The sequence below is a fragment of the Bos indicus genome, chromosome 3, assembly GCF_029378745.1.
Source record: "Bos indicus isolate NIAB-ARS_2022 breed Sahiwal x Tharparkar chromosome 3, NIAB-ARS_B.indTharparkar_mat_pri_1.0, whole genome shotgun sequence".
In the NCBI taxonomy this organism is placed as follows: domain Eukaryota; kingdom Metazoa; phylum Chordata; class Mammalia; order Artiodactyla; family Bovidae; genus Bos; species Bos indicus.
Window position 1 is genome coordinate 108,586,664 of NC_091762.1, and position 70,168 is coordinate 108,656,831.

At 45.1% G+C, this 70,168-nt stretch overlaps 4 protein-coding genes across 7 annotated transcripts in view; 2 read left to right on the forward strand and 2 right to left on the reverse strand.

Moving 5' to 3' along the window:
* Nucleotides 1-4,620, reverse strand: part of DNALI1 (dynein axonemal light intermediate chain 1) — a 7,013-nt gene extending 2,393 nt beyond the window's left edge. Inside the window, exons 1-4 of the mRNA XM_019957813.2 lie at nucleotides 4,469-4,620; nucleotides 3,806-3,951; nucleotides 1,418-1,587; nucleotides 128-306 (exon numbers count right to left, since the gene is read on the reverse strand). Of these exons, the coding sequence (XP_019813372.1) occupies nucleotides 128-306; nucleotides 1,418-1,587; nucleotides 3,806-3,951; nucleotides 4,469-4,549 (576 nt within the window). The 5' untranslated portion in view covers nucleotides 4,550-4,620. The remainder of the gene's footprint in view (nucleotides 1-127; nucleotides 307-1,417; nucleotides 1,588-3,805; nucleotides 3,952-4,468) is intronic.
* A 1,059-nt stretch (nucleotides 4,621-5,679) lies between these two features.
* On the forward strand, nucleotides 5,680-22,102 carry SNIP1 (Smad nuclear interacting protein 1). Its single transcript, XM_019957814.2, has 4 exons — nucleotides 5,680-5,973; nucleotides 7,957-8,059; nucleotides 18,881-19,485; nucleotides 20,617-22,102. The coding sequence occupies exons 1-4, from the start codon at nucleotides 5,747-5,749 to the stop codon at nucleotides 20,879-20,881; spliced, it is 1,200 nt and encodes a 399-aa protein (XP_019813373.2). The 5' UTR covers nucleotides 5,680-5,746; the 3' UTR covers nucleotides 20,882-22,102.
* Nucleotides 22,103-34,576: 12,474 nt separating this feature from the next.
* On the forward strand, nucleotides 34,577-61,092 carry MEAF6 (MYST/Esa1 associated factor 6). Of its 4 annotated transcripts, XM_070786828.1 has the most exons (8): nucleotides 34,577-34,733; nucleotides 35,918-36,033; nucleotides 39,463-39,550; nucleotides 39,738-39,783; nucleotides 54,100-54,292; nucleotides 58,133-58,162; nucleotides 58,949-58,982; nucleotides 59,481-59,669. In XM_070786828.1, exons 1-8 carry the CDS (start codon nucleotides 34,644-34,646, stop codon nucleotides 59,487-59,489), a joined length of 606 nt encoding a protein of 201 aa, XP_070642929.1. In that variant the 5' UTR covers nucleotides 34,577-34,643; the 3' UTR covers nucleotides 59,490-59,669. The 4 variants fall into 4 exon arrangements, with proteins under 4 accessions (XP_070642929.1, XP_070642932.1, XP_070642930.1 ...); XM_070786831.1 differs by lacking the exons at nucleotides 58,133-58,162; nucleotides 58,949-58,982; nucleotides 59,481-59,669 and adding exons at nucleotides 57,206-57,208; nucleotides 59,782-61,092; XM_070786829.1 differs by lacking the exon at nucleotides 58,133-58,162.
* Nucleotides 61,093-69,514: 8,422 nt separating this feature from the next.
* ZC3H12A (zinc finger CCCH-type containing 12A) overlaps nucleotides 69,515-70,168 on the reverse strand; it is a 9,265-nt gene continuing 8,611 nt past the window's right edge. Inside the window, 1 exon segment of the mRNA XM_070786832.1 lies at nucleotides 69,515-70,168. This exon segment is cut by the window's right edge and continues 966 nt beyond it. The gene's annotated coding sequence lies outside the window, so the exon portion shown is untranslated.

A 70,168-nucleotide genomic window follows, 5' to 3' on the forward strand; every position in this document is an offset into this window, starting at 1 on the left:
CAGTCCTCGCTGAGGTGATGGGAGAGCACCCTCGAAGGCCACAGTTGGGTGCTGGCGTGACAGGCTGTGGCCCTGAGGTGGACAGAAGACTCGCAGAGGCTTGGAGGCTCCTGGTGAACCCACTCACTTTCCTCTCCATGTCTGACTTCCCCTGCTCGGCCTGCAGTGCCTTCCTCATGCCGAACGCCACGCTGCTCTCATACAGGGTCTGGTAGGCGGCGATGGTCATGCGGATCTCGTCCCGCACCCGCAGCAGCAGCAGCCCCCGCTCTGCACAGTTGATGGTGACCTCGCGGATCAGCTCATCTGCCAAGGTGCACACAGCGAGGTCGAGGTCAGAGAAAGCAGGCGGGAGGGAAACCGCTTTCCTACCAGGAAGGGCAGTAGGGTGTGTCCTCCTCACTTGAAGGCAGGCAGGTCTCAGGGGCCCTGTCAGGACTTCTCTGAACTCGGCACTTGGGAGTACAGGCCATCAGCAAGCCTGGCTTAGCCAGGGCAAATGGAGACAAGAGCTTGGTGTGTCTACAGCCTGGGGGCCCTTCTGGTCCACTGTTAGGCAGAAACTGGGTGCTATTCAAAGCAATCTGACTTTTTCAATATAAAGATGGTGGCTGTTTTAAAGCAGCTGGGAAATCCTCTGTGCCCCCTTGGCTGGACTGGTTTGGGGCTGGAAACATCTCCTCCATAAATGCTGACAGGGAGCACAAGCCAGAATCACCCTCAAACTGAAGGGAACCTGCCAGCCCCTGGGCAGCAGCCAGTGGGCCCACTCACGTGGGCCAGTGAGACTGGACTGAGGGCCAGTCATCTGACACCAGCATCCAAGGAGGGAGATCTCAAATCCCTGGGTCTGGGGACTTCCCTGGTGGTCCAGTGGTTAAGACTCCATGCTCCCAATGCAGAGAGCCTGGGTTCGATCCTTGGTTGGGGAACTAAGATCCCACATGCCACAGGTATGGGCTATAAAAACAAAAAGGCCCTGTGTCTGTTGAGTCACAACAAATCACCCTGAAATACTTTTCTGGACCAAGGCCTGATGTTGATAGATGGATATAAATATAGAACATGAAGTTTTTCAGATTGAAAAATTAATCTATATTTATTATAGAAACCTTTGAAAAAAACCAAATGGAAGGGGTCCCATGGAGGTGGGAAGTTCTCATCTTACTCTAAGCAGCTGCTGAGGGGTGAGGAACCAAGTCATCAGGAACACGGTGACTGACAAGGTGGGGACTGGTAGGAGAGACGGGCGGAGGGGAAGACACAGTTAGCAGTTCCTGGGTGGGGTAGGTGGGGGGAGACAGGCGTTCCAGGATGGGATGGGCTCAGCTCAGGGGGACTCAGGGCCTGGGTTCTACTGAAGGGAAGGGGAAGGAGGCAGTAGAGGAGGCAGTAGCCTCCCTCTCTGACCACTCACCGAAACACTGTGAGTACAGCTCCCGGCGCACTGGGCAGATGCCGGTCTCCCGGGCCTGCCGCTGCTGCAGCTTCAGGTCCAGCTGCTCCTGGAGGTGCACCACGTCCATCCTGGTGCTGGGCGTGCTGGACACCTGCTGGATCCATAGCTGCGTGTCCTCCACCCACTCCCTGTGGGACGGACACAGCCAGGCTGAGCCAGCCCCATCCACCACACAAGGTCCTCAGAACCTGAGCAGAGGTGGCCCTTGGCACTCTCTGCCTGAGAGGAGGGAGGAGCAGCTCTGTCCCCGACCCACCAGAATCCCCCATCTCTCTCTTCCTTGAAGAGTGTGTGGCTGCAAAGCCACACCCACGGTGCCACCTCCATAGGGCCCCTACCTTGGGGCTGGGCAGTCTTCATTCTCCCACGATCCTCTGTGAAGTCATCACCCACATTCCAGATCACCCACTCCTAACATGCTGAGCACAGATTTATGGTGGATGTTGCTTGATCTGAATGGGAGGCCCAGCGGCAATACCCACTGACTTGGAGGGTAGGAGACACAGGAGACCATAAGCCTTGTGTCAACAGAAAGAGGTGAAGATATGTATTGGCGGCGGGGGAGTGTACCTATATGGATGCCCATAGTGAACCTTGTTTCAGAGACACAACGAGGTTCTGGAATCACAAGGGGCAGTCTGAGGGCAGAGCCACCTTGACGGAGAGGATTCCATGCGTTGTTGAGAGGGAAGCAAGTGAAAATCACCCTCAAAACTTCTATCACCTTATTACATAAAAATAGTTGAAAAGGATGTTAGTGATCAATGTGGCTGTGGAAGAAAGCATCAGGGTAAGAAGAAGGGAGCTCTCCTTTTCTAAAGGAGTCTGCAGAAGTTTCCTTGAGGAGAGGACATTTGAGCAAGATTTGACTGTGGTGTTGGAGAAGATTCTTAAGAGTCCCTTGGACTGCAGGGAAATCCAACCAGTCCATCCTAAAGGAGATGAGTCCTGGGTGTTCACTGGAAGGTCTGATGTTGAAGCTGAAACTCCAATACTTTGGCCACCTCACAAGAAGAGTTGACTCACTGGAAAAGACGCTGATGCTGGGAGGGATTGGGGGCAGGAGGAGAAGGGGACGACAGAGGATGAGATGTCTGGATGGCATCACCGACTCGATGGACATGAGTTTGGGTGGGCTCCGGGAGTTGGTGATGGACAGGGAGGTCTGGCGTGCTGCAGCTCATGGGGTTGCAAAGAGTCAGACATGACTGAGTGATTGAACTGAACTGAGTGAAGGAACAAGGGAATCGGGAGGATATCAGGGGAAGAGGATCCCTGGTGGTGAGAAGGTCCTATGGTGGCAAAGTCACTGATGTGCTTCAGATACAGCAAGCAGAGGCCCTCGTGGCATTAGCCCCGTGAACTAGGAAGAGAATAACCAGAGAGAAGATCCCGGATACCTCAGGGGCCAGGTCCTGCCACGTCTTCTGGGTTGTTGTAAGGACTTTGAATTTTAGTCTGAGCGAGATGGGATGCCATTAGAGTTTCTGTAAGAAGACTCGCACAATCTGACTTTGATTTGGGGGTTGTGTGGGGAATAGATTGTAGGAGCAGAGAGCGGAAGCAGAGTTTTCAGCTGGGAGGCCATCACAGTAGTGCGGTGACAGTCACTAGGAATAAGACAGTGGGAGCAGAGTGAAAAGCGGTGAGATTTGGAAAGTAATTTGAAGGCTGAGGCAAAAGGAGAAAGGGGTGGCAGAAGATAAGATGGTTAGATGGCATCACTGACTCAATGGACATGAATCTGAGCAAACTCTGGGAGACAGTGGAGGACAGAGGAGCCTGGTGTGCTACAGTCCATGAGGTTACAAAGAATCAGATACGACTTAGTGACTGAAAACAAGAACAATGGAGACAAGAGAATGTGAGCATTCCCAGACATGTGATGGGAGAGATCAAAGGGAATGAAAAGTGGCCTGAGACCCTAGTGGAAAGAAGACTGAGAATGAGCTGGTTAGGGGAAGAAAGACATTGTGATTTAATTTGAACATGTTGAGTTTGAGATGTTTCTTGGACATCTTCATGAAGGTAATGAGTAAGTAGTAGAATATATACCTTTGGAGTTTAGGGGAGAGGACAGGGGTGCAAAAAGACCCATGGCAACCATTAGTATACAGATATTTAAAGCCACGAAGGAGCCTGGGTGAGAGAGCACTCAGGAAATGATGGCGAATAGAGAACAGGTCTCCCTGGACCCTCCCAGGATCTAGCCTCTGCAAGTTCTAGAGAAACTCTGGGATGCTGGGAAGAAATCTCAGTCAGAAACAGAGTCAGGGTGCCTCCTCTCACATTCCCAAGTTCCGGGAAGCAAAAGCCTGGGCCTCCTCCTAGCCACTGCTTGTTTACCTTGGGGGCAGGATGGCATTCAAGATTTCTTCTGCTTGCTTTGTAGGATCTGGGACACAGGAAGTTGAGGGGAGCTTGGTCTTGGGTGGCTGTGGGACGGGACCTGAGGGTCCAGGCTGCTGGGGGCTGACTTTCAGCGGCCGAGCCTGAGAGGGAGGGACAAGTTGGGGCAGGAGGCGACTCAGACACTCAGCTCCACACTCCCTGGGCCCCTGGATTGCTCCAGGTTTCCCGCACATCCCTCCCCTATCCCCAACTCACTTTTCCCCATCTGTCCCCTCAGCAGAAGTTATGTTTCAGAACTGAAGGAGGCCATGTAGCATCTCTGGTTCCACCCAACCCAATGCTTGCATCTCCTTGAACAGATGTTTCTGGCCCAGCTGCTCAGGCCTCTACTCTAGTGATGGGGCATCACTATCAGATCTATTCTGGGACCCTGGGACCCTAAAAAGACTTGTCACATCGCCCTGTGACTTTCTTCCCCATACTAATCTGCTCTTTGGGATCACCCAGCATTTGGTCTTCTCTCTCTCTCCTCAGGTCCCAGTCCTTTACTCCCAGTGACTTCAGCCTCTGCCCTTGGGGACTCCCGACCTTCAGGGCAGCCCCTGTCTTACCCCAGCGGAGCTTCGTGCTCCCCCACCCTCTGAGACTCGTCCTTACTTTGGGGCTCCGTTTCTCAGTGTTCCGGCTCACCAACACCGGGGTGTCATACTTAAGCAGAGAGTCCGCTGGGGGAATCATGGTGGCGGCGGGAGAGGCAACCCAGCAGACGCCCTCCAGTCAGGGCCTTGTTTGCCGTCGCCATGGAAACCTCCGCTCCGCCCTCATGGCCTGGGCGGGGCTTCGGGGTGAGGCCAGCAGCGCGCGAGTTCAAACTCAGCCTTCGCAGGAAGTTTTCCAGTGCTTATCAGACCACCGCTCAACAGGTCGCCTCGGTACTCTTGGAAGCAGGGAGAAAAACATCAGTTCTGAATCCCTGTGCTGCGTCTAGCTCGCAATTTGAATTAGATGCTTGCCATCTTCGTTGACCCTCCATTTTGTCATCTGCAAAATGGGGAGTCTTCTGACTCCTTAGCGAAGGGTTGGGAAAGATTCTCAGTGGAAGGCATCTGAAGTTCCCACGTTTTAAAAGGTATTTGTTTTTAATTAAATGGAGAAATGACAACGTATCAGATAGTGGAGGAACAGAGGGGAAATGCTAATGATTTGCCCACGGGCTGCCATCTGTGATTGCATTTTCTTCCTTTTTCCTTGGTGTCTCCAAACGTAAATGTAATCACAATCCGTGTACAATTTTGTTTAACAAGTCAGGTTTTTTTTCCATTTGTCATATAGTTTGTAAATAGCAAACTGTAATTCAAATGGGCTTCCCTGGTGGCGGTAAAGAATCTTCCTGCCATGTCGGACACTTTCACTTTTCTTATAAATAGCATTGCGAATGGCGACAGAACATCTTTCCTACCGTTGGGAGTGCAGGTTGTCTCTGTTTAGTAATTACTAGTTAAACATCCTTGAAAGTGAGTGAAGTGAAAGTTGCTGAGTCGTGTATCCGGGCCAGGCTCCTCTGTCCATGGAATTCTCCAGGATACTAACTGGAGTATCCAGAATACTGGAGTGGGTAGCCGATCCCTTCTCCAGAGGATCTTCCCAACCCAGGCCTTCCGCATTGCAGGTGGATTCTTTACCGTCTGAGCCACCAGGGAAGCCATCCTTGATAGGAGCTTTTCCCTAAGTTTGCTTTTGAAACTTGAATCTCCCGCCTCTCGAGTCGGGTCACTAAGGCCCCGCCCACTTCGGAATCTTGTCACGTTATCTCCGCTGCAAGGGCTTCTGGGAGAGCGCGCAGCCGGAAGCGGAAGTCCCGGAGGCAAGTCCGTCATTTCCTTTGGGACAGGAGGGCAACGGACCTATTTTCCTTGGCTCCGCAGACCTCTCGGCATGAAGGAGGTGAAGAGCGAGCGGGAGCGGGGGAGCCGGCGAAGGCACAGGGACGGGGACATGGTGGGGATAGCGCCGGCGGTAGTGGTGAAGCAGGAGCGACTCAGCCCGGAGTCCGCGCCTCCGGTCCACCGCCGTCCGGATTCCTCCGGCGGTAGCCCGTCCCCACCGGCCGGCGAGTCGGGCCGCCCAAGTCACCGCGGGAACCGAGCCCGAGGAGGTAGCCGGTAGGTGGGAAGCATCCCGGGGTGGGTCTTAGATAGGGCTCGTTGAGAAGGGAGGACAGGGCTAGCGCCAGAAACGCACCTTGAACGAGGAACGCGACAGCTTGGACTTAATCCTAAAGCGATGGAAGTGACCAGTTGTGCTTGTGTGGAAGAATGTTTACTCCGGTACCTAACACTTGGGTTGCAGCTGGATGTTAAGCGCTCAATGCCTGTTGCGCAGTCTCTCGCCCCTTCATTTCTGTGTACCCAGCATTTCACCGAATATAGTCCAGTTGATAGCAGTGATAATTTAAATTTAAGATTTTCCCCATCTGCCTGCAAATGGAGTGCAGGCGTTATCTTTTCAATTATCTGTCCCAAGAAGTTTACATATCGAGGGCCTAGGCAATCTACCTGATATTCTTGCGGGGAGAGAATGTCTCGTGATAGACACCTTCATTTATTCATTCATTCGACGTAGTTTTCAGTTCAGTTCAGTCGCTCAGTCTTGTCCGACTCTTTGCGACCCCATGAACCGCAGCATGCCAGGCCTCCCTGTCTGTCACCAACTCCTGGAGTCCACCCAAACCCATGTCCATCGAGTCGATGATGCCATCCAATCATCTCATCCTCTGTCGTCCCCTTCCCTTCCCGCGCTCAATCTTTCTCAGCATCAGGGTCTTTTCCAATGAGTCCGCTCTTCGCATCAGGTGGCCAAAGTATTGGAGTTTCAGACTAAACATCAGTCCTTTCAATGAACACCCAGGATTGATCTCCTTTAGGATGGACTGGTTGGATTTCCCTACAGTCCAAGGGACTCTCAACACCACAGTTCAAAAGCATCAATTCTTTGGCGCTCAGCTTTGTTTATAGTCCAACTCTCACATCCAATCATGACCGCTGGAAAAACCATAGCCTTGACTAGACAGGCCTTTGTTGGCAAAGTAATGTCTCTGCTTTTTAATATGCTATCTAGGTTGGTCATAATTTTACTTCCAAGGAGTAAGCGTCTTTTAATTTCATTGCTGCAATTGCCATCTGCAGTGATTTTGGACTGAGTACCTATTATGTGCTAAAGACCATTCTAGGTTATAAAATAATGTGGGAAAATATGAAACATTAAAAAAAATACATACAAACGTGTAATATGTGGAATTTGACTTAAAATAGTGTAGAATTATACGCAGATAAAATTGAAAATAGTGAAGGGTTGGGGAAGAAGAACGTCCTAGGTTCTGGGGCTGCAAGGGTGAACTTAGATGGTCTGCCTCTAGATGGTGCTCCTAGATGGTGCTCTAGCCCTGAGACAAAGTAACAAGCAAATTTGGAAAAGTAGTCTCAGTTAGTAACAAGTATTTGAGGGTAGGTTAATGTGGTAGTGAGAGAGTGGAGGGAGGTGGTTTTCCCTGAGCTGCTGTCTGAAAAGTCTGCTATTTGACCTAAGACCTGAATGATAGGAATAATCTGCCTTGTTGAAGATCTAGGCAGAGGGAACAACCCATACACAGAACCTGAAGTGGAATTAATTGTGTTCTTCTAGAAATGGGGGTGGGAGGAGAAATCCAGTGTAGTAATCAAGGAGAGTGGTAGGAATGACTTTGGAGAGCCAGGAGATAGAGCCAGAGACTTTGCTGATAAATTGTGATTGTGTAGGGAAGGAGCATGGGGGGCTGTTTGTCCAGGGGAGAAAAAGAATCGGGGTGACTTCTAGGTTTTTTGCCTGAGGAACAAGGTGGATGGTGGCACTAATTACCCAGCTGGCAGAAAACAGGAAAAGTGTCTTGGGTGGTTGGGAATCCAGAGTTGTCAGATATCTAAGTGAGAAGTTCCAGTAGGCAGTTACGTATGTGGAAGACATAGGACCAGAAAAGTGAAGCTCCTGATTCTTTTAGCGTGATCAGCAAAGACATGGTGTTTGTGTTAGTTGGGTACGCCTGACACTTGGAGCTGTTTTGTATGAGGGAATGAAAGTTGAGATAAATGTGTGTACCATTTTCTGAACAGGTCCCCAGCCAAAAAGAAAAACAAATCCTCAGGGAGAAGAAGCAAGTCTCCCCGGAGTAAGAGAAGCCGAAGTCCTCACCACTCAGCAATCAAAGTAAAGCAGGTAAGTGGACTGAGGTGTTTTCCACTGGCTCCAAACCTAGCGCCTCTCCATCCTGGCTCAAGTGCTGTGGATGTGTCCTGCACCTGCAGTGGGCTTCTCCAAAAACTGGGCTTCTTTCTTTCTTTTTTCTTCTTTCTTTGTTAAACTTTTTATTTTGAGATAATTGTTGATTCACATGCAGTTGTAAAGCAACAGTTTGTCCCAATAGTAACATCTTACAGAATTATAGAACAGCATCCCAACCAAAATGTTGACATCAGTTCTGTCAAGATACAAAAACATTTCCATCACCACAGGATTCCTCAAGTAGTTCTTTTATATCACACCCAGTTCCCTCCCACCCTTACCCCTCCAACTCCTGGCCGCTTCTAATCACTTCTCCATTTCTGTAATTTTGTTTCTTCAAGAATGCTATATAAATAGAATCACACAGTATGTAGCCTTTCTGGATTAGCTTTTTCCACTTGGCTAAATTCTTTTGGAATTCATTTATATTGTTGCTTTTGTCTGTAGTTGCTTCCTTTTTATTGCTGAATGGTATTCAGTGGTATGGATTTAACCATTTGCCCATTAAAGTATATCTGGGTTGTTAGCAGTTTTTGGCTATTAGACATAAGACTGCTGTGTACACATTTCTGTACAGGTTTTTGTGTGAACATAAGTTTTCGTTTCTCTGGGATAGATGCCCAGGAGTGCAGTTTCTAGATGGTGTGGTAGTCGCGTGTTTTTTTTTTTTTTCCCCCTGCTGCTGCTAAGTCACTTCAGTCGTGTCCAACTCTTTGTGATCCCATAGACAGCAGCCCACTAGGCTCCGCCGTCCCTGGGATTCTCCAGGCAAGAACAATGGAGTAGGTTGCCATTTTCTTCTCCAATGCATGAAGGTGAAAAGTGAAAGTGAAGTCGCTCAGTCGGGTCGAACTCTTCACGACCCCATGGACTGCAGCCTACCAGGCTCCTCTGTTCATGGGATTTTCCAGGCAAGAGTACTGGAGTGGGGTGCCATTGCCTTCTCCGTTTTTTCCCCTAAGAAATCAGTTGTTTTCCAGAATGCTATGTTAGTTTGCCAGGTCTTCCATAACAAAATACCATAGACTGATTGCCTTAAACAATGGAAACTATTAATTTTCACACAGTTCTAGAGGCTAGAAGTCAGAGATCAAAGTTTCAGCAGTTTGGTTTCTCCTGAGGCCTTTCTCCTTGGCTTGCCTTCTCTGTTGGGTCCTCACAGTCTTTCCCTCTGTGCGCTCCCATCTCTGACTCACATCTTCTTTAACCACATCAGCCATATTGGATTGGGGCCTTACTCATTTTAACTCAATCAGTTCTTCAAAGACCTTACCTGCAAAAAATCTGGTTACAGTCTGAGGTGTGGGGGTTGAGACTTCAGTATATAAATTTGGAGGGGGCACAATTCAGTCCCTACAGTGGCTATCCCTTTTTATAATGTGAGTGATCCAGCATTTGGTATTGTGACCATTTTGACCATTCTGACAAGTGATAGTGATACTGTGATTTTTAATTTGCGTGTCCCTGGTGGCTAACAATGTTGAGCATGTTTTCATGTGTTTATTTGCCATCTGTATTTCCTTTTAGGTAAAATGTCTCTTCAGATCTTTGGCCTATTTTCTAGTTGGATTGTTTTGGGTTTTTTTACTATCGAATTTTAAGAGTTGTTTTTTTTTTTTTTTGGTAATATATTCTTAGGTACCAGGCCTTTTTGGAGTGAGAGGTTTTCCAATATTTTCTTTCCGTCTGTATCTTGTCTGTTCATTCTCTTAAAAGAGTTTTCCTCAGAGCAAAAGTTGTTGATTTGTTTGGAGTTCAGCTTGTCTGTTTTTCCTTTTACAGATTATACTTTTGGTGTTATGTCTAAGAACTTCCCTGACCCTAGAACCTGAAGATATGTTTTTTCTTTAATGTTCATTTAAAGTCCATGATCTGTCTTGAGTTTGTTTGAATGTAAGGCAGGAGCCTTAAACCAAACTTCCTTTCCACCCATGGGTCTCCATTTACTCCAGCGCTAGGTGTTGAAAGGCGATTCCCCTCCCTTTAATGGCTTTTGCTTTGTCAAAAATCGAAAGTGTGTGTGTGCCTTTATCTCTGGGTCCTCTGTTCTGTGCCATTGGTCTGTCATTCTGCCAGTACCACAGTCTTGATTACTGTAGCTATATAAGAAGTCTTAAAATCGGACAGACTGATTCTTTCACTTTCTTCTTTTTAAAAATTGTTGGGGCTTCCCTGGTAGGCCAGTGGTTAAGACTCTGAGGCATAGGTTTGACCCCTGGCTGGGCAGAACTAAGACGGCACATGCCGCAGGACATGGCCAAATAAATAAATAATTGTTTAGGAATTCTCGTTCCTTTGTCTTTCCATATATACATTTTAGAACAATCTTGTTTATATCTATAAAGAAAACTTGCTAGGATTTTGATTGAAATTGTATTAAACTTGTACTTTTTGAGAATTTTTAAAAAATTATAGAGTCTTCCAGTCTTTGAATATAGATGTGTCTCTGTTTATTTAGATCTTTGATTTCTTTTATCAGTGTTTCAGTGTACAAGTCCTGTATGCGTTTTGTTAGATTTGCACTTAAGTAATTTTTTTAAGTTACCATTAAGTGATATTTTGAATTTCAGTATTTACTTGTTCATTGCTAACACATAGAAATATGATCAATTTTTGTATGTTTATCTTATATCCTGTGACCTTACTGAACTCATTTATTTTGCCTAAATAAATCCCAACCTAAAACTTGGGATTTTCTACATAGATAGTCATGTCTGCACAGGGGCAGTTCTGTCTGTCTTCCTTTACAAAGCATGTTCATTTTATTTCCCCTTGCTGCATGGCTGGGACTCTGGCACTGAGTTGAGCAAGAACAGTCAGAGCAGGCACTCCTGCCCTGTCCTTAGTCCCCAGGGACAGGCGTTCAGTCATGTCTTGTGCTCTTTCCTATAAGTTTTATTAAATTTTTGACAGTGCTGGGTCTTCATTGCTGTGGGTCTTCATTGCTGTGTGTGGACTTTCTCTAGTTGTAGTGAGCAGAGGCTACACTCTTGTTGTGGTATGCAGGCTTAGTTGCCCTGTGGCATGTGGAGTCTTCCCGGACCAGGGATCAAACCCATGTTCCCTGCATTGGCAGGCAGATTCTTAACCACTGGACCACCAGGGAAGTCCTCAGTCTTCTCTTTAAAGAACCTCTGGGTTACAAAGTGCAAATAGAGACACTGGCATTAACAAAATGGATTTGCCTGTGAATTTGAGCCAACTTCCTGCTACCTAAAAAGATTCAAAGCCAGTCCTGATGATCTGTTGTATGAGTTGGTCAGCCATCACCTTCATTATCTCAGAATTCAGCCACTGGAACCACAATACCCAGATCAAACCTCTCAAACCACTTGTAGCTTTGTGTGTGTGTTTGTACAACTTGCCACGGTTATGATTTAATAATTTTGGCCTGTTAACATTTGTAGATTTAAAAGGTACAGTACGTAGCCTGTTAGTTGGATACATTTATAAATTGTAATATGATTGCTATGGAAGCAGTATTTACCAAGTTACATCATTATAGAGTAGTGTTACTGTCTATATTCATTTTTCTGGGCATTAGATCTCTATCTATGGCTTATTTACTATTCGTTAGTTAGTATCCTTAAATACCATCAGTCTTGTCCTCCTACCTCCCATCTCCTAGTGACCACCATTTTACTCCCTGATTGTTTTATTTTTATATATATATATATATATATATGTATATATACACACACATAAAGGAGCTTCCCTGGTGGCTCAGACAGCAAACATATGCCTGCAGTGTAGGCGACCTAGGTTTTATCCCTGGGTCAGGAAGATCCCCTGGAGAAAGGTGTGTGTGTTACACTTTTTTCAGCTTGCGGTTTTTTACCTCTGGTTTCTAAATCAGCAACTTATAGTAAATCCTGGGGCCTATCACATGGAACTGTTTTGTGATTAATGTTACTTTGGAGTGTCTTAGTTTGCTTATCTATGCTAACTCCCCTTCTGACCTCAAATAATCTCTTAAAAAGCTGACTTTGTTTGTATCAGCTAGAAACTTGGAAATGGTTCTCAACAGAGGGAATTGAGGACTTGATAGGCAGTTGAAAATCAGTGACTTTCACCTGGATTGTAAGAGCACACACGGCCTCTGACTTGTACTTAGAGATATTCTTTTCTGCACTACTCAGCCACCATTAAAAAAAAAAAGTTCAACACAGAGTTATATTCAATATAATTTAATAACCTAATATGGAAAAGAATTTGAAAAAGAATGTGTCTATGTGTGTAACAGAATACTTTGCATATGCCTGAAATGAATACAACATTGTAAATCAACTGTATTTTTTTTTTTTTTTTAAAGGAGGTGGGGGACAGGATTGTGGAAACCTGAGGAAAAAATTTGTCAATTGCTTATTCATCATCATAACATGGAAGTCTGTAAAATAAAAAGTGAGAGTATGGTTTACATAGTATATGGTTACTTCTGTCATTAGCCCCAGAATCACACCCCTCCCCATGAACAAAAAAAACCTCCTCAATCCCCAGAGGTCACCATTTTAATAGTTTGGTATTTATACTTCAACGTTCTGTAATGCTTATGTTCTCTTCTTTTCCTTTATATTTTGGTGTGTGTGTGTATTCTGTGCAAAGATGTTAATTAACAAAAAGAATCATATTGTATCTGTTATCCTACTTGATTTATCAATAGTTGAGAGTGTATGTTGAAATGTTAATTATTTTGTGTTGTCTGGTTATGTAATTTGTCGTATTCTCTCCAAAGTTTCTACTGATTTTGCCTAGTATACATACATGTACTAGAGATGAAGACAGAATCGCCCATTGGATTTAGCAACATGTAGGTCATTGGTGACCTTGACCAGCAATTTTAGTGGAGTAGTAAGGATGAAGCCTAATTGGAGAATTAAAAAAAAGATGGAAAAAGAATTGGGGACTGATTAACACCAAACTCTTCTAAGGAATTTTACTCAGAGAGTGAAGAAATAGAGTGGAAGCCAACATGGGAAATGGGCTTTGGAAAAGAGCAGACGCCTGTGCTGACAGGAGTGGTTCAGTGCAGATCAGGGAAGTAGATTGTGTACAGGAGAGGCAGGAATCACTGCAGAGATATTCTGGATGAGAGGGAGACTCCCAGGTGTGGGAATCAGCTTTAGATAGAAGCACAGATAGTTTCCTTACAGGCACAGGAAGGGAAAACAGTAAATGGGTGTAGATACTGGTAGGTGGGCAGACATAGAAAAGCCCTTCTGAGTAAATAAGAGATGTAGAGGGCTATGCAGGGAGAGAGGGAAGGGCTGAAACAGTCATCTGGGAGGAGGAATAGTTGAAGAAAATGTAGGATGTTTGCTGGGCATCATTAAGGAGCCTTGGGTCATGCTTCTGAGGTAGGACCAAGGTGGGACCCGTCAAGATGGCTTGTGCTTTTCTCTTGCCACTTCAGTGTGCTTGATGCTGGCTGTGGTTTTGCCAGGACAGTGCAGCATGAATGGCATGGGACAGGGGATTGAGGGAGTGATCATACTGCTTGACCCTGGAATTTCAGTTAGAGGGGAAGGGAAGAGAGCGCATCAAGAGAGTGAGGGACTTTGCAGAGGCGAGAGTATCAAAGGCTGGGATGAGTCTTACTGGGATGATTGTTAGAGTTGGGTAAAATGTGAGCTGGGAAGATGGGCAGAAAGAGGACTGCTTGAAAGTGAAATAATGGAGGGGCTACAGTTATTAGAAGTGAAAAGGTCTGTGTAACAATGAGGTGAGTGGCTGAGGAGAAAGGAGGTGACAGGTAAGATAATGGGAAGAGAGAAACGCGAAGAATGGAGAGGTCAGCATGGTACTGATATCAGCAAGGGTAACGCTGGAGAGAATGACTTGAGCTAGAAGTAAAACTGGTATAAAGTGAAGGGACATGATTTAGGATTAGTAAATGACAGCAACGGTGAGAGTAATGGGTGACAGTAGTCTTACATGAGATTCGCTGCCGCATCTTTTTAGGGAAAAAGAAAAAGGTGGGGAATGTTTTAGAATTGGCAGTGAGAAGAAAGGGCAATGCCTGCCATATGTCCAGGCCTGAAGATGGCGGGAGCTGAGGGGAGGTCAGAAGGAGAAAACCAGCTCCTTTGAGAGAGCTGTGGGGGAACAGTGCTCAGGCAGAGTGAACAGAGACAGGAACTATCTGAGAAGACGTGGAGGATGTAGGTTGGTTTTGCCAAGCTTCCCATTTCCAGAAGAAATAGAAAGTACAGTGGCTTTAGGAGTTGAAAAAGGGTGGAATTTGGGGGCAGAATCCATCATATACAGAGCCTTATGGGAATTAGAGTACAAGGGAGATGGAAGTGATGGCCCGGAGTCTGTGACTTCTTACGGTGACTCATTTAATCAGGGATAAAAGGGGTAATTCCATGAATCAAGGCAAGTTGGAAGTCAGATGACCATTATATCTACTACTGTAGGCAGGAATCCCTCAGAAGAAATGGAGTAGCCATCATGGTCAACAAAAGAGTCTGAAACGCAGTACTTGGATGCAGTCTCAAAAACGACAGAATGATCTCTGTTCGTTTCCAAGGCAAACCATTCAATATCACGGTAATCCAAGCCTATGCCCCAACCAGTAACACTGAAGAAGCTGAAGTTGAATGGTTCTATGAAGACCTACAAGACCTTTTAGAACTAACACCCAGAAAAGAAGTCCTTTTCATTATAGGGGACCGGAATGCAAAAGTAGGAAGTCAAGAAACACCTGGGGTAACAGGCAAATTTGGCCTTGGAATACGGAATGAAGCAGGGCAAAGGCTAACATGGTTTTGCCAAGAGAACGCACTGGTCATAGCAAACACCCTCTTCCAACAACACAAGAGAAGACTCTACACATGGACATCACCAGATGGTCAACACTGAAGTCAGATTGATTATATTCTTTGCAGCCAAAGGTGGAGAAGCTCTATACAGTCAGCAAAAACAAGACCAGGAGCCGACTGTGGCTCAGACCATGAACTCCTTATTGTCAAATTCAGACTTAAATTGAAGAAAGTAGGGAAAACCACTAGGCCATTCAGGTATGACCTAAATCAAATCCCTTATGATTAGACAGTGGAAGTGAGAAATAGATTTAAGGGACTAGATCTGATAGAGTGCCTGATGAACTATGGAATGAGGTTCGTGACATTGTACAGGAGACAGGGATCAAGACCATCCCCATGGAAAAGAAATGCAAAAAAGCAAAATGGCTGTCTGAGGAGGCCTTACAAATAGCTGTGAAAAGAAGAGAAGCAAAAAGCAAAGGAGGACAGGAAAGATATTAGCATCTGAATGCAGAGTTCCAAAGAATAGCAAGGAGAGATAAGAAGGCCTTCCTCAGAGATCAGTGCAAAGAAGTGGAGGAAAACAACAGAATGGGGAAGACTAGAGATCTCTTCAAGAAAATTAGAGATACCAAGGGAACATTTCATGCAAAGATGGGCTCGATAAAGGACAGAAATGATATGGACCTAACAGAAGCAGAAGATATTAAGAAGAGGTGGCAAGAATACACAGAAGAACTGTACAAAAAAGATCTTCATGACCAAGATAATCACGATGGTGTGATTACTCACCCAGAGCCAGACATCCTGGAATGTGAAGTCAAGTGGGCCTTAGAAAGCATCACTATGAACAAAGCTAGTGGAGGTGATGGAATTCCAGTTGAGCTATTTCAAATCCTAAAAGATGATGCTGTGCAAGTGCTGCACTCAGTATGCCAGCAAATTTGGAAAACTCAGCAGTGGCCACAGGACTGGAAAAGATCAGCTTTCATTCCAGTCCCAAAGAAAGGCAATGCCAAAGAATGCTCAAACTACTGCACAATTGCACTCATCTCACACGCTAGTAAAGTAATGCTTAAAATTCTCCAAGCCAGGCTTCAGCAATACGTGAACTGTGTATATCCAGATGTTCAAGCTGATTTTAGAAAAGGCAGAGGAACCAGAGATCAAATTGCCAACATCCACTGGATCATCGAAAAAGCAAGAGAGTTCCAGAAAAACATCTATTTCTGTTTTATTGACTATGCCAAAGCCTTTGTGTGGATCACAATAAACTGTGGAAAATTCTTCAAGAGATGGGAATACCAGACCACCTGACCTGCCTCTTGAGAAACCTATATGCAGGTCAGGAAGCAACAGTTAGAAGTGGACATGGAACAACAGACTGGTTCCAAATAGGAAAAGGAGTATGTCAAGGCTGTATATTGTCACCCTGCTTATTTAACTTCTATGCAGAGTACATCATGAGAAACGCTGGGCTGGAAGAAGCACAAGCTGGAATCAAGATTGCCGGGAGAAACATCAATCACCTCAGATATGCCCTTATGGCAGAAAGTGAAGAGGAACTAAAAAGCCTCTTGATGAAAGTGAAAGTGGAGAGTGAAAAAGTTGGCCTAAAGCTCAACATTCAGAAAACGAAGATCATGGCATCTGGTCCCACCACTTCATGGGAAATAGATGGGGAAACAGTGGAAACAGTGTCAGACTTTATTTTTCTGGGCTCCCAAATCACTGCAGATGGTGACTGCAGCCATGAAATTAAAACACGCTTACTCCTTAGAAGGAAAGTTATGACCAACCTAGATAGCATATTAAAAAGCAGAGCCAAAAAATAAAAAAATAAATGAAAAGCAGAGCCATTATTTTGTCAACAAAGGTCCATCTAGTCAAGGCTATGGTTTTTCCAGTGGTCATGTATGGATGTGAAAGTTGGACTGTGAAGAAAGCTGAGCACCGAAGAATTGATGTTTTTGAACTGTTGGAGAAGACTCTTGAGAGTCTATTGGACTGCAAGAAGATCCAACCAGTCCATCCTAAAGGAGATCAGTCTTGGGTGTTCATTGGAAGGACTGATGCTGAAGCTGAAACTCCAATACTTTGGCCACCTCATGCGAAGAGTTGACTCATTGGAAAAGACCCTGATGCTGGGGGGGATTGGGGGCAGGAGAAGACGATAACAGAGGATGAGATGGCTGGATGGCATCACCGACTCCATGGACATGAGTTTGAGTAAACTCCGGGAGTTGATGGACAAGGAGGCCTTTGTGATTCATGGGGTCGCAAAGAGTCGGACATGACTGAGGGACTGAACGGAACTGAACTGAAAGGGGATAATGAGATTAATTCTGGTGAACTCAAGGCAGATGGTGGTGGCAAGCTTGTGAATGTCTTGGGGTAGGAGGGATGGGTGTCTGAGGCTCCCTCCCCCTTGGTACTTGTCTTTGGAGGTTAGGAGGTCTAGGAAAACTGGGTCTGGCTCTGAGCAAACAGACCCCTACTTGACCTCTATGGATGGTAGGGAGAAGGCCTTGAGGCAAGGGCTAGGGATGAGGGTTGGCGAGGAATTCGGGGCAAGGTCCCAGTCCTGATGCTTGGGATTTCCTCTCTACCCCTTCCCAGGAGGGGAGCCTCACTTCATAGTGGCAGGTCCCCCTCTTGAACTCTGATACTTTAGCTATAAACCTATTTTCATGTGTTCATTAGGTATTTATTAATACTTCTTTTGAAAATTGCTTATTACTATCCTTTGCCCATTATCCTACTAGGCTGATTTTCAGTACTTTTTTAAAGAAGCCTTGGTATGTTTCTTCATTTCTTCAAATCTTTAAAAAATATATCTGTTACAATTGACCCTTGGACAACACGGGTTTGAGTTGCACTGGTCCACGTATATGCAGATTGTTTTCAGTAGTGGAGGCTGCAGTACACCGTGTCCTGAGTTGGTTGAATTTGCAGGTGTAGACCCTCAAATACAGAGGGACCACGTATAGGGAAACCGTATATACAGAGGGCTGACTGCAGCTGCCTGGAGGATTGGTTCCCCTGTGCCCCAGCCCCCTCATTGTTCAAGGGTCAGCTGCAGTAAATTTTTACAGGTTTCTTCTTATATAATTCTTAATTTTATTCCTAGGTATTGAGTAATATTTGTTACTGTTGAAATAAGATCTTTCAAAATTACTATTAATACATTTTCATTTCTGGCATAAGAGAAAGGTAGCTTTTTTCTTTATGTAATTATCTTGGACTGCAAGGAGATCCAGCCGGTCCATCCTAAAGGAAATCAGTCCTGAATGTTCATTGGAAGGACTGATGTTGAAGCTGAAACTCCAATACTTTGGCCACCTGATGCAAAGAGCAGACTCATTTGAAAAGACCCTGATGCTGGGAAAGATTGAAGGCAAGAGAAGAAGGGGACAACAGAGGATGAGATGGTTGGATGGCATCACTGACTCAATGGACATGAGTTTGAGTAAACTCCGGGAGTTGGTGATGGACAGGGAGGCCTGGCGTGCTGCAGTCCAAGGGGTCGCAAAGAGTTGGACACGACTAAGTGACCGAACTGAACTGCATTATCTTGTATGTGACTACTTAATTCTCTCTGTGAGTTGTTTTTTCCCTAAGTTTGCCTGTAGGTATTCTTGTTTCTCAGGCTCTGAACCTGGGCGTGTGCTGTTAGAGCTATATTTGGGCAGCAGCCTGGGATACCTTGGAGAAGGAGATGGCAACCCACTCCAGTATTCTTGGCTGGGAAATCTCATGGACAGAGGAGCCTGGCAGGCTACAGTCTGTGGGGTCGCAAAGAGTCAAACACAACTGAGCGGCTAACACTTTCACTGGGTGGTAGCCTTGCAAGCGAACATGACCACCACTGGTAACCTTATTTCTGTGGGACATTTTGCTCTGAACGCCAAATCAGAAATGACTTCTCGAATGCAGCTCTGTTTAGAGACCATGAACTGGCTTTACTTTCCTGAATCTGTTTGAATTTCAGGAACGTGAGGACCATCCTCGGAGAGGCCGGGAAGATCGGCCACACCGAGAACCCTCAGGACAGGAACACAAGCGAGCTCGGAACAGTGACCGAGACAGGCACCGCGGCCATTCCCACCAGAGGAGAAGCTCAGGCGAGAGGCCTGGCAGCGGGCAGCCTCAGGGACGTGATCGAGATGCTCAGAACCTTCAGGCTCAGGAAGCCGAGCGGGAGTTCCACAACACCCGGCGCCGCGAGCACCGCCAGAAGAACGAAGTTAGCGCCGGCAGTAACGCGTCTCAGGACGCGCTGCCTCGGCCTGGACCTGGAGGCAACAACAAGGACAGAGAGGTGCCTGTTAAAGAGAAGCCCAGCTTCGAACTTTCTGGGGCACTTCTTGAGGACACTAACACCTTTCGGGGTGTAGTTATTAAATACAGCGAGCCCCCGGAAGCACGTATCCCCAAAAAACGGTGGCGTCTCTACCCCTTTAAAAACGATGAAGTGCTTCCAGTGATGTACATCCACCGGCAGAGCGCTTACCTCCTGGGCCGGCACCGCCGCATCGCAGACATTCCCATCGATCACCCCTCCTGTTCAAAGCAGCATGCGGTCTTTCAGTACCGGTAAGTGTCCATCTGCGGAGGAAACCACGGTGCCAGCAGAAGCCCGACGTCTCGGCCAGTTAGGATTACTGAGATCTGTGTATGTGTGTGTGCACAAGAAGCCCATATCCCTCATACCTAATAGTAATTTTTTTTAATTTTTATTTTTTTGGCTGAACCTGCATGGTTTATGGGATTTTAGTTCCCCATCCTGGGATCAAACCCAAGTCCTTGTCCGTGAGAGCGTGGAGTCCTAACTCCTGGACCGTCAGGGAATTCCTTCTAATTTAAGGAGTATTATTCCTCTAATGTATAATCACTTTATATGAATAATTGCCAACACTTGTGTAAGAGGATAGATGTTGGTGTCTGAAATCCAGATTTTGAATCCTGCCAATGCCACTTACCTGGGGCCAGCCGCTCTTCTGGGCCTCAGTTTCTACATCCCTCGCAGGGCTGTTATGATAGGTAAATGGAAGTAAAGCCGAGAATGAAAATAAAGCTGAGAAAGCCTGGCATATGTTAGCCGAATCTGTATCTTGGCAATTTCTGTAGTACATCTGTTGTTGTTGGATGCTCACAACAATCCTGTGGGGAGGTGAGGACTAGTCTTAATACCCCATTTAACAGATGAGCCGATGAAGCTCAGCAAAGCCAGGTGGCCTGCCTAATAAATAATCACTGAGGTAGCATACTGCCTCAAATTGGTTTTGATTTGAATAATTTTGGTCATCTTATCTGTTCCCTTGACTCTGAAGTCCATATATACTGGTTTATTCTTATCGGGACAGCATCTAAAATATGTTGAAATATAGGTAAAAGAAGCATTATGTTGATTATTAACAATACAAAAAGTGTCAAATTTTTAAAAATACAAAAAAAAAAAAAGTATTTCTTAACCATGGCAAGAGGCCTTGGATTCTGCATTTTAAGCTATGATCTACCATGAATTCCTCTTTCCCAGTGACCAGTTCTCACTGATTTAACTTGCTCCCAATTTCGAAATCCATGACTGTGCCTTCCCATTGAGTTCTACAGTTTGAACTTGAACTGAGTCTCAGCCAGGTATTTACATTGTCCAGACTGTTAGCAAAGAGCTGGAGGCTCTGAGGCTGGATCTCGCTCACAGCTTTCTCTCCTTTACTCCGCTAGGCTTGTGGAGTATACCCGCGCTGATGGGACAGTTGGCCGCAGGGTGAAGCCCTACATCATTGACCTTGGCTCCGGCAACGGGACATTCCTGAACAACAAGCGAATTGAGCCACAGAGATACTATGAACTGAAGGAAAAGGATGTCCTTAAGTTTGGGTTCAGCAGTAGAGAGTATGTTCTGCTCCATGAGTCCTCTGACACCTCTGAAGTAGACAGGAAAGAAGACGAGGACGACGAGGAAGAGGAAGAGGTGTCTGACAGCTAGCAAACTGAAAATAGCCCAGGCTCTCGAGAGACCTTTTCTTTGTGCGAAGGCTTTGGGACTGACTCATGGGGCACCACGGTGCTCTCTGTAATGCCTCCTACTGCCTTAAGTCTTTCTTCTGTTGCTGACCAGCTTATGTCCAGTGTAAAAAAAATGACTTACGTTTGGTTGAACTTCTTTCTGTGACACGTTGGCCACATGCCTGTGGGCATTTATTTTCCTAACAGTCTCACTGACACATCATGTTTTAGTGGAAGCATCATGGCTTGAGTTGGTGCTTTCAGAACTGCTGCCTAGGAAACTATAAACCCTTGGTTAACGGGGAGTTGTGGCTTGTTTTCTTTGTACAGTTACCCTATTTATATAGTTGTTAAGCTTTGTGGACCGGGTTTGTTTTTATCTCGGGGGGCAAACCCCTGAACAGAGAATCTTACTAAGCTTTGGTTATCACCAAAATAGCCTCCAGAATATACCAAAGCTTTGACCTGGTTGAGCTCTTGAGTCATAGAAATTGATTTTGCACTTGGTTGGTTTGGGTGGGTGGGTGGGATTTACCACATGACCTCATTATTGACTGTTGGACTCAAACAGATGCTTTGTGGAGCCTGCTTCAGCTCACGACTGTACAGGAGGATCATGGCCGCTGCCAGCGTGTGCTGACTGCATGTCACAGGAGGCCGACATGGGTCGTGGATCTGTTTCCTGGGAGAGAACTCTAATTTCTCCACGGAACATGAACAATTTTGATCATCGTAGCTGTTCTTCAACTTCACATTTTTATTTAGAGGTTTTCTCCATTCTTTCTTCCTTGAGAGAAACAGTCATTTATGTAGCAGGGTCTTTGCTTTATCCTAACAACATATACATGTCAGAAGATGGTTGTGTGGTTTACATGTTTCATCTTTTTAAAACAACGTTCAGAAAAGTTGTATTTACCTTCCCAAGGCTGAAAAGTATGGGAATTGCCCGATTTTCTAATTTTCCACCAGAGGATTATGTGGAAGTAGAAAAGTCACAACTGCTTACATCTGTTGTGTGTATGTATATATGTACATATTTAAAAAATTGTGTGTGAAAGAGCCGCATACTGAGTTTCCTATGAGAATGTTTTGTGACGTAAATGTAATACAATATCATAGGCAAAGGCCTCCCTGCATTTGAGGAGCAGGTTTTCATTTATATGTATTTTTGGAATAAAAAATAATAAAATTTGTAAATATAGCCCCCTTTCAAAATGTACTTCTTTGCTAGCACAGAAGACCTTGTGTTCACAGGTATATTTTGGTGCTAAGGAAATCTTTGAATCAGTATTGCGGGAGTAGAAGTCGACAGTTGTGGAGGGTGTCGAGGGAATGGGAGTGATAGGGCCCACACCTGCCCTGGAACCAGATCTTCACATCTCAGTGACTTGAGTGGTGGTCCTGATGAAGCAGCAGTGCTTTCTGAGTTGGCAGTGGGGGGGTTTTTCTTCCCAGAAGAGTCAGAGTTGGGGCAGGTTATCCGTCGTGGGCCTCATACCAGCTGACACCTGTCCCTGCCTCCTCACCCTCAGGTGGTGATGGGGTGTGAGATGGGAAGGAGAGATGATGCAAGTCAGTCAGTGCTGCCACTAGCTGGTCCCCTTGGGTGGAAACTAATGAGATTATCGGGCTTCTCTGGTGGCTCAGTGGTAAAAGAATCCACCTGCCAATGCAGGAAACTCAGATTCCATCCCTGGGTTGGGAAGATCACCTGTAGAAGGACATGGCAACCCACTCAAGTATTCTTGCCTAGAAAATCCCATGGATAGAGGAGCCTGGCAGGCTATCAAGTCCATGGGGTTGCAAAAGAGTCGGGACACAAGTGACTTAGTGACTAGACAACATTAACGTTAGCTGATCTTGCTTACCATTGTATTTCCATTGAGGTCTCATATCTGTATGTACTCGACATTAAATGTTGACTAGTACCTAGTGTGGGGAGGAGCAGCTGACTAATTTTATTCAAAAGAAATGAAAAGATCCCCTCTGGGGACTTCTCTGGCAGTCCAGTGGTTAGGACTCTCCTGTCCACTACAGGGAGTATGTGTTCTATCCCTGGTGGGGGAACTAAGATCCTGCATTGTTCAGTCACCAAGTCGTGTCCAATTATTTGCAACCCCATGGAGTGCAGCACTGCAGGCTTCCCTGTCCCTCAGCATCTCCCGGAGTTTGCCCAAGTTCATGCCCATTGAATTGGTGATGCCGTCCAATCATTTCATCCTGTGTCTCCCTCTTCTGCCTTCAGTCTTTCTCAGCATCAGGGTCTTTCCCAATGAGTCGGCTCTTCACATCAGGTGGACAAAGTATTGGAGCTTCAGCCTCTGCCATCAGTCCCTCCTATTAATATTCAGAATTGATTTTCTTTCAGATTGGTTTGATCTCCTTGTAGCCCAAGGGACTCTCGAGAGTCTTCTCCAGCACCACAGTTCAAAAGCCTCAATTCTTTGGCACACTGCCTTCTTTATGGTCCAACTTTCACATCCATACATGACTACTGGAAAGACCATAGCCTTGACTATATGGACCTTTGTCAGCAAAGTGATGTCTTTGCTTTTTAAATATGCTGTCTAGGTTTGTCATAACTTTTCTTCTGAGAACCAATCATCTTCTAATTTCATGGCTGCAGTCACCATCGGCAGTGATTTTAGAGCTCAAGAAAATAAAATCTGTCACTGCTTCCACCTTTTCCCCTTTTAATTGCCATGAAGTCATGGGATTGAATGCTGTGATCTTAGTTTTTTTAATATTGAGTTTTAAGCCCGCTTTTTCACTCTTCTCTTTCACCCTCGTCAAGAGACTCTTTAGTTCCTCTTCACTTTCTGCCCTTAAAGTGTATCTGCATATCAGGTGGTTGATATTTCTCCCAGAAACCTTGATTCTAGCTTGTAACTCATCCAGCCTGGCATTTTGCATGACGCAGTCTGCATATAAGTTAAATAAACAGGGTGACAAATAAACCTTGTTCTTCTTTCTCAATTTTGAAACAGTCGGTTGTTCCGTATAAGGTTCTAACTGTTGCTTCTTGACCCGCATACAGGTTTCTCAGGAGACAGGTAAGATGATCTGGTATTCCCATCTCTTTAAGAGTTTTCCACAGTTTGTTATGATCCACACAGTCAAAGACTTTAGCGTAGTCAATGAAACAGATGTTTTTCTGGAATTCCCTTGCTTTCCGTATGATCCAGTGAATGTTGGCAATTTGATCTCTGGTTTCTCTGCCTTTTCTAAACCCAGCTTGGACGTCTAGAAGTTCTCGGTTCACATACTGCTAAAACCTAGCTTAAGGATTTTGAGCATCACCTTACTAGAATGGGAAGTGACTGCAACTGTCCAGTAGTTTGAACATTCTTTAGTACTGCCCTTCCTGGGAATTGGGATGAAGATTGACCTTTTCCTGTGGCCACTGCAGTCTCCAAATTTCCAGTCTAAATTTGCTGACCTTGAGTGCAGCACTTTAACAGAATCATCTTTGAGGATTTTAAATAGCTCTGCTAGAATTTCATTGCCTCCATTAGCTTTATTGGCAGCAGTACTTCCTAAGGCCACTTGACTTCACACTCCTGGATGTCTGACTCTAGGTGAGTGACCACACCACTGTCGTTATCAGGGTCATTAAGATCTTTTTTGTACAGTTCCTCTGTGTATTCTTGCTATCTCTTCTTGATCTCTTCTGCTTCTATTAGATTTTCACCGTTTCTGTCCTTTATAAGTGCCCATCTTTGCATGAAATCTAGAGATCTCCAAGAAAATTGGAGATCTCAAAGCAACATTTCATGCAAAGATGGGCACAATAAAGATCTCACATGCCTTGGGGCAAAAACTAGAAAAAAAAAAAATCCCCTTTGAAGAGTGAATACTTAAGGGTTAATTAGGTAGAAGCTTACCTGAGGGAAGAAACAATGTAAGCAATTAGCATCCTCACGCAAAGTGCTCTAATTTGGCCCGTGGATGTGCATATTATATACGTGCATGTCTAAAAGGTTATGTTTGGATGAGTTTTTCTCTTGATCCAGACGCATGGTTTTCTCTTCCTGGAATTAGATACTTACCTGGCATCTCATTCCAGGGCCTCCTTGTTGAGTTTATGCAGCTACTCCTGCTTCCTGGCAGCTTTTGGCTTGACTTCATGCACCATTGTGGTGGACACTGATAGATGACCACTTTTCCTATATTTTTCAATTAGAGGTGCCAGTTACATAGTTAACTTTTGCTTCCTGGATTAAGAGATTTTTCATGCCAAATGTATGGGACAGTGTTTCCCGCCCACACTCACGTTTTTTTAAGAGAGTCAAAGACAAAAACTACTCATCTCTGAGGCCAGGCCAGGTATCACCAAGTAGACTTATCTGAAGTTGATGAGTTAATCCTAAAGGTTTCTTTAAAAAAAGAAAAAAACAGACAACTTGGTCTTGGCTGGGTCTTAGTTTTGGCACATGGGATTTTCACTGCAGTGCCAGGTTTCTAGTGTGAGCTCAGTAACTGAGGTGTAGCATTGTGGGATCTTAGTTCCCCGACCAGGGATGGACCGTCACCCCCACACTGGAGGATGGACCACCAGGGAGGTCCCAATTCTGAAGCTTTCGTCTTGAATTAATTCATTGCTTAGAGACTCATGTTCATTTTAGCTGTTTACAATTGCTTTACTCCCCACCCTTTCTCGACCCTGGCTGACTTGTCTGCAAGTCATAGCTGTCAAAATCGAGCCATCTGCAGAACAGCTCTGTGCTTCTGAGCCCCTCCCTCAAATCCTCTGTGGTTCATAGTTCTGTCAAGGTACGGGACAGAATCTTCAGATTTCCCCCATAAGCCCCATTCCAGTCATCTTCTAGTTTCCTCTTTCTGACCGCCGATAAAGGATAGCTCATTAAGTGTAACCAGTAATAGAACTTTTTCCCCCCACCGTGCAGCACAGCATGGGGGATCTTAGTTCCCTGACCAGAGATAGAACCTGTGCCCCCTACATTGGAAGGGCAGAGTCCTAACCACTGGACTGCCAGGGAATTCTCATATTGTATTTTTAGATACTTTTTTACTTATTTAAAAGTTTAAAAGTATTTAAATTTTAAATACTCTTATTGTATCCTGATGATAAGGGAAAACAGAGTAATCAATTCAGATAACTGGGAAACATTTTTTTAACTTTTTACTTTATTTTGGAGTATAGATGATTAATAATGTTGTGATCATTTCAGATGTACAGCAAAGTGATTCAGTGACACATTGCGTGTATCTAAAAAAATTAAAAAAAATTTTTTTTGTATTATTGTACTGAGGTGCCACAGTATAGCTTGGTTTTTAAAGGCTTAGAAGTTATATATATGTTCTTATATATAATTATGATTTTATATGGTACACACATGGTTATTTTTTTTAGTATTTTATTTACTTATTTTTAATTAATTTATTTTACTTGGAGGCTAATTACTTTACAATATTATAGTGGTTTTTGCCATACTTTGACATGAATCAGTCATGGGTGTACATGTGTCCCCCATCCTGAACCCCTCTCCCACCTCCCTCCGCATCCCATCCCTCAGGGTCATCCCAGTGCACCAGCCCTGAGCACCCTGTCTCATGCATCAAACCTGGACTGGCGATCTGTTTCACATATGATAATATACATGTCATGCTATTCTCTCAAATCATCCCACCCTTGCCTTCTCCCACGGAGTCCAAAAGTCTGTTCTTTACATCTGTGTCTCTTTTGCTGTCTTGCATATAGGGTCATCATTACCATCTTTCTAAATTCCATATGTATGGATGAATATACTGTATTGGTGCTTTTCTTTCTGACTTACCTCACTCTGTAGGCTCCAGTTTTATCCACCTCATTAGCACTGATTCAAATGTATTCTTTTTAATGGCCGAGTAATATTCCATTGTGTATATGTACCACAGCTTTCTTATCCATTCATCTGCCGATGGACATCTAGGTTGCTTCCATGTCCTGGCTATTGTAAACAGTGCTGTGATGAACATTGGGGTACACGTCTCTATTTTAATTCTGGTTTCCTTGGTGTGTATGCCCAGCAGTGGGATTGGTGGGTCATATGGCAGTTCTATTTCCAGTTTTTTAAGGAATCTCCACACTGTTCTCCATAGTGGCTGTACTAGTTTGCATTCCCACCAACAGTGTAAGAGGGTTCCCTTTTCTCTGCACCCTCTCCAGCATTTATTGCTTGTAGACTTTTGGATAGTAGCCATTCTGACTGACGTGAAATGGTACCTCATTGTGGTTTTGATTTGCATTTCTCTGATAATGAGTGATGTTGAGCATCTTCTCATGTGTTTGTTAGCCATCTGTATGTCTTCTTTGGAGAAATGTCTGTTTAGTTCTTTGGCCCATTTTTTGATTGGGTTGTTTATTTTTCTGGAATTGAACTGCAGGAGCTGCTTGTATATTTTTGAGATTAGTTCTTTGTCAGTTGCTTCATTTGCTATTATTTTCTCCCACTCTGAAGGCTGTCTTTTTACTTTGCTTAGAGTTTCCTTTGTTGCGCAAAAGCTTTTAAGTTTAATTAGGTCCCATTTGTTTATTTTTGCTTTTATTTCCATTACTCTGGGAGGTGGGTCATAGAGGATCCTGCTGTGATTTGTGTTGGAGAGTGTTTTGCCTATGTTTTCCTCTAGGAGTTTTATAGTTTCTGGTCTTATGTTTAGATCTTTAATCCATTTTGAGTTTATTTTAGTATAACACACATGGTTATATTTGTTAATACCCTTCCATTTGTGGAAATTAGTAGTTGATGAAAGGAATAAAATGATGCTACATTAATCAGAATCTAAGTGTGACATGCACATAACACACCAGTAATGCCTACTTGTGAGAGAATGTTCTGGACCCTCAAGTTTCCTGGATGTGTGAGTTTATATCAGGTAAAAGGGCTACTTGATTTAAATCAAAGGTTTGGAATTTAAAGCTTCATTCAGTCTCCTGGGTCAACTTTCTAGTATATTTATCAAGTGGGAGACAATTTTAAAAGACAGTTGATTTGTTTATATTACTCTAAAGTTGGGGCTTCCCTGGCGGCTGCAGTGCAGGAAACGTGGGTTTGATTCCTGGACTGGGAAAATCCCATGGAGAAGGCAATGGCTACCCACTATAGTATTCTTGCCTGGAGAATTCCATGCATAGAGGAGCCTGGTGGGCTACAGTCTATGGGGTCAAAAAGAGTTGGACACTACTAAGTGACTAACACTTTCACATTTACACATTAAAGTGAATTAATCCAATCAATGATTGCATAAAATTACTATGCTAGTAATTGGTGTACAGCTGAGTTAGAAATGGAGCAGTAATTTGGAGGTGCCCTGCACCTTGTACAAGAGATGGTATTTGTTTTTAGTTTTTATTTGGTTGAAGTGTATTTGATTTACAATGTTAGTTTCAGGTGTACAGCACAGTGATTCAATTGTACACACACATATAAAATAGGTAACCAACAGGGACCTACTGTATAGCACAGGGAACTATACTCCAATATTTTGTAATACCTTATAAGAGAAAATAATCTGAAAAAGATTATATATATACTTGTGTGTGTGTATATATATATATTTGTGTGTGTGTTGTTGCTGTTCAGTCTCTCAGTTGTGTCCAACTCTTTGGTACCCCATGGACTACAGCATGCCAAGCATCCCTGTCCTTCACAATCTCCTGGAGTTTGTCCAGATTCATGTCCATTGAGCTGATGATGCCATCCAACCACCTTATCCTCTGTTGCTGCCTTCTCCTGCCTTCAATCTTTCCCAGCATCAGGGTCTTTTCCAATGAGTTGGCTCTTTGCATCAGGTGGCCAAAGTATTGAAGCTTCAGCTCTAGCATCAGTCCCTCCAGTGAATATTCAGGGTTGATTTCCTTTCGGATTGACTGGTTTGATCTCCTTCCTGTCCAAGGGACTCTCAAAAATCTTCTCCAACACCACAGTTCGAAATCATTAGTTCTTCAGTGCTCAGCCTTCTTTATAGTCCAGCTCTCACATCTATACATGACTACTGGAAAAACCAGAGCATTGACTAGATGGAGCATTTAACATGTGCACAACAAGCACATACATTAACTCATTTCATCCACATAACCTTATGAGTGGGGCTTCTATTATCATTACAATTTGTGGACGCCAAAACAGGAAAATAATTTCTAGACTTGATGTGAAGAGCTGACTCACTGGAAAAGACTCTTATGGGAAAGACTGAAGGCAGGAGGCGAAGGGGGCAACAGAGGATGAGATGGTTGGATGGCATCATTGACTCAATGGGCATGAGTTTGAGCAAACTCTGGGAGACAGTGAAGGACAGGGAAGCCTGGCATACTTCAGTCCATGGGGATGCAAAGTGCCGGACATGACTGAACAACACCAACAATTTCTAGACAGAGACTAGCACTCAGAAATGCCTAAGGTGTTCAATGAGGCTTTGGAAGCACTTGAAGTTCAGTAGGGGAAAGAAGGTGATTGAGACTTCTGGCTTCTATTAATGACTGCCAAAGAATTGATGCTTTTGAACTGTGGTGTTGGAGAAGACTCTTGAGAGTCCCTTGGACTGCAAGGAGATCCAACTGGTCCATCCTAAAGGAGATCAGTCCTGGGTGTTCATTGGAAGGACTGATGTTGAAGCTGAAACTCCAATATTTTGGCCACCTGATGAGAAGAGCTGACTCATTTGAAGAGACCCTGATGCTGGGAAAGATTGAGGGCAGGAGGAAAAGGGGACAATAGAGGATGAGATGGTTGGATGGCATCACCGACTCAATGGACATGGGTTGGGGTGGACTCTGGGAGTTGGTGATGGACAGGGAGGCCTGGCGTGCTGCTGCGGTTCATGGGGTTGCAAAGAGTTGGACATGACTGAGTGACTGAACTGAACTGAAGTTATTTTTATGAATCCTCCTGCTGAAAACAGCTAAAATTTCTGAATAAAAGATAAATTTAAAAAATCTCTTGGGCTTCCCTTGTAGTCTAGCAGTTAGGAATCCGCCAGCCAATGCAGGGGACATAGGTTCAACCCCTGGTCTGGGAAGATCCAACGTACCAAGGTGTGACTACGCCCGAGGACATAACTACTGAGTCAGCGCTCTAGAGCCTGTGCTCTGTGACAAGAGAAGCCACCACAATTAGAAGCCCATGAACTGCAGGTAGAGCGTATGCCCTACTCACAACTAGAGAAATCCTGTGCACAGCCAAAGACCCAGTGCAGCCAAAAATTAAAAACAAAAAAAAACAATAAAAATTTAAAAAATGAATAAATAACAATAAAACTTAAAAAAAAATTTCTTAAGGCATCCAGGAACTGACAAGTAGAGTCATCAAGCCCAAACTGAAGATAATCCAGAGAGAAATGGAGCACAGATACCTGGAAACCACTTCCAATATAAAGGCAAACCATATTTGGTTCTAACATATCAAATATGCTGGATTGAATGGGACAAAAATCAAAACCCAAAGCACACATACAATGAGTCTAACAGAACATCTTTCCAACAAAAAGCTTGGCACACCAAGGGCTATATCTTTCAGAATAAAAGAGTGGGTCAGAAATTGAATCCTCCCAGGGATTTGCAGGCTGGGAGCTCAGAAAACCTCAAGTCTTGAACTTGGTTTAAGATGACGCTGTACTAAATACAAAGGAAAAAAAGAAGAAAAGAAAACAACCCTGTACTATTCGTGCCTCCAGACATCTGATACAAATAAATAAATGAAATTAGTCTTTGGAGGAAGAAACATTTTATCTCCCCTCCAGTATTTCCACATCTTATTCTGCAAAGAACCAATTATTTTTTAAAGTATACAAGTAAAGATTATTGCCAACAGAAATAATGGATAAAATAAACTGATTGTCAAAGGCTTCAGATACTTGAACTCAAGGTAATATATATAAAATGTTCATGGTTGCTATTTTCCAAGAAATACATGACAAACTTAAAAATACCCACAGAGAACAAGAAATGGCAATGAGTGAAATGAGAGTTATTCAAAAGACCAACCAGAACCTTTTTAGAAATGAAAAATATAATAACTAAATCCATCAATGAACTCCTTTAACAGAAGCTTCAGGGAGAATTAGTGAACTGGAAGATAGGTCAAAAGAAATTATTTAACAATTATTTATTAACACATAAATTTAACACCTTAGAGAAAAGTATCAATTCCTCAAAACCCATAAAATACCAAAATTCACCTGATATGAAATAGATCATCTGAATAATCCTGTAACTATTTTTAAAATTGAATTTGTAATTAAAAACTTTAAAAAAATAATATCCAGGCCCAGTTGGTGATAGTTTCATTGAAGTATTCTACCAATCATTACAAGAGGAATTAGCACCATTCTGTACAATCTCCAGAAATTAGAAAAGTAGGGAATACCTCTCAGCTCACTTTATAATGCCACTACTGTTTTCACTTTATAATGCCATTATTATTTTGATATGAAAACCAGACTGGACAGTACAAAACAAAAAGCTACAGCCAATATCCCATGAACTTAGCTACTAAAATCTTCAGTAAAATATTAGCCAATTGAATCTAGCAGTACATAATAAGAATTATGCAAGATGGCCACAGGGTTTATTCCAATATGTAAGGCTGGTTCAACATGTGAAAGTGAATTGATTTAACATTTGAAAATATATTGATGTAGTAATCCACTGTATCAAGAAGCTAAAGATAAATAAAAATCATATAATCATGTCAATTATTTTTGAGTAACAAAATTCAACATCCATTCTTTGGCTGCCCTGGGTTTTCATTGCTGTGCATGGGCTGTTTTGTTGTGGAACAAGGGTTTCTCTTGTGTGTGGCATGGGTTCTAGAGTATGCAGGCTCAGTAGTTGTGGGGCATGGGCTTAGTTCAGTTCAGTTCAGTTCAGTCGCTCAGTCATGTCCGACTCTTTGCGACCCCCTGAATCGCAGCACGCCAGGCCTCCCTGTCCATCACCAACTCCTGGAGTTCACTCAGACTCACGTCCATCGAGTCAGTGATGCCATCCAGCCATCTCATCCTCTGTCATCCCCTTCTCCTCCTGCCCCCAATCCCTCCCAGCATCAGAGTCTTTTCCAATGAGTCAACTCTTCGCATGAGTTGGCCAAAGTACTGGAGTTTCAGCTTTAGCATCATTCCTTCCAAAGAAATCCCAGGGCTGATCTCCTTCAGAATGGACTGGTTGGATCTCCTTGCAGCAGTCCAGGGGACTCTCAAGAGTCTTCTCGGAATCATCCCGGACCAGAGATCAAACCTGTGTTCCCTGCATTGGTAGGTGGATTCTTAGCTACTGGACCACCAGAAAAGTACCTCAACACCCATTTATGATAAAAAACTATCAGTAAACCAGAAATACAGGGGAACTTCCTCAACTTGATAAGACTGAATACCTTCCTCTTAAGGAAAAAGTCAAGGATATCTGCTCTGGCCATTCTTATTCAACAGAGTACTGAAAATCTAGCCAACGCAGTAAGACAAGAAAAGGAAATAGAAAGCACATAGATTGGAAAGGGAAAAAAGAAAACAAACTTCCCTATTTGCAGATAAAATGATTGTCTATTTTAAAAAGTCCCAATGAAGGATTTGAACACTGCTGCAGAGCAACTAAGCCCGTGTGCCACAACTACTGAGCCCATGCTCTACAGCCTGTGAGCCCAAACTATGAAGCCCGTGCTCGGCAACAAAGAGAAGCCACTGCAATGAGAAGTCTGTGTACTGCGAGAGTAGCTCCCACTCACTACAACTAGAGAAAACCCTCTGCAGCAACAAAAGACCCAGTGCAACCAAAAAGAAATAAATAGAGGCTTCCCTGGTGGCTCAGTGATAAAGAACCTGCCTGCCAATGCAGTGTTGAGTCCTGCCCACAAGGCCACATTAGCGGAGCGCAGAACCAAGGTCACCTCTGAAGCAGACTGAGCCCCTTTGTAACTGAGCCTTGTTTCCAAAAGCCCCCCTGACTTCGTGACTCCCAATCAGGCAAAGATGCCCACTTCAGCAAACACCCTATAGCACCCCAACCAATCACCTAACACCAACCTTCCAGCAGGCATTTTCTTTGGCTTGAGGCTATAAAAATTGGCCATTAACCCACAAAAACTGTCAACTCTCTCTGGTCTGTCAGGAGGTTGGCCCACTGCGCTCTCGGTGCCTACTTTATCTCTGCTCTTTGTTCTTAATATACTCGCTCCCTGCTGGAATGCTGTGTGTCTGGAAATTCTTTACCAACCTATGCTCAAACTGCTCAACATGCAGGAGATATGGGTTCGATCCCTGGTCCATGAAGATTTCACATGCTGCAGGACAACTAAGTCCGTGTTCTGCTGAGCCTGTGTTCTAGAGCGCAGCAGCCACAGCTTCTGAGCCCACGTGCAGTAACTACTGAAACTTGAACTCTCTAGAGCCTGTGCTCCGCAGCAAGAGGAGCCACCACAAGGAGAAGCCTTAGCACCGCAGTTAGAGAGCAGTTTTGAATTATTGTTATAAAACCCTTCATCACATCCTCCCAGGGTGGAACACATAGTTTTTTGAGACAGAAGCCCAGTTTGTCTCCCTTTGGCTGGCAAAGTGATAGAGCTGTCCTTTTCTACTTCCCTCAAAACTCTGTCTCCAAGATTGGATTTGGCATTAGTGTACGGAGAGGCCAAGCTTTCCATAACATTAGACTTACAGCCATTGTGTTAGGTATGCACTGTTACCTCCATTATACAGATGAGGAAATTGAGACAAGTGAAATTTAGCTACCTGCTCAAGGTGGCACAGCCTCATCAATGGTAGAGGTAGGATTTTTTAAATTTTAATTTTTTATTGAAGTATTGTTGATTCACAATGTTGTATTACTTTCAAGTGTACAGAAAAGCGATTCACATATAGAGAATCTTTTTTCAGATTCTTTTCCTTTATAAGTTATTACAATATAATGAGTATAGTTTCCTGTGCTATAGAGTAGGTTCCTCATTGGTTATTTATATTATATATAGTAGTGCCTGTATATTAATCCTAGACTCCTAGTTTATTCCTTGCCCTCTGCTCCCTTTGGTAATCGTAAATTTGTTTTCTGTGTCTGAAAACACAGAATAATCATCTTCCAGACCTCAGCTTTGTTCCTCCTCCTCCGTTTCTACCGCCAGCCAGGTGTCTGTTCTGGCTCGTTTGTGCCCTTAATGCTTATCTGTCTAAAGGGCAATAGGGAGCCACTGAAAGGTTTTTACCCAGAAGGTGACACATTTGTTTTCTAAAAACAAATCATCCTGGCACCACCTTGGATAATGGATTAAATGGAGCTAAGGATAGAAACAGGAGGCTGTTGGAATGTCTCCAAAAATGAGAGCCTGGATGAATGAGGGAGGTGGCAGACAAAAGAAAACAGATTTGCGAGCTCTGCTTGAGTCAAGTCCACAGGACTTGGTTTTGGATCGGATTAAGGGGGTGAAGAAGGGTGAGGCCGGTACAAAGGTTTCTGACTCGAGTAATTCCGCGGACACTAAAAGTCATTCACTGATAAGACTTCTGAGAAGTCTTATTTTGGACACGGTGAATCTGCAGTGCAGAAATGCGGCCGGCACCTAGGGCAGAGGCCAGCCCTCGGGTCCTGCTGGCAGGGGCGCGCTGAGCCCACTGGCGGGAGCTCTAGGGGTTGCCCAGCGCGCCTCCGGAAGCCGCGCGCGCAGGCGCAGTGTGGCGGCGGGCGCCCCCTGGCGGGCGGTGGCGCGAAGGGACCGCCCCCAGCCTAGCGCTGCTGCCGCCGCCGACCGCCTCAGCCCAACATGGCGATGCACAACAAGGCGGCGCCGCCACAGATCCCCGACACCCGGCGGGAGCTGGCGGAGCTTGTGAAGCGGAAGCAGGAGCTGGCGGTGAGGGCCGGCACAGGGGGTGCCGGGGTGGGGGCCCCCGCTCTTGCCCCCGTCTCCGGGTCCGGCCCAGCCGCTTCGGGCCGTTCGTTACTCCCCGGGCGCAGCGCGGCGGCTGGGAGTCCGCCGGCCTGAGGACGGCTGCGCGTTGCGCGGCCCGCCGGCGCCTCGGCTTCCCGGTCGGGCGGATCTGGAGCCGGGAGCCGGGGGCGGGGCGCGGAGCGGGGGAGGGGGAGGGAGGCTAGGCCGGCGGAGGCGTGGAGGGAGGGTGGCGCCGCGGGTGGGGGCTTCCGTGTGGGAGCCCTGCGGCGGCGAGGGTCCGCGAGCTCTGCGGGCTGGATGAGGGCGGGCGGCTCCGGGCTCTTGGAGCGATTGGGCAGCAAGCGTGCCGGCAGGGTGGAGGAGATCGGCTCGGGCTTGGCTGTGGGCTCTGGGGAGGTTGGGTAGGAGACGGATGTGGGAGGGGAGACCCACACATCCATTCTGACCTTTCGAGGATGGAGGGGCGTTAATGTCTTTGCGGGGAATAGGAGTAGATCAGTTGGATGGGGCTTTTGATGGGCAGGCGTGGGATGTATTCGGGGACTTCTTAGATGACAGGTGAGGGGGAGCAGACTCAGTCTAGGAAATTAGGAATTGTGACACGCGCCTGGGGCCCCTTGCTTTCTGGTGGCTAAGCCCTCCCTCCCCTTGCGTTTTTGGCTTGAGCACCGGGAGGCGCATCTTACCTGAAGCTGCCCTTCCAGGTTTCCATAGCAACCGGCAGCCCAGTGCAGGCAGCCTTTCGGAGCTTACAGGGAGGGGAAGCTGGAAGGCTGCTCACCCTTCCCTCTCCCGTAGCGGTATCTTCTATGCGTGGGAGTGGCGACTGCTTACCCTCTTTCTCCGCGGAGTTTCTTGACAGCTGGGTTTCCACGAAGCCTCTGAGTATATGCAGACTTTTGCCTGGGTGTACATTTTTCTGGGGACAGAGTCTATTTCATTTTATTCTTAAAGGCACCCAGCAAGACAGGTCTAGACCGTCTTGTCTGAAACAGCCTGCCCCTGCTCATGTCATCCCTCTCTCCAGAAGGCTGACGTGGTGTCGTTTAACTTGAATTTCTAAGCCTGTTACCAGGATGTCAGGTTGGTCCGACTTAATGCTTGCATGTAAAAGGCATCAACTGCTTCCTTGTCTTTCACCCCAGGAAACACTGGCAAACTTGGAGAGACAGATCTATGCTTTTGAAGGAAGCTACCTGGAAGACACGCAGATGTATGGCAACATTATTCGTGGCTGGGATCGGTATCTGACCAACCAAAAGTGAGTGACAGAGGCCTGTAGTGTTGCTTTGTGCCCTAGTAATGTTTGCATATGGGGCTTCCCTGGTGGCTCAATGGTAAAGACCCTGCCTGCCAGTGCAGGAGATGTGGGTTTCTTCCCTGGGTCAGGAGGATTCCCTGCAGGAGGATTCCCTGCAGAAGGAAATGCCAACCCACTCTAGTATTCTTGCCTGGAAAATCCCATGGACAGAGGAGCCTGGTGGGCTGCAGTCCATGGGGTCTCACAGTATCTGACACGACTTGCGACTAAACAGCAACAACTATATTTGTGATTGGGACTATGATGTCCTTGGTGGTAGCTTTGGAGGGAAGCAGTAGTAAGGTGGGGGGGACAGAGGTCTGCATTTGAGCTTGGTCTCTGGTTCAGCCCCTGCCTCACTGAGTAACCCTGGACAAATCCTACACAGTAGGGGAAGTCTGGCCGATGGTACAGGGTTGTGTGAGGCTTAAATGGAATACAGCATATAATATTTTTTATACCAGCATGCCTCTTGCTATTTTGTATATTTTAATCAGTCAAGAGTTCCACCTTCACAGGATTTGCCCTACCTATATGCCAACTGTGCCATGGTTTATTTAGTAATGTTATTCTTAAAAATGTTCTAATTTTTTTTGAAAATTTTCAAATTTAGAGAAAAATTGAAAGACTAGTTCATGATCTCTTGGTACCCTTCACCGATCACCAGTTGTTAGCTTGCTGCCACATTTGCTTTCTCTCCTCTTTCTGTAATTTATAAGCACACACCTCTATGCAGGCATGCCTGTTAGTCGCTCAGTGGTGTCCAACTCTTTGTGACCCCATGGACTATAGCCTGCCAGACTCCTCTGTCCACGGGATTCTTCAGGCAAGAATACTAGAGTAGGTTGTCATTACCTTCTCCAGGGGATCTTCCTGACCCAGGGGTCAAACCCGGGTCTCCTGAATTGCAGGCAGATTCTTTACCATCTGAGCCAAAAGGGAAGCCCATACATCCCCATATCTATACTTAAAATTAAAAAAAAAATTTTTTTTTGAAACAATTATAGATACATAGGCAAAAAACAATACACAGAGGTTCCATATAGCCTTCACTCAGTTTTCCCCAGTGGTTGGGTTTTATGTAACCATATAGTACGATGGTAAAGCCAGGAAACTGACATTGGTACAATGTGTATGTTTAGTTCTGTCGTTTTATCACGTGGGTAGCTTCCTGTAACCACCACTGCAGTCAAGATACAGAACTGTTCTGTCACCACAAAGATCTCCCTCGCACCACCCCTCTGTAGTTGTATCTCCCCTTTCTTCCACATAGGTGTATATATACTTTTTGCTAAACCATTCAAAAGTTAAAAGCCGATCTTGGACACTTTGTCCCTAATTGTGTCAGCAGATACCTCCTAAGAATAAGAACATCTTTCTTAACCACAATTAGGCCTAGAAAATTAGCGCTATGTTAATAGTATTATCTAATATACAGTCTTTACTCATACTTCCCCTAATGGCCCCCAAAATGCACTGCTAGCTTGTTTTCAACCAGGTGGTGCTTGTGCATTGCATTTGGCTGTTATGTGTCTTTAGTCTCTTAATTTAAGATCTTCCCAACCTTTTCACGGAGAAGGCGATGGCACCCCACTCCAGTACTCGTGCCTGGAAAATCCCGTGGACGGAGGAGCCTGGTGGGCTGCAGTCCATGGGGTCGCTGAGGGTCAGACACGACTGAGCGACTTCACTTTCACTTTTCACTTCCATGCACTGGAGAAGGAAATGGCAACCCACTCCAGTGTTCTTGCCTGGAGAATCCCAGGGATGGGGGAGCCTGGTGGGCTGCCATCTGTGGGGTCGCACAGAGTTGGACACGACTGAAGCGACTTAACAGCATCAGCAGCAACATTTTCATTGATGAGCTTGTTTATGACATTATCTTGTAGAACGTACAAATTCTAGGTTTTTCTTGTTGTGCCTTCATGAGGGATCCTTTAAATATTTTTGGCAAAAGTGTTGCATTACTGATTGTGTACCTCTTGTTTACCTCCAAGTTGTTTTTTCTTTTTTTGACTGCCCCATGGCATATGTCGGATCTTAGTTCCCTGACCAGGGATCGAACCTGTGCCCCTGCAGTGGAAGCGTGGAGTTTTAACCACTGGACCACCAGGGGAGTCCTTGCTTACCTTTGTGTTATCAGACAGATTGCCCCATTGTTGGTGCTGCTAAGTTTGATTCTGTAATTTCACAATTGCAAAAGTAATTTTTTTCTCTTCATAATTAACAATTTCAGAGGTTGTACTTTTTTAGAAGTGTGAATATGCTACTCCCCCGATTTTTGTCACTGGTTTTAATGTCCATTGTTGATTCTTATCTAACCAGTTATTATAACGGAGGTTGCAAAATGATTCTAATTTTACTGTTCCTTTTACATTTGTTGCTAGCATTCCGAAAGAAGAGTTGTCCCTTTTTATCTTCTTTCCCTTTCATTCTGTCTCTCTCTCTTTAGAATCCTTGTAGATGCATGGATTTAAAAACAAAACAAAACCCAAAAAACCCCCAGTGTATTGGGGTCTAGTAACTGTCACTTTTTTACGCCAGAGGTTTATTTTGTTATTTAGTATAAATTCATTTATTGAAATCTATACAAAGAAGTACATAAATCATGAATTTACAACCCACTGACTTTTCACACCCCAGCACACCCATCATCGTTGTTTTTGATGCTTGTTAGTCACTCAGTGGTGTTCAACTCTGCGACTCTATGGACTGTCGCCTGCCAGGCGCCTCTGTCCATGGGATTCTCCAGGCAGCAGTGCTAGAGTGGGTGGCCATTCCCTTCTCCAGGGGATCTTCCCGACCCAGGGATCGAACCCCGGTCTCCCACATTGCAGGTAGATTCTTTACCAGCCGAGCCACCAGGAAAGCTTAAATTGTCCCAGAAGTGGCCGGAGGGAGCCCCCCAGCTGATTGCTTTGACATGACCCTGCGTTCTGAGCACTTGGTTGTTTGCTGTCCCTTTGTACTCTTCTTGTCCCAGGCCTGGCATCAGTCATTTCTCTGAGGACCCCTGGTTCTTTCCTTAAATTTTTTAAATTCAGGTTATTAAACAGAGATACTTCATAGCACTAGTCTGTGCTAGATGTTTTTAATAATAGGCATTAAAATAAATACATATTAAATACGTGAAAATGACTCTGAACCTAAAGCTAAAGTAATCCCATGTGTCACAGTGGATCACATATCATACATTGGAAAACACTGCTATGTATGTAGGCATTCAGCATGAATGTCATTTTGGTCAATCCAAGTGGTGTGGAGGTGTTTCCGTAATGAACTCCATAATTAAAACAAAAAAAGACTTCCTTGTATTTGTCCTGGGGCGTCCTCAGCTTGAGCCATAGGAGTAGCTTGGTGCTTACAATGAGTTTCTTGTGTGTGTTTTAGAAACTCCAATAGCAAGAACGATAGAAGGAACCGGAAGTTTAAGGAAGCAGAGCGGCTCTTCAGTAAATCCTCAGTTACTTCAGCAGCTGTAAGTGAGGTGGGGGAGGGGGGAGGATCTTTCTGTGGCCCATTGTTAAGGGAGCCCTCAGTTAAATTTCTGTGAGTTTTCCCTTTCCCGTCTGTCTGTGAGTAGGGTGTCTCTTTCCTTTCTGTCTGTGAGTGCTCTCCTGAGACCTGTAATAATTTTCTTGGTAACTGGTAGTTTTTTCTTTTAGGCAGTGAGTGCTTTGGCAGGAGTTCAGGACCAGCTCATTGAAAAGAGTAAGTTTATTTATTTATTTATTTTTTTACTTTTTCATCAATTTATATTTGAGCCTCCATCACTCCTATATTTAACTTCTGTCCAACTGTGTATCTGAAGACTGCGTGTCTTTCTCTTGCCTCTTTCTGGAAGTTAGGAGCCCTTTTGGATATCCTTAATCATGTCTTTCTCTGGTGGAAGAAACTACCGTATCCTTCCTGCCTTTTCAGTCACATGAAGATTGACTTTAGCTGCTCAAAGACACAGAAATGTGTTTTCACTCCTGTTAAGTTTTAGGAAATTTTTTTTCTTAGTTAAAAATAACCCTTTTATCATCCAACATTTCAGACATATCTAATAAATCCCCATGTACCCAATTTAATCATTCTTAGGAAATTCTGATACTATGACAGGAATGTACCTGTGTGTTCTTAAATTTAAAATGGAGAGCAGATTGTATTTACTTTGTAGAGAAATGTATCGTTCTGTGTACTTAAGCCATACAGTCTGACCCCTTTCTAATTTCTCGTAATGAGACTAGGAGCTGCAGGTTTGCCTTTCTGCACCAGACTCTAGGTAGCTGGACTGGATGCTCTCCCTGTGGGTCGGGTCACTCTGAAACTCACCCTGCTTTCTGTACTGGGGCTGGGTACTTTGCCATGGCATGTCTTGTTGTGGGATCCAGTTGTTTTGTTTGCATTAGGGCAGTGGTTTGAGGAAAATGGATTTTGGTAGTTTGGGAATTAGAACTACTCAGTGACTTCTGTTATTATTTCTGTATACAGATTTCTGAGTTTTTAGCCTCATCCCTAACTCATTTCCCTGAGCTTTAGTCTTGCATTTCTAGAAAATTCTAGAAAATGTCTTCTAGATATTTCCACACAGTCAGATTCATTTTGTCTAAAACTGAGCTGTGCCGTTTTCTTCAAAGTGTGTCTGCCCAATTATTTTGTTAGAGTATTCTGTTCTCCCGCCTTCAAAACTTGGTATGTGGCTTTGACTCCTTTCTACCAACGTCATCAGTTGGACTAAGTCCTTTTTTTTCTTTTCCCTTTACTATGACTGTCAGAATGGTTTGCTTTGCCCTTCAGTCTTTTTTTCCATGGTATAAAATCTCTCCCTTGTCCCCAAATTTTTGTATAACAGATTCTGTGGAATGACTCCTGTGTTCTTGATCTTTGGTCAATGGAGGAAACAACCTTTTCTCTTAGAATTTGTACTTTTATGTCTTCATATCTCAAGGATTTTGGAGTTTTATATTTTGGGCATTTGTTTTTAAACTGTTTTGAAATTTTTCCTCAAGCATGCATTGCTTTTGTTTCCTTTGGCTTCTTATGTACCTGCACTAGGAAGAGAATGGATTAGCATAGTCCCAAAGGGGAATTGTGTCCTAATTAGTGAAGCATTGTATATTTTTGTTAAAAGAATAAAGTAAAACAATAATGAAAAACAAAACAGGCAGATTTTATCTAGTTCTCCTGTGAAAGGATCAGCAGTCTCCCTTCTCTGTTTTCCTGGGCTTCTCTGAAGCTTTCATCACAGCAAACCCCTCCGGCATCCACGTCATTGCGCAGGTAAGTGATGCTTGAGCACGGTTCTCCGTGTCTTCCTTTCTGCCTTTTAACGTTTCATGTTGTTCTGAAGCCACTGCCTCAGACTGTTCAGTAGCTAGTCCGTTAAGTAGAGTGTCTCATTTGTAGATTTATTAAACTTAAAGTCTGATGTTACTTGCTCTAAGAATGAGTTGCTCAGTTTTATGTCAGTGAGAGGCAAACGCGTGTGTCTTTTCATGGTGGCAGCATTAGTCGACTGACGCCTTACTGTTGTGCCCTGAGATATTGTAACCCAGTTCTCTTGCTGTCCCTTGCCTTCTGCTTCCATGAGCTGAGGAAGAAAACGATTATTACTTTGTGGTCTCATTTTGTACTTTCAGATCAGATCAGATCAGTCGCTCAGTCGTGTCCGATTCTTTGCGACCCCATGAATCGCAGCACGCCAGGCCTCCCTGTCCATCACCAACTCCCGGAGTTCACTCAGACTCACGGCCATCGAGTCAGTGATGCCATCCAGCCATCTCATCCTCTGTCATCCCCTTCTCCTCCTGCCCCCAATCCCTCCCAGCATCAGAGTCTTTTCCAATGAGTCAACTCTTCGCATGAGGTGGCCAAAGTACTGGAGTTTCAGCTTTAGCATCATTCCTTCCAAAGAAATCCCAGGGCTGATCTCCTTCAGAATGGACTGGTTGGATCTCCTTGCAGTCCAAGGGACTCTCAAGAGTCTTCTCCAACACCACAGTTCAAAAGCATCAATTCTTCGGCGCTCAGCCTTCTTCACAGTCCAACTCTCACATCCACACATGACCACAGGAAAAACCATAGCCTTGACTAGACGAACCTTTGTTGGCAAAGTAACGTCTCTGCTTTTGAATATGCTATCTAGGTTGGTCATAACTTTTCCTTCCAAGGAGTAAGCGTCTTTTAATTTCATGGCTGCAGTCACCATCTGTAGTGATTTTGGAGCCCAGAAAAATAAAGTCTGACACTGTTTCCACTGTTTCCCCATCTATTTCCCATGAAGTGGTGGGACCGGATGCCATGATCTTCCTTTTCTGAATGTTGAGCTTTAAGCCAACTTTTTCACTCTCCACTTTCACTTTCATCAAGAGGCTTTTTAGTTCCTCTTCACTTTCTGCCATAAGGGTGGAACCGTGATTAATCTAGTCTCCCTAGCTCCCGTCCCTCTTATAAGCTGCTTCTAGCCTAAAAATCCTAAGACATAGGTTGGCACAGAGAATGCAGTGCATATTAGTTGTTTGGTGTTACTTCCCTGTTGTAAAATTCAGGATGACTTCCTCTCTTATCTCCTTCTAGCAGCTCTTTTACTGCACATAACCTTGACTGATTGTTTGGAGTTTGACTTGTGTGTTTGTAGATCTCAAACATGTTGAGATTTGAACACTTACTTGTGTTGACGAAGGAAACGAAACACTTTACTTTGCATTATCTCATTTAATCTAAAGCTACTCCTTGAGGATACGCATAGATTATCAGTTCCTTGAAAGTAGGGAACATGGCTGTAGCCCCCAGTGTCTAGCTCAATATCTTAATCATAAGAGATACTCAACGCATGAGAGATAGAATTCCTGTTTTACAGACGAGAAAACAGGTTCAGAAAGGTTAAGCAACAAATCAGTTCTCTTAACATCAGCTTGTATCGTCCCCTTAGATTAGATCTCCCAGTCTGATAGTTATGACTTCTCTCGTCACTTCCCAGGCTCTCGGTTTAAGAGGTGGTGTTTGATTTATTTGTTTCGAGTACACCTTGTGTCTTCTCACCTCTGTGCTTTGGCTTGTGCTCTGTTTCGTACTTATTTTGGCCTCTCATTTCTATCAAGGTCCAGTGTCAATCCCACACCTGCAGTGAAGCTTTTCCAGAATAATCCACTCTTTCTTCTCTGACTCCCATAATACTTAGTATCCATATCAACCATTTAGAACATCACTTAGTGCCTGGGTTCTCAGTTCTTAGGGCTTTGATTTGATGAAGGCAGCTCTGTATGTGTTTGCACGTGTGTGGGGGTACATGTGTACCGGCTTTATAGAATATGACCAACTCATGCATCCATTGACTCAGAACTCCCATAGCAACTGCTATACTATGCTATACTCCCAAATGAGTCAGCAGTTGATTTTGCTCCCGAATGCATTTGAATAGAACTGCAACATAGATAAAATTTGCCATATCTAATTTGCCTTTTTCTTACTTGTCTCCCACCTTTTTAGTTAAACTTTCTCTCCCCTATGCCCAGCCCCTCCTCCACTAATCCCTTATCCCTTCTTTCATACTGGGATCCCAAGTTTTCTTTTTTTTTTTAATTTTATTTTTAATTGGAGGATAATTATTTTACACTGTTGCGATGGTTTCTGCCATACATCACCGTGCATCAGCCGTAGGTGCACCACATCCTCTCCCACTCAGCTCCCTCCCCATCCCTCCCCTCTAGGTTATCGCAGGGCACTGGATCCAAAGTGTTTCTGCGACCGCATGGCCTGTCAGCCTGTCGTCTCCGCAGCCAGCCCTCTACCACGTGCGTGTTCTGTGATGATGGTTTTGCTGTTCCTACTTGTGGCTGTGCTGGGTCTTTGCTGTGGTGCACAGGCTGTCTCTCGCTTTGGAGAGTGGGCTTCTCTCGTTCTGGCACTCAGGCTCTCGAGGGCGTGGGCTCAGTAGTTGTGGTGTGCGGGCTTTTCTAGTTGCGGCGTGCTGGCTTAGTTGACCCACTGCATAGACAAGTGTGGATTCTTAACCACTAGACCTCCAGGGAAGTCCCGGGAGATGATAAATTTTTACTTGGATAAATAGAATTGGGTAATGGAGAGAAAGACTGTCCTGACCACACTTCTCCATCTTACACTCATCTTTTTATATTTCATTAGATTTTTTTTTTGGACCTCCCTGGTGGCTCAGACGGTAAGGAATCTGCCTACAAAGCACAAGACCTGGGTTTGATCCCTGGGTCGGGAAGATCCCCTGAAGAAGGGAATGGCCACCCACTCCAGTATTCTTGCCTGGAGAATTCTGTGGACAGAGGAGTCTGGCGGGTTACAGTGGGGTCGCAAAGAGTCAGATGCAACTGAGCTGGAAAAATAACACGTTCTCATTATAAGTCAGGCTGTTCAGAGGTGAATGTGAAAAAGGTTATTTATTTCCTGAGGTAGCCAGCATTAACAGCTTGGTTTTAATCTAACATATATTTCTGGACATAATCACACACACACAGAGCTGGAGGTTTTTTTTTTTTTTTTTTTTTAATAGAGATAGTGGATTGGTGCATACTGTCTGCTTTTTACTGTTTTGTCACACATGGCCCTGCCAGTTCAATACACACACTGAGAACAGTGTTGAGTTGTGATTAAAGAGTGTGATTTGGACTCAAGCCATCTGGTTTGAATCCCAGCTCTACAGCTTCTGAGCTGTGTGACTCTAGGCAGATTCCTTAACCTCTCCAGCCTTCCATTCCTTTCTCTGTAAAATGGACATCGTAACCATAGAGCTTTTGTGAGGGTTCCGTGTATTAATATATTTAAAGTGTGTGCAACAGTACCTGGCTTACAGTAAGGACCGTCATGTCAGCTATTGTTCGTGTCTTATATTGTCTTTTTTTTTTTTTTGGCCATGCCATGTGGCATGTGGGATCTAGGGAAGTCCCATAAGATTTCTTTTTTTTTGGCTGTACTGCTCGACATGTGGAACTTACCCAACCAGAGATGGAACCCATGCCCTCTGCAGTGTAAGCATGGAGTCTTAACCACTGGACCACCAGGGAGGTCCTAGCATCTTGCATTCTTTTTAAAAGCTGAAAAATACCTGCTAGTCTGGTGGTGCCTCCTCTGTTGATGAATATTCCCATCCTCTCTGTTTTCCCCACTGTGAATGGTGTCACAGTAAACATCCTTGTACCCATATACTTTTTTATAATGCAGTTTTAATTTCTGTCTGACAGTATCCCAGAAGTGGCATTACTGTGTCAGAGTGATATTCATAAATATAGTACAGTTACTGTCCGTGGCATAAGGGGCAAGGTGTATGTGGTCTTTGTCCCCTTTCCTGGCACCGAGCTCCTAAAACTCTTGGATGCTCCAGAATATAAAGAATGACTAGTATGCAAAAGAGCAGTCAGAGAGCTTCAGATGGGGCTGATTCCCTGAAAGACCAATCCTTGATCAGAAGCTTGGAACTTTGAACCTTATCCCTGAAACCTCCAGGGAGGGCTGAGTTTGAGACTGGAGATTGAGTTAATTAATCATACCTGCATAGTGAATGGAAAAGGAAATGGCAACCCACTCCAGTATTCTAGCCTAGAAAATCCCATGAACAGAGGAGGCTGATGGGCTGCAGTCTATGGGGTCACAAAGAATTGGACATGGCTGAGCGACTGACCATGCATAGTGAAACCTTTGTGAAAACCCCTAAACAATGGAGTTACCGTTGGTGAACACGATGCGACACTGGACAGGTTCCCAACCCAGACAAGGCAAGGAACTCTGCGCCCCTTCCCATGCCTGGTCCTGTGTGCCTCGTCCTTTGGCCTGTTTCTGACTTGTATCCTTTATAATTAACCAGTGACAGGAAGTAGTGTTCCTGAGTTTTGTGAGCTATTCTAGTGAATCATCGAATTCGGATTTATAGCTGGTCTGTTGGAGGAATGGGAGGCCCAGGACTTGTGTCCAAAGTAGGGAGCACTCTTATGGGACTGAACCCTTAAACTGTCGGGTCTGCCCTGACTTCAGTAGTTAGGGTCAGAATTAAGTTGAATTGTTGGTATCTAGGGAATCAAAGAATTGGTTGTTGGTGTTGGGAAACAACCCTGGACTTACCAAAAAGAATCTTGTCATTCCCATTCTTAAAGGCATACCTTGGGAGAAATCACTGGGATAAAATAAAAGAGAAAAAGATCATTTTATTATTACTCTTTATTAGAGTAAATTTTCAATCTACACAAATAGAGACAAAATAATGAATGCCTGTGTACCTGTCACACTGCCTCCCGACCATCACACCATGGCTCGTCCTGTCTCATCCACACCCTGCCTGCCCTCAGCTCCACCCCCTGTATCATGCTGAAAGTCTCAGAAATCTACGCCTGTTTCTTGTGTACCCTTCACCATGTGTCTCCTAATGATCATTTTTAAATTGTGGTGAGAACACTAAACATAAGATCCACAGATGTTTTAAGTGCACAGCGTGGTGTCGTTAACTGTGCAGGGTCGCACTGCCGATCTCTCATCAAAGAAGGACACCCCACTCACCGCCTCCCCCAGCCACCAGTGCCCACCGTTCTGCTCTCTGCCTCTGTGGGTTTGACTGTTTTGGATTCCTCATAAAAGTGAATCATGCAGTATTCGCTTTCCTGTGACTGGCTTATTTCATTTAGCATGATTCCTCCAGGTTCATCCATGTTGTGGCATATGACAGGATTCCTTCTTTTTAAGGCTGAATACTGTATTCCATTGTTTTGACTTTACCCAGTCATCTGTTGATGGACATTTAAGTTGTATCCACGTCTGGGCTATTGAATGATGCTGCAGTGAACACAATGAGAGTGAAAAAGCTGTAAAACTCAACATTCAGAAAACTAAGATCATGGCACCTGGTTCCATTACTTCATGGCAAATAGATGGGGAAACAATGGAAACAGTGACAGACTTTATTTTTGGGGGCTCCAAAATCACTGCAGATGGTGACTACAGCCATGAAATTAAAAGACACTTGCTCCTTGGAAGAAAAGCTATGACCAACCTAGATGGCATATTAAAAAGCAAAGATATTACTTTGCCAACAAAGGCCTATCGTTTTTCCACTAGTCATGTATGGATGTGAGAGTTGGACTATGAAGAAAGCTGAGCACCAAAGAATTGATGCTTTTGAACGGTGGTGTTGGAGAAGACTCTTGAGAGTCGCTTGGACTGCAAGGAGATCCAACCAGTCAATCCTAAAGGAAATCAGTCCTGAATATTCATTGGAAGGACTGATGCTGAAGCTGAAACTCCAGTACTTTTTCTACCTGATGTGAAGAACTGACTCATTGGAAAAGACCCTGATGCTGGGAAAGATTGAAGGTGGGAGAAGAAGGGGACAACAGAGGAAGAGATGGTTGGATGGCATCACGGACTCGATGGACATGAGTATGAGCAAGCTCCAGGAGTTGGTGATAGACAGGGAAGCCTGATGTGCTGCAGTCCATGGTGTCGCAAAGAGTCGGACACAACTGAGTGACTGAACTGAACCACAGTGAACACGGGAGCACAGATACCTCTTCAAGATCCTGATTCAGTTCTTTTGGATAAATACTCATAAGTAGGATTACTGGATCATATGGTACTTATGTAAACGGTAGACCGTTTCTACTGTAATTACACTTTAAAACCCCTAAACACAGCATGTATTCAGTTCAGTTCAGTCCAGTCGCTCAGTCGTGTCTGACTCTTTGCGACTCATGAATCACAGCATGCCAGGCCTCCCTGTCCATCACCAACTCTTGGAGTTCACTCAAACTCATGTCCATCGAGTCGGTGATGCCATCCAGCCATCTCACCCTCTGTCATCCCCTTCTCCTCCTGCTCCCAATCCCTCCAAGCATCAGGGTCTTTTCCAGTGAGTCAACTCTTCGCATGAGGTGGCCAAAGTACTGGAGTTTCAGCTTCAGCATCAGTCCTTCCAGTGAACACCCAGGACTGATATGCTTTAGACTAGACTGGTTGGATCTCCTTGCAGTCCAAGGGACTCTCAACAGTCTTCTCCAACACCACAGTTCAAAAGCATCAATTCTTCAGCGTTCAGCTTTCTTCACAGTCCAACTCTCACATCCATATATGACCACAGGAAAAACCATAGCCTTGATTAGATGGACCTTTGTTGGCAAAGTAATATCTCTGCTTTTCAGTATGCTGTCTAGGTTGGTCATAACTTTGCTCGTACTGCATTTGTTTATTTGTTTAGTTTGGGCTGCATTGGGTCTTTGTTGTTTGCCCGCGCTTCCTCTAGTTGCAGTGAGCAGGGGCTACTCTTCATTGCTGTGCACAGGTTTCTCACTGGGGTGTCTTCTCTTGTTGCGGAACGCTGGCTCTAGATTCTCGGGTTCAGTAGTTTGGTACCGGCATGGGCTTAGTTGTCCTATGGCATGTGGAATCTTCCCGGACCAGGGGTCCAACCTGTGCCCCCCTGCATTGGCAGGTGGATTCTTAATCAACCAGAGAAGTCCTGCATCTCTTTAATGCTGAATAGTACAGGCATACTTTGTTTTATTGCACTTTGCAGATACTGCACTTTTTACACGTTGAACATTTGTGGCCACCCTGTGTGGTCAGATGATGGTTTAACATTGTTTAGTAGTAAAATATCAAATTGGCAACATCCGCTGGATCATGGAAAAAGCAAGAGAGTTCCAGAAAAACATCTACTTTTGCTTTATTGACTACGCCAAAGCCTTGGACTGTGTGGATCACAGCAAACTGTGGAAAATTCTTCAAGAGTTGGAAATACCAGACCACCTGACCTGCCTCCTGAGAAATCTTTATGCAGGTCAGGAAGCAACAGCTAGAACTGGACATGGAAAAACAGACTGGTTCCAAATCAGGAAAGGAGTATGTCAAGGCTGTGTACTGTCACCCTGCTTATTTAACTTATATGCAGAGTACATCATGAGAAATGCTGGGCTGGATGAAGCACAAGCTGGAATCAGGATTGCTGGGAGAAATATCAATAACCTCAGATACACAAATGACACCACCCTTACGGCAGAAAGCGAAGAAGAACTAAAGAGCCTCTTGTTGAAAGTGAAAGAGGAGAGTGAAAAAGTTGGCTTAAAGCTCAACGTTCAGAAAACTAAGATCATGGCATCTGGTCCCATCACTTCATGGCAAATAGATGGGGAAACAGTGACAGACTAGTTTTCTGGGCTCCAAAATCCCTACAGATGGTGACTGCAGCCATGAAATTAAAAGACGCTTGCTCCTTGGAAGAAAAGGTATGACCAACCTAGACAGCATATTAAAAAGTAGAGACATTAATTTGTCAACAGAGGTCCGTCTAGTCAAAGCTATGGTTCTTCCAGTAGTCATGTGTGGAGTTGGACTATATAGTGAGGGCTGGACTATAAAGAAAGCTGAGCAACGAAGAATTGATGGTTTTGAACTGTGCTGTTGGAGAAGACTCTTGAGAGTCCCATGAACTGCAAGGAGATCCAGCCAGTCAATCCTAAAGGAAATCAGTCCTGAATATTCATTGGAAGGACTGATGCTGAAGCTGAAGCTCCAATACTTTGGCCACCTGATGTGAAGAACTGACTCATTGGAAAAGACCCTAATGCTGGGAAAGATTGAAGGCGGGAGGAGAAGGGGACCACAGAGGATGAGATGGTTGGATGGCATCACCACCTCGATGGACATGAGTTTGAGCAAGCTCTGGGAGTTGGTGATGGACAGGGAAGCCTGGCATGCTGCAGTTCATGGGGTTGCAAAGAGTTGGACACGACTGAGCCACTGAACTGGACTAATTTTTAAATTAAGACATGTACATTTCTTTAGACATAATGCTGTTGCACACTTAATAGACTACAGTATAGTATAAATATAACTTACATGTACTGGGAAACCAAGAAATTTGTATAACTCTCATTATTTTGATGCTTGCTGTGTTGTGGTGGTCTGGAACCAAATCCACAAGGTATGCCTGTATTCCATTGTATGGATATCAGATCAGATCAGATCACATCAGTCGCTCAGTCGTGTCCGACTCTTTACGACCCCATGAATCGCAGCACGCCAGGCCTCCCTGTCCATCACCAACTCCCAGAGTTCACTCAGACTCAAGGCCATCGAGTCAGTGATGCCATCCAGCCATCTCATCCTCTGTCGTCCCCTTCTCCTCCTGCCCCCAATCCCTCCCAGCATCAGAGTCTTTTCCAATGAGTCAACTCTTCGCATGAGATGGCCAAAGTACTGGAGTTTCAGCTTTAGCATCATTCCTTCCAAAGAAATCCCATGGCTGATCTCCTTCAGAATGGACTGGTTGGATCTCCTTGCAGTCCAAGGAACTCTCAAGAGTCTTCTCTAACACCACAGTTCAAAAGCATCAATTCTTCGGCGCTCGGCCTTCTTCACAGTCCAACTCTCACATCCATACATGACCACAGGAAAAACCATAGTCTTGACTAGATGAACCTTTGTTGGCAAAGTAATGTCTCTGCTTTTTAATATGCTGTCTAGGTTGGTCATAACTTTCCTTCCACGGAGTAAGCGTCTTTTAATTTCATGGGTGCAATCACCATCTGTAGTGATTTTGGAGCCCAGAAAAATAAGTCTGACACTGTTTCCACTGTTTCCCCATCTATTTCCCATGAAGTGATGGGACCGGATGCCATGGTCTTCATTTTCTGAATGTTGAGCTTTAAGCCAACTTTTTCACTCTCCACTTTCACTTTCATCAAGAGGCTTTTTAGTTCCTCTTCACTTTCTGCCATAAGCGTGGTGTCATCTGCATATCTGAGGTTATTGATATTTCTCCTGGCAATCTTGATTCCAGCTTGTGTTTCTTCCAGCCCAGCGTTTCTCATGATGTACTCTGCATATAAATTAAATAAACAGGGTGACATATACAGCCTTGACGAACTCCTTTTCCTATTTGGAACCAGTCTGTTGTTCCATGTCCAATTCTAACTGTTGCTTCCTGACCTGCATACAAATTTCTCAAGAGGCAGATCAGGTGGTCTGGTATTCCCATCTCTTTCAGAATTTTCCACAGTTTCTTGTGGTCCACACAGTCAAAGGCTTTGGCATAGTCAATAAAGCAGAAATAGATGCTTTTCTGGAACTCTCTTGCTTTTTCCATGATCCAGTGGATGTTGGCAATTTGATCTCTGGTTCCTCTGCCTTTTCTAAAACCAGCTTGAACATCAGGAAGTTCACGGTTCACATATTGCTGAAGCCTGGCTTGGAGAATTTTGAGCATTACTTTACTAGTGTGTGAGATGAGTGCAATTGTGCAGTAGTTTGAGCATTCTTTGGCATTGCCTTTCTTTGGGATTGGAATGAAAACTGACCTTTTCCAGTCCTGTGACCACTGCTGAGTTTTCCAAATTTGCTGGAAATGTATGGATATACCATTTTTATTTATTTATGCATTTATCAGTTGACGGACTTTTGCATGCTTAGTTGCTCGGTCGTGTCCATCATCCCACTGACTGTAGCCCACCAGGCTCCTCTGTCCATGGAATTTCCCAGGCAAGAATACTGGAGTGGGTTGCCATTTCCTTCTCCAGAGGATCTTCCCAACCCAGGGATTGAACCCATGTCTCCTGTGTCTCCTGCACTGCAGGTGGGTTCTTTACCCACTGAGCCATCAGGGACGCCCACGGTGAATCGTGCTTCTGCGAACATTTATGACCAGTTTTGTGTGAACGTGTTACCATCTCTGTTGAATGTGTTCTCAGGTGTAAAGTTGCTGGTGGTTTGTTAACTCAGTGTTTAACCTTTTGAGGTGTTTTCCAAGGTGAGGGTGCAAGTTTACATTCCCATCAGCCCCATTGGAAGGTTCCAGTTTCTCCACATGCTCACCAGCACCTGTTACTGTTTTCTGCTATAGCCACCCTAGTGTTCGGAAGGGTTACCTCCTTGTAGTTTAGTTTTGCATTTCCCTAATGACTGATGATGTTGAGCGTCCTTTCCTGTGCACCTTGGCCATTTGTATATCTTCTTTTGAGAACTATCCAAATCCATTGCTGATGTTTAAAATTTTGTTTGTCTTCCTGAGTTCTAAGAATTCTTTAATATATATTCTAGATACAAGTCTTTATCAGATATATGATTTGCAAATACATTTTCTCCTGTTCTGTGGGTTGTGTGTGTGTGTGTTTAGGTGGCACTGGTTTATAAGCATGGTATGAACACACCATATTCTGACGTGTGTGTGCACTGCAGCGTGCTCACTACCAGTTTCGTTTCCATGTGTGACCGTGTGCTTGGCCCCGTGTGCCCACTTTGCCCCTGCCCCACTGCTGTGGGCTGTGTTTTTACTTTTGGGGTGTGATTTTCAGTTCAAGAGTTGTATATAAATGATATAGTTCACTTTACTTATTTTTTCTTTTGTTATGCTTGGTTTTGTGGTCTTATCTAAGAAACCATTGCCTAATCCAGTGAGTTCTAAGAGTTTTACAGCTTCTACATTTGAGTCTCTGGTCCAGTCTGAGTTAATTTTTATATATGGTGTGAGATACTGTTCCAACATCATTCTTTTGTGTGTGGATATCCAGTTATCTCAACACCATTTGTCAGAAAGACTGTTCTTTTTTCATTGAATTGTCTTGTCATTTGTTGAAAATCAGTTGACCACAAATGTAAGGATTTATATCTGGACTCTGAATTCTGTTCTCTTGACCTGTATGTCTGGTCTTAGGCCAATACCACACAGTCTTGGTTACTGTAGCTTTGTGTAGTAAGTTTTGAAGTTCTTGTGCTGATTTTTTATAAATTCCACTTTGATTTCAGGACAGGATTGGTTAGTATACTTTTTCTAGCTTAATGGTGTTAGAGCTCCCTCTTCTGTTTTCATAAAGTGTTCAAAGGCAGGGATTCGTCACTGCTGAGATCTGCTTCGATTTCTCCCTTCTGCTTTTTGGGGACTACCTCTTTGTTTTAGCTCTAATATCCTTGTGCTACTCAATTTGAAATCTCTTCCTAGAAGTTTATATTACAAAGACGTAACAAGAAGAAAGCTAATCCTTCGTTCTGCTGTTCACCTAACTCCTTTTGAAAATTTTTAAAAACAGGTAATGTACACATATTTGGGATTCTTCCTCAGTTCAGTGAAGTGATAGTCTTCTCCTCCTCTGTCCTTTTATATTAAGTTTCAAGGAGTTCCTTTCAGGAAGAAAAAGTGTACCTTTACCAAAGTATGTGTAGTTTTTCTTAAAAACATGTATTTATACAAATTGTTCTTGATTTGCTTATTTAATGTATCTGAGGGATATTTTAAAATTGGGAATATGTGTCAACTGAAGGGTATTATTACCACTTTTAAAATAATATTCTTAAGGCGTCTCAGAGTAACTTCGGTGGTGGAGCTCTTCTCCTCCTTGACCCTTTTTCTTCACGGAAAGTCAAGATTCCTGTGTAGTTTGGCAAGGAACCAGGGCCAGCTGTAGGATCTTTTCCCAAGGTCATCTCTCACCTCCTGAAGACTTACATACTGTTTTTGATAATGCTTCTTGTGTAATTATTACTCCCATTAGTGTATTCTGTGTTTCAGTAACTGCTATGTAGCGAGGTTATCTTGTGTGGTACAGTCTCTCAGCTGTCCTTAAATCTGCTGCCTCTGGTTACACTGTTTCAGATTACAAGTTTTTCAGCACTCTGGTAACTTTGATGCTTTGACTGTATGTATCTTTTGCCACCTCATGTGAAGAGTTGACTCATTGGAAAAGACTCTGATGCTGGGAGGGATTGGGGGCAGGAGGAAAAGGGGCCCAAAAGAGGATGAGATGGCTGGATGGCATCACCGACTCGATGGACGTGAGTTTGGATGAACTCCGGGAGTTTGTGATGGACAGGGTGGCCTGGCGTGCTGCGATTCATGGGGTCGCAAAGAGTTGGACACAACTGAGTGACTGAACTGAACTGAACTGAACTGATCTTCCTGTCAGTTGGAATATATGGTCCTTGAGGGTAGTACTATATATTTTAGTGCTCGAAAATTCTTTTCTGGACTGATGGACAAACTGCCTGTCCATCAGTCCATCAGTACTGATGATGCTTTGGGGGCCTTGTGTTTCTTCCCTCCAGGGGAGCCAGGAAGTGGGACGGAAAGTGACACTTCTCCAGACTTCCACAATCAGGAAAACGAGCCCAACCAGGAGGACCCTGAGGATCTGGATGGATCTGTGCAGGGAGTGAAACCACAGAAGGCTGCTTCTTCCACCTCCACAGGGAGTCATCACAGCAGCCATAAAAAGCGAAAGAATAAAAACCGGCACAGGTCAGTGGCAGGGACCACCCTTCCCCAACCCCTGCACTTCTGCCCTGTCCCCAGCCACTTAGAGCTTCCACTGACCATTGCCGTGAAGGGTCTTTACTGGAATAAACGTTCTTCAGGATTGGTGTGGTCTTTCTGTTGCTGATGGGAAGAAACTCATTTGGTCTTAATGAAGCAGGCTAATTTTTCTCTAAGGAAGGAGTTGGTGGGCATTAGAGTAACTGTGAAGGGAGACATCCTGCTTACTGCTTCTAGTGTGAAAAGTGAAAGTTGCTCAGTTGTATCTGACTCTTTGCAACTCCATGGACTGTAGCCTGCCAGGCTGCTCTGTCCATGGAATTCTCCAGGCAAGAATACTGGAGTGGGTTGCCATTCCTTTCTCTAGGGGATCTTCCAGACCATAAAACTTTTGTTTAGTCAGATGAATTTGAAATCCTTTCAGAGGAGGTAAAGGGAACTAGAAGCGGAATCTGTGTACTGGCAAAGTGCCACTCGCTTGTGGCAAGCTGTGTGCACGCGTGCTCAGTCGCTTCAGTCATGTCCAACTCTTTGGGACCCTGTGGACTGCAGCCCCCCAGGCTCCTCTGTCCGTGGAATTCTCTAGGCAAGAATACTGGAGTGGGTTGCCATGCCCTCCTCCAGGGCGTCTTCCTGGCCCAGGGATTGAACCTGTGTCTCTTGTGTCTCCTGCATCGGTAGACGGGTTCTTTACCGCTGCCGCCACCTGGGAAGCCTGTGGGGAGCTGCAGGATGAGCTAAGTCTTTTGCCTCCTAGTCCTGATCCTGCCTACCCTTATTCCCTGGAGGATGGAGAGAATGAGCTGATGTGCCTTTTTACTTTTTAAATACAAGGTTTGTGATTGCTTATCTTCACAAATTGCTGATTTGAGTGCCAGAGAACAATATAAAGGCTGTAATTCACAAGAGCGCCTTCCTAGATAATGTTTGTTCACCGTGCTTTTTTGTAGTGCCTAATGAGCTAGGAATCACACCAGTGGACAGAGAGGTCAGGTGTTACCCAGAGAGGATTTCAGCGTTCACTCTGCTTGGGGTTGTATGATAGTGCCGGGGTCTCTTAGCTCAGGTAATCTGAAGCCGTCCAGTTGCAGTCAGAGAGGGAAATTCTTAGTTTTTCCAGGAAGGAATCTTGTCCTGGCCTCAAACCTTCTTCTGGGAGGTATGAAAACCAGACATCCAACAGGCTGGCTTTTGTCCTGCTCCTCTTAGGAGCCTGCATGCTGAGGAGATGCGAGGGGATGTGCAAGGAATGGGTGGGGTCCCCTGCCTTTCAGCTTGCCTCTGGTCTGAGCTCTCCTGTAGAACATGCCCTCACGCACCCAGGGCATTACAGTCGTTAGCTCAATGGATGTGGCAAGCAGGGATGATACAGAATTAACTCTTACCAGGTTTAAGCCTCCTTGGCATCAGCTGAGGCTTTAATTCTTTGAAGAGTCTTTCTTGTCATTGGTGGTGGTTTTAGATGCAGGAGTATCCAGATAGTGACTGAGGACTGCAACTGAGCATTTTTATGCAAACCAAACATCACCAGGCCAGTCTTGTAAGCATAGTAAGAGAGAGCAAAAATTGCATCGTGTTGTCTCCCCCTTTTTTTTCTTAAGTAAGGCTACAGGTTATTTGATTACTATGACAGGACCGATGCCAGTTTATCATGAATAGCAGAGAGCCATACTCTTTAAAGTACTTTTTTTTTAATTGTCAAGATAAAAAGGTTATGCTCTGTGTTGCTTTCGCTAAGTTTACTTCAGTGTCATTTTAAATGTAACAATTTATTTTCCTATTTCAGAGTATCTAGAGGAGGGGATAAATTCCTTGAAAGTTTCTGGGACGTTTCTTTTTCCATTCCTGGTATATGATAAGACTCTCTATAGCTGTTGTGTATTTCAGGTTATACCTTATTTTCCTTAATGATACAAACAGCTGATAAAAAGGAATTAGACATCGAACTTAACTTTCTCCTTGTGGATTGCTAGTAGATTTCCATAGGAATAGCTTTTCCTGCCTTTCTTCTCCTGGCCTTAGGAGCTAACTCCTTCCAGAAAAATACTAGGATTTAAAAAGATCTTCGGTGGTAGTTATTGCCTTCACAGTGGGGCTTTTTGTTTCGAAAGCAGAATCCTTTTGTCATCCCCCTGGTTTAGTATCTGGCTGGATTTCTCTTTGGGCCTTAGGGACGACTCACCTGCCCCAAGGGAAGAGAATGGAATTGATTTCCCTTCTTTCTGGAGAAAACACATTTAGCACACCTTCTCAGATTCCTGCCATCTTTAGTGTGGAATTGTGTCTGGCCCAACCCCCTCACCCCTGACCAGTGTCTTCGCTGGTCCCACAGATGGGGGTGGGGGTGGGGAGCGCTTTGTCTACACGTTTGTGATTCTGCTCCCAGTGCAGTATTGTTTCTCCTCCAGTGTTCCACGCTCCATATTGTCCGATAAAAGTCAATGGTAAATTACTTCAATAAAGGTATGAATACCCGCCATGTGCAAGGCTTTATTTAGTGATGAGTAAACAAAGTGGAAATAAATAGGTACCTTAGCAAAAGAAATAACTTTTATTTGACCTTTTCAAGAATATGAAAATCTATCGAATAATCTTTAGCATTCATAAATTGATCACAGGATTCTAAATTCTTATGCTTTACATGATATCGGAACAGTAAATCCCAGTGTGTTTAAAGAAGAAAGTTGAAATTACAACCTCTAGCTGCTCTGACAGGTTTTTACTACTGTACCAAGCTCTAGAATTCTAGTAGTTTATGAAGTTTTCATTAAGTAGGTACAGTCTACTTCTTTAGTTTCTGATCAAAGTTAGACTGAAAGTTAAATTTCTGACAGTTCCTGGTGTGTACACTTACTGTATACTTTTCCCAAATGTCTTAAGTGAAACTGTTGCATAAAGGATGTTGAAGTTAAGCTTTATTCTAGCTTTGTTCCTGCAAACATTAGCTAGGAGGAAATAACAGCCGTTTTGCATATTGCTTTACCATCTGTCTACAGCCTGCAAGGTTCTGGAGCCAGCTAAGGACGGGTGTCGTGCCCCTGATTAATGTCTTCTTTGGAGGTCTGCCCCAGCCCATGGTCCTGTAGCAGAGATGGCCCAGAGTGGCTCCTGTGGGCTTCTCCCAGCTAGACTCCTGTGGCCTGGGTGCTTGTAGATGGCGGCTTCCCTGCAGACTTTGGTGTTCCGTAATAGTAGTGCTGATGTAAACAGTTCACTTGCCTTCCACCGTTTCAGGGGCAGAGTAATGTGGCTCTATGATTTACGGAATAAGACTCTGATTCGACCCTTGGCTTCTAGCATGAATGCTGGGAAAAGTAATACTGTGTTTGGACACAAATATAAAACCGAGTTAGAAATTACAAAATGTTTTTTATCTCCAGAAATTTATGATGTTTTAATCTTTCATTTTAGCGAAAGTACATTATACTGAGTTGTTGGTACTGTCTTCAAAGCACCTTTCATTATGTGACTAAACCCTTCTTTCTCTGTTTCTTCTAATCCCCTGTTTATTTTTCATTACAATTAAATATTTAAAAATTTCTAACTCTCAATCTAGCAGCTAATAGAAGGCCTGTAGGTATCTATAGTTTTCTAATGAAATAACTTTTCTTATTATAGTCTTTTCTTCTGATATGAAATCCACTGAAGGAAGGGAGTCTCCCAACCCCAGAATCTTTGGTGCTTTGATGTTTTAAACTTTGTGGCTTAAGATTCTTAAAACTGATATTGTTTCTACAAACTTGCTAGGGTGGCTAATCAACTAATTTATTCAGTTAGTACATTATTAACGTCTATTGCTTTCTTCCTTTCAAATGCTGCCCTCAGCCCGTCTGGCATGTTTGATTATGACTTTGAGTAAGTTTGATTTGAACTAGTCTTTGTGCTGTGTGTCTAGTGTGTAGAGACCAGTATGCCTTTTTGAGACCTTTCTAACCCCTAGTTTATCTGTTTGATTATAGGTATGTATATTAGGTTAGGCTGGGAAGTTTTTTTAAAAACAAAAACGTGATGGAGGTAACATTTTTTAATAAGTTAAGCAAAGTTAAGTAAACTTCACTTTTATGCATTTCGATTTCTTGAAAAATAAGATAACCTTTACTTTAATCATATTTAAATTGATGTCCCGGCTTTGCTTCATAAGGAGGTTAATAGTTTAAGATCTTGATATTTTGCTGTGGGAAGATTTAAAAATTGAAATGTGTTTAATTGCTTTTGTGTTTCACATCCAGAAATACAAACTCCTAGTCTCTTTTCTGTTCTGAATTACTCTGTGTCTCAGACAGCGATGTAGTTGCAGAACTAGTATATTAACGTAGAGCATGTCCTCTTAATCCAAGCCCTTTAACGTGTCATTTTGGAATAATTTCTAAAAATTGTATGGCTTTCATAATGGCTGTTGTCTGTTTCTTTTTGAGTCATCTAAGTTTACCTTGTGGCAAGAGTATCTGCTCATGTTTTTAATCAATACTTGCTCAGTAATATCTGGGTAAACAACTAAATGTGACTTAGTCTAATGAAGAATGTGGGTTTTACTTAACCAAATAGTCTTTGTTATAGCTTGTGCCCTATGCAGTAGCTGGTTCTTGGACCCTTTTTCTGTAAATTAAAATGCAAATATCTCTTTTATCTTTCCCATCACAGGATTGATCTGAAGTTAAACAAAAAACCACGAGCTGTAAGTATCAGCCAGACCATTTCATAGAGGCTGGTAAATTTTGAAAATGGTTAGAAAGATGTATTTGCCTTCTTGAATGTTCCTAATCTGGGGTCACAGTTCTTGTTTTAAAGTCTGGGGTGTCCATCTGGACACAGTTCAACTTTTAGATTGATGTTCTTCTGTTATGTTTTGGAGAGAGAAAGGGTCACATATTTTTAAGTGAAGAAAAACTACATTTGATTAAATAATCAACTGTTCATACTACTCTTTCTCATATCCTCATCCACCCCACCCCCCGCCATGCCTCTGCCTGGTGAGTTCTCAGGTCTGATAAGGAAGAGTTGATACTTCTGTCCCTTTGTGGGACTCAGAAGACAGGCCACTTTCAGATGTGAAATGTCCATTGCATTTGAAACAGAATCTTGATTACAGAACAGTCTCCTGGCAGGGTTGTTGATGAGAATTTATCAATGTTCTGCTGAGGGTAAATTGGGACTTTTGTTTTTCTCTCTTCAGGACTATTAGAAGACTCATTAGTGCAGATGCTTCCAGGCTGTAGAGCCCTGCTTCCCTCCTCCGACCTCACGAAGATGAGCATCCTTCACCTGCGTGTGTGGCCATCCACCTCTGCTTTCCCAGGCCCCAGTGCCTGTGACTCTGAGTTGTTTGTTCTGAAATGTGGTGACAAACAAGTCATTTCCATAAGACCGCATTGGGTCATTTACTTTGTGTCATTTTTAGTAACAGAACTGCAGGAAACCACACGACACAGTTATACTCCCAAGTTGCTAACTGTTCATTCCTCCCTTCTCGGAAGGAATGTCTCCCCCCAGCCCCGAACTGGCTGGCACCAGCTTCATCCGTCATGCGCATGGAGAAATGTTCTCTGGGTTTGTTTTATGCTGAATGTAGAACACAGGTCACATTTCAGAGGGAGGCTGTAAATATCTGACGTTTTCTTATTTTGTTTGTGTTTTACCATTTTTCTATTATTGTTTTTACCATCTTATTTTCTTTGGGGACTTTTTGTAATGCCATTGTACAGCTCATACCTTCCTGCTGACATATCTGATAATCTGTTTTGTGCAGTTGCCAATATTCTTAACTGAATATAATCTGGTTTACCATAAATAGAATGGGGCTTGGCTTTTTGTTTTTCTGCTGAGGGAAGGTAAAGGGTGTTTATTTAATAATTACCTACCTTAAATCTTTCTGAGTTGAAAGCAGTTTCATGTTCAAGGAACAAGAAAAACTGAAAAACATAAGTTTAAATCAACCCTTTTAAAATATTTTTATTCTTTTGTATAAATAAAATTTCACAGGCTTTGACTTCTCATGCTTTACTTTTTTAAAAAAAATTTTAATTGAAGGATAATTGCTTTACAGAATTTTGTGTCATGCTTTACTTTTAAACCTGAGATTGTTTTTTGTTTTTTCACTTATTTATTCATATCATGCCTTATGGAAATTTCTCTTTCCAACTTTTCTCTCTTTGATGATATTTGCCTGGTTAAATATTGCTGTAAAAATCACTAAGGCAAATGGAAGGGCTCCAAATTGTACCCAAAACTGGTAACGCCTGGAGTTCAAGAGCAGAGTAAATGACAGGTTTGTGGAGAGGCCACAACACCAGCAGATGCCCCTCCCTAATGGAGTGGATGGGCCGAGGAACCTGCTGATGGCTGCTACCTGCCTCTGGAGCAGCGGCCGCCCACCTTGGCTGCACGTTGGAATCACCTGGCATGCTTAAAAAAACGCTAATGCCTGGGTCCTACCCGCCCCGTAAAGACTCTTGCTTGGGTATAGTCTAATAGTGGAGATATTCTTTTCAAGAGTCCCTGGCATTCTGATAAGAAGTCAAGTTGAGAGCCACTGCATTAGGAGACTGGATTGTTTGATTTAAGTCCTATGTCTAAGGGATAAGCTGTGGGGCCTCAACTTTCCTTTGACTCTATTTAGTCATAGCCCTTTACATACGTCTAAATCTTTGTTAGAAAAAATATGTCCCATTTGTGGTAATATTGGTAGAGTTAAAATGTGGATGGCGGCTATTATCAAGACACATCTACCTTGTCAAATGTGTGCGGAAGCTTTCACTCTTGTTCTCAAATAAACTTTCCTTTTTTGACTCTGTGGCTATTTAGATGTCTTTGCTTATGTCTTTGGTAGTAGAACTTCAGGGATTTTTTTAGGAAATAGTTTCTTATGTATAGATTTTCCAAAAGACACAGATAAACCCCACTAAGCTAAAGACAATGGAAACCAGAAACTTTCTGTATCCTTTTTTTTTTTCTCCTGTTTCTCCTTTCCTAGGAGGAAAAGATGGGATCTCTGTGGTTTCCTTAACCCGGAGGACAGCACGCAGCAAGCCTGAAGATAGTTTTGACTCTCATGACTTTACATTTGCTAGAGACAGAATAAGTGAGTCACTCAATCCTGTCCGACACTTTGGAACACCATGGACTGGAGCCTGCCAGGCTCCTCTGTCCATGGAATTCTCCAGGCCCGAATACTGGAGTGGGTAGCTGTTCCCTTCTCCAGAGGATCTTCCCACTCCAGCTCTCCCACGTTGCAGGCAGATTCTTTACCATCTGAGCCACCAGGGGAGCCAGAGATAGAATGCCTACTTTTAAAAAGGTGTATTATTAGGAGCATATCTATGTATAGGAATACCTCTGTATATATATAAAGTCATGATTAGAGACATGGGTAGCTTTATACATATTTTCTCTGTGAAGTTTCATCATTGATTAGGAGACCTCCGAACTTTTCTGTAAGTTGGCCAGGCGTACTGAAGATACAAGAGCCTGAGAGTTTGTCTAGGCTCCCTGGTTTAGGGAAAAAAAAAAAAAAAAAACCATCAGGAAGTCTCTGTCTACTGTGCCTGTGATATTTGTAACTTTGGTTATTGGCTAAGTTTAAGTTTGCTTGACTTTATATAAAAAGAGGATAAGGTCATGACTTTGATCTTAGCGACCATGCGAGTGGAGGAACATGTTTACTGAGGTGGCCGTTGCCTTCAAAGCTCCCCTGTGTAACACTTGGTGAGCTGGTCTGCTGGGTGGCCTGCATCCTCCCATCCTGGCAACTCCCACTGGCGACCCCTGCCCTGGAATGGCTGCTAGGACCACCGAAAAAGTGCTGCCTTCACCAGGTTGGTGTGTTTGGAGTAGTACTTGGTTTCCTGTCTTTACCCTTCTCATCTCTAAGATGGGGGTAGGATGTCCTTTGCTCCTTACAGTAGTTAATAAAACGTGGAGAAGCACAAGCACTTCATGCCTCATTCTGGGAGGATGGTGCCTGTACAAAGCTTTCGAGGGAGTCTCAAATGCCTGTCTTTCAGGAGCTAAGGACTAGCTCAGTGTTAAAAATACCATCAGACCCTCAAAGGTGAACACGGAGAGTGGGAACAATCCACAGAGTAGAAGCTGAGAAGCTATTTGGGGGCCTAGGGAGAGACCGAGGGACGTGTCACGAGGGCCAGTGAGGGTGGAGCACCCTGCCTGTCCAAGCTGCTGTCCCCATCTTGGGGGCCTTCGGAGTGCTGTAGGAAATTGATCTGGAAATAGGTGAAATGTTTTCATGATAATGGAGTTTATTCTCTTTACTTAGAAGAAAATCCCTTACTATGGAAGAGGAGGAAGCAGGCATTAGCATTACTTCTGATTCCCAGAGTGGTCTTTGGGTGCTGGGATGATCTGGGCACCCTCTAAGTGTGTGTTCTAAAGAGGGCAATGTTGACGTCTTGAGCTATGTGGTAAGTAAGGGAACTGAAACCGGGATTACAGGGCCCAAGCTTGAGAGCAGTAAGGATGCTTTTTTGAAACACTGTGACTTAGTTTTTGCTTTTATGCTGACTCCTCTGCCCCTTAGCCTTACTCCAAATTACTAAGGCATCATTACACTTAAAAACTCACATCAGGGGGACTTTCCTGGTGGTCTAGTGGCTAACACTCCGAGCTCCCAATGCAGGGGCCCAGGTTCAATCCCTGGTCAGGGAACTAGATCCCGCACGCCACAATTAAAGATACTGCACGCTGCAGCTAAGACCCAGTGCGGACAATTACATAAACAAAAACTAAGGCCTTGCATCGGAAGCCTGACTCGGGGCACTGCTCTGGTTTGGCCGTGGTGTGGAGAGGGAGTTGGATTGTACTTTGTACGCATTTACTTCTCCTGGGCTGGCTCCTGTTCAGTGCCTGCAGGGGCCATGTGCATTAGAGATGCAGAGATAAGAAGAAGGGGTTGGGGTCCTTATTCCTGTGTTAATCTAAATTAATGTTATCAAGCCTGAATTAATTATTAAGTGGCAAGCTCCATAATTTGAAACAATTTTCCCTTTGAAAAACTACCTCTGTGGAGTAACTATTTTCTCCCACTTGAGAGGAGCTGTAACAAAGTTGATTCTGATCCCCATTTCAAAAGGTGTGGTCCCCAAGGAGGGTGATGGGGGCTGGGAAGAACAGGGGAGCCTTTGGTTTATGTTACTTTCAGGCTCAGTCTTATTTAGTTCTTCACTTTGTGTTATAGAATATACGGAAATATTCATTTATTAGTACTTGGAAGATAATTTATAAGTATTAGGGTTGAACCACAAGCAATCAACCATTTTGATCTTCCAAAATGGCAGTTATCATGATTTAACAACATACATGTGTTGGGGGTAAATGTGCACCAGGTTTTTACCGATTATGCACAAAAATAAACAATAGCTGGGAATTCCCTGGCGGTCCATTGGTTAAGACTTTGAGCTTTCATTGCTGTGGACCTGGGTTCAATCCCTGATTGAGGAACTAAGATCCAATGAGCTATGCAGTGACAGGAAGAAAAAAAAAAGAGAGACCCCTGGCCAATACAGCTCTCCTCAGACTCCCATCCCCACCCCCCATGACTTATTTCTCTACCCAAGGATGTACTTAGTCACTCAGTTGTGTCTTACTCTGTGACTCCTTGGACAGTAGCCCACCAGGCTCCTCTGTCCGTGGGGATTCTCCAGGCAAAAATATTGGAGTGGGTTGCCATGCCCTCCTCCAGGGGATCTTCCCAACACAGGGATTGAACCCAGGTTTCCCACATTGCAGGTGGATTCTTTACCATCTGAGCTATAAGGGAAGCCCCTTACCCAAGGATACTTTAAAATATGTAATTTGAATAAGTAATACATTCAAATGACATGTATTCAAATGGTACTGAAGTCAATGGAAAGTTGGGCCACCTGCTCTCTGCTCCCAGTTGTCCTTCCAGAAGAACCTTGTACTTATATGAGCAACATTCACGTGTGTAACAGAAGTGGGTAGCATACTCTTTTAAAAATTAAACAAATTATTTATTTTTGGCTGTGCTGGGTCTTCGTGGCTGCCTGTGGGCTTTCTCTAGCTGGGGGCCCCTTGCTCCCCAGACTGTCATACCGGGAGGCGCCAGAAGGTGGCAGGCGGAGCACCCCAGCGCCCCTGGCCTTAGCGAGGCTCTTCCCTGGAGAGGAGCCAGGATAGGAGCCTTTAGACCCGTCCCAGTGACCTGCCTCCCAGCAGCAAGCCTAACTCTGTGTGGTGGGTGGGTTGCCCAATTCTCCCCCGCCCCCCACCTAGTTTTACAGCCGTTTCTTAAATGAGTGAGCCGTTTGAGATCACCAGCAGCGACCTTGAGCTGGGCTTTGAGGCCGCACCCTAAAATGACAGCCGCGTCCTCCTCCCGCTCCAGGAACTAGCCGGAAGGATTTACATACCGTGGCCTGGCAGGGCTCCAGTTTCCTTAATTGTAGGGCTCTACTTCCTGTCCCTTTTAGCCAAATCTCCCACGCCCTTCCATGAACTAGGAGGTCCCCAGAACAGGCTCTTACTCACCACCCTTTACCCACTCTACTATGTATATAGGGAAAAATAGATTAATGAATAAACCAGAGGTTGGAGCACCCCAAAGGCAGAAGTGCTGGGACCCCGGGACTGCTTTCCTGCGGGGTGGGGCCCCGGCGACCGTCTGGGCCCAGAGCTTGGGCTGATGGCCCTCCCCCTCCTCCCAACTCTAGATTTGTGACTCACTGAATCCCAGCTTCTCTGTCTGAGATAGAGGCCCGCCCAGCGCCTCCTTCGGGGCAGGCAAGGGAGACCCCAACCCTGGCTTTTCAGGAGGCTTGAGGGGAGAAGGGAGGGCACGGAACAGCACCGGTGGGAGGGGAGGGCGGGCAGCTGCGATGGCGGCTGGTGGCCTCTCCCAGCCACGGCCCACGCCACCTTGCAGGAGACCAGGGTTGCTGGGGGGGTTCACAGCCTGGGGGCTGGGGACGGCATTTGTACCTAGTTTAGGTCCCCAGGTCTTTAGGGACTGCTGGATTCTCAGGCGGGCTCAGTGGAATGGGGACAAGAGTGGGCAGGGAATTTCATCCAGTTCTCTGCCAGGGGGTGGCCGAGCTTTCCGTAGTCATCCTGCGCTCCTGGAGTGTGGTTAACCTGTGCACGGGACAGAACTTGCAGGAAGACTCAGGGTCAGGCCCCAGCCGGTGAGAGCCCCAGGGTCGGGTGGGGTGGGGTGGGGGGCCTGTAGGGTTCTGGGAAGGGCTGGCAGGAGGCCCTCCTCCTTGAGTGCCCCAGGATCATTTCCCAATGCAGGGATTTGCATATGCTCTGTTTTCCCCATTGGCTTTTCAGTCTCTGGAACCAGGAAAACAAAAGGAGGAAAGAGGAGGCTGGGCAGTGCCTGAAGCTTGATCCCTCCAACACCTCAGCGACTTGAGCTCCTGTCTCAGGGTCACGTTCTGGCCCTCCCGCCCTCCACTTCACACCTTTTCCCCCCAAGTGTTTATTTTTTTAAATTTTTATTGGAGTATAGTTGATTTACAATGTGGTGGTTTCAGGTGTACAGCAAAATGATTCAGTTATACATACACACACTCTTTTTTAGATTCTCTTCCCATCCAGGTCATTCAGAGTATTGAGCAGTGCTGCCTGTGCTCTACAGTAGCTCCTTACTAGTTATCTGTTTTATATATAATAGTGTCTATGTCACCCTAGCCTCCCAATTTACCCCTCCCCACCACCCCTTTCCCCTGGCTCACCATTAAGCTTGTTGTCTACATCTGTGACTCATACTTGTGTTTTCTAAATAAGTTCGTTTGTACCCTTTTTTAGATTCCGCATGCAAGTGACATCATATGATCTTTGTCTTCCTTTCGCACTTCACAACCCTGTAGTGTGTGCCCCAGAAAAGCCAGGCTGTGAGAAAGCTGAGTGAGGTGGCCAGAGCCATATAGCCAGTGGCGGGGACCTGGACCCAGGGCTACTTTATTCCGAGCTGCTACCACTCAGACTGAGGTGTCCTCTTGCCAATTCCAGGGAGAAGCAGGGACCATTGCGTCCCTGCCATGGGAGGGGACGCTGAAGCCTTGTGAACAAAGATGTTTCAGCAGGTGGGGCGGGAGTTGGTGGGGAGAACTTCACAGTTAAAAATCCGACTCGTGGGAAAGAAACATGCCGGGCATTGGGTCTGGCAGCCTCTAAGCAGCTCTGACTGGAAGCCAGATTGAGAAAGAGGCCTGGAGGGGAGGCTCCAAGCCCTGGACAGCCCCAGCCAGGTCGAGGCTGCTGGGGAAGTACAGATGACAGGGCACTGAACTGACTCAGTCCTCAGAGAGCTGGCCCCAGCTGGCACTGGCTGCTCGGGCTCTGCTGCCCTTGTCTGTGCCTGCCAAAGAGACAGCAAAGCCAGACATGGCCCCTAGTTGGTCCGCCAGCACCCAGACCTGTTGTCCCCTGCCCCCTGCCCACCTGCCTGTAAGATCTGCTTCCCCAGATACAGCCCCTAGACAGTCCACTAGCACCCAGACCTGCTGCCCTCTGCCCATGTGCCTGTGAGATCGGCTTCCCCCGCCTGCTCCTTACAGAGCAGAAGCCGTGAATGACCAGAGTTCAGCTCTGTGCCAAGCACCCAGTGTGCGCCTTCAAGTCTATGGATGCAGGCTGGTGGGATTGGCAGAGGGGTGAAGGCAACCTACTTCTCCTTCCAGACCTCCCTTGGGGCCTCAGGGCCTTCACACCCCCCACCCCACCCTGGGGTATGCAGCGGGCTTGGGGGTGCTGCCTGGGTGGAGCTGCTGGGCAGGGAGGGTGTCAGGTCAGCTCTTGCGTTAGAAGTTACCATGTAGATGTAAGGGCTTCCCTCATAGCTCAGCTGGTAAAGAATCTGCAATACAGGAGACCCTGGGTTGATTCTCAGGTTGGGAAGATCCCCTGGAGAAAGGATAGACTATCCACTACAGCATTCTTGAGCTTCCCTGGTGGCTCAGACAGTCAAGAATCCACCTGCAATATGGGAGACCTGGGTTTGATCCCTGAGTTGGGAAGATCCCCTGGAGGAGGGCATGGCAACCCACTCTAGCATTCTTGCTCGGAGAATCCCCGTGGACAGAGGAGCTTGGGGGGCTACATACAGTCCATGGGGTCACAAAGAGGTGGACACGACTGAGCGACTGAGCCCAGCACACGCAGGTGTAAACCTGCGTGACTGTGAGGCACAGGGCTGAGGGCACCCCCGCCACCTCCGTCTCTCTTGGGGCCTGAGAGTCACTGCGAACTAGCGTCTGGAGCTCCCTCCCTTCCTCAGGTTTGTGGGGCCAGGGGAGCCCAAGCTGAGGCCCTGCCCCGGTTTGTCTTCCTCCATGGGACCTTGGGCAAGTCACAGCTTTGTCAGTGGCTGATAATGAACTGGACAGTCCGGTATTTTAGCTTCCCATCTATAAACACAAAGGCCCATAAAGGGCCTTTAATCTGGAATACAGTTCTTGACTGGGAAAGCTATTTTATAAATAGGGCAACGACCTTTCTTGGTTGCAGATACAGCCTCCCGAGGTGGCTGGACATCGCAGGCACAGGGCACCTACCTGGACGAGCACTCTGTGGGGGCTTGGAAGTCATGTTTGCTGAAGTCACTCCCATGTCATGCCTGGATTCTCGCCTCAAGTGCAGGCTTCTACAGGGTGTTCAGGGCCAAGAACAACGGGGTGGGGTGGGAGGGCTAACAAGCAGAGAGATGGCCAGCGTCGCCTTTCCTACAACAGGCTGCATGGTTGTTGTGTGGGAAAGCTATTTCTAGGGAAGAAAAAAAAAAGTAGTATAAAAGCTTCACAGGGCTTCTCTGGTGGTCGTGATTAAGCCTGCCAAAGCAAGGGGACACGGGTTTGATCCCTGGTCCAGGAAGATCCCGCACACCAAGGAGCGACTACACCTGTGAGCCACAACTCCTGAGTCCACGGCGCTGCAGCTACTGGGGCCTGTGCACCCAGAGCTCTTCCCCCCAACAAGAGAAGCCACTGCAACCAGAAGCTCATGCCCGGCAACAAAGAGCAGCCCCCGCTGGCTGCAAGTGGACAAAGCCTGCACACAGCATGAAGACCCAGCACAGCCAAAATAAATAAACAAATCTTCTCTGAAAAAAAAGAAAGTTTCACAAATTCTAAGTACAAATTTGTGAGACGTTCAAAGATATAATTACCAATTGCTGATCGTGTTTAGGGCTCATCTGACAAGTCTAGCTTTTCACTTAAAATATTTAACATTTATACCTCCTTTTTGAAACACGTTTTGTGTATTTGGCCGTGCTGGGTCTTTAGTTGTGGCATGCTTGATCTTTGATCTTCATTTCGGCATGCGGGATCTTTAGCTGTGGCGTGTGAGCTCTTAGATGTGGCACGTGGGATCTAGTTCCCTGCCCAGGGATAGAACCTGGGCCGCCTGCACTTGGGAGCGTGGCGTCTTAGCCACGGGACCACCAGCGAAGTCCCTATACCTCATTTATCTGGAAAAACAAACTAACAAACAAAACCCCCAAAACCAAAAAGAAGAACAAACTCCTGCCGGGCCTCCTCCCTCGCAGGGGCAGAAGGGAAGGTTGAGATGATAGCAGGAGGTGAGCACCATGTGAAGCCTGTTAGTGAGCGCCAACGTGAATGTAAGGCACAACACTGGAAGGCAGGCATCATCATCCCTGCTTCACAGACGTGGAAACTGAGACCCAGGGGACAGACGTGGTGGCAGAGCCTATTCTTGGGTTTGGGGCCAGAACCCCTAACCTCCTGCTTGGGGGTTACCCTGGCAGGGCCTCTTCAGGATGGTTCCGCCCCAGGGCCTCCTACTCGGCTCCTCGCCTGGAGCAGGGCAACATCTGGGAGGACGGGGCAAAGCTGAGCCCCACAGCCACTCCCCAGGCTCTCCTGAACGCTCAGCCTGGTTGCAGGGCAGAGGAAAGGGGACAGCCTGGCCCACCTCCCAGTCCTCTCAATAGCACCTCTTCCTCACTCTGTAGGCTCAGGACTCCAAGCTCTACACCGCTGCTTCCTGACTCCCTGCCCATGTGTCCACAGCTACCTCCTCCCAGGGCCTGACCCAAGCCTCGGGAAGGATGCTTCTGCCCCAAGGGACAGAGCGCTTTCCGTGGAACTCAGCAACCTTCCTTCAGAGAAGGGTCAGAGAGCGAGTGTGGAGGCAGACCTGGGGTGCCCACCTACTGACCTTCCGTCACCCAGAAGCCAGCTCCACCCCCAAGCAACAAAGACCATCACCTTTTAGAGCACTCACATTGTACTTTATTGAAGTGTGAAGAGAGGCAAGGGCTTTCCGTGTAAAATATTTAATGTTTACACCTGTACACAGACATATATGTATCCCCGCCTTGGGGAAGGGCTAGACGGCTCTGAATACAGAGGAGGGCGGGGCGGAAAGGGTAAGACAGACTGCCCTGGACCCCTGCAGGCATGGGGGACAGGCGCACAGAGTGGGACGGAGGTGGGTTATTAAGAAGCATCTTGCTTACTAACATGAAGCCACGTACCGCATGGAGAGCGCGGATGAGGCCTCATTGGCTTAAGAGGAGAGCCCACAGAGGGCGGGCACACGGTGCCCAACGAGCCAGCCAGGGCCGGCGTCCCAGCGGCGGGGTGGAGGTGGGGGGGCTGTGCACAGGGCCCCCAGCCCAGGCCTCTGCACCCCCCTGCCTCCCTCCCCGCCCTCTGAGAGAAAGGAGGGTTTGGGCCTTAGCCACGGACTGACAGCCGTTACTGGCAGCGTCTCCTGAAACTACAGATACAATGTGCATCAACAGGCTGATCACTCCTGAGCCCTCGGGCCGGGGGCGGCTGGAGGGGCCAGAAGCAATCCTACAGGATCTTTGGTTTGGGGTTCCCTTCCCTACTTGAGTCCTCCCTCTGTCCAGCCTCT

Bases quoted from the DNA above. Each gene is read 5' to 3' on its own strand.
- SNIP1 (XM_019957814.2), top strand. From the start codon at position 5,747: ATGAAGGAGGTGAAGAGCGAGCGGGAGCGGGGGAGCCGGCGAAGGCAC. The intron at 5,974-7,956 runs GTAGGTGGGAAG...TTTTCTGAACAG, and splicing joins CGAGCCCGAGGAGGTAGCCG to GTCCCCAGCCAAAAAGAAAA. The intron at 8,060-18,880 runs GTAAGTGGACTG...TTTGAATTTCAG, and splicing joins CAGCAATCAAAGTAAAGCAG to GAACGTGAGGACCATCCTCG.
- MEAF6 (XM_070786831.1), top strand. From the start codon at position 34,644: ATGGCGATGCACAACAAGGCGGCGCCGCCACAGATCCCCGACACCCGG. The intron at 34,734-35,917 runs GTGAGGGCCGGC...CTTTCACCCCAG, and splicing joins AGCGGAAGCAGGAGCTGGCG to GAAACACTGGCAAACTTGGA. The intron at 39,784-54,099 runs GTAAGTTTATTT...TCTTCCCTCCAG, and splicing joins GGACCAGCTCATTGAAAAGA to GGGAGCCAGGAAGTGGGACG.